Genomic DNA, 70,926 nt, shown 5'->3' on the forward strand with positions numbered 1-70,926 from the left:
AAAGATGTTTTTTGATGCGTACAAGTCCATGTGAGTCTGTTTGGACTGCGTCAGGAGGATCAGAGATCTGATGAGACAATCAGCGACACCTGATCCCTATTAACTGCCAACTGTTTTTTTTTTTTTGTTGGTGCAGGATAAAGAGCAGAAGTTGTGGCCCTCAATAAACAGGCAAAGTGTTTGCACACAATATTTCTTAAAAATAAGTTTCCTCGATCACAGCGGCTGAATCTGCAGATGTCTCACTAAAACGTCCTTTTAAATTAAATAATAACGTAACAGTCGTTATGAACTTTAATCAAGGCTTCTGAGCATATTCCATGATCAGTAATGGCAGTGAAAATATCCATGAATAAATATAGAAATGATAAATTAACCCTTTAACCCGTATCAACATCAGTTTCTTGTGTTACGCTGGGGTGACTTTTGCAAGTGTTTAACCCTTTGAACCAAATTAGTTTAAATTTCTTTTTGAAAACATGGCCAAAGAGGCGACAAGCAGGTGAAAGATATCCAAAATTGCTAATTGTAAGAGGAAACGCTATCAAGAAAATTTACCTGAAATGAGTGAAAGAAAAAAAAAGAGCGTGTGCGAGAGAGCGAAAAATAATAATAATTAAAATAATGATTTTATTATTATTATTTGTTTAAAGTTAATTAAATTCAAATTTTTAGCCCTTTTTTCAAGCCATTTTTTAAAAATTTATTTATTTATTTATTTTTTACCATTTTTCTTTTTTGTGTGTGCCAATTTTCAGGTAATTTGTTTTGTATTTTTTTACTAAGTCCTTGCTAAATTTGGGCATTTTTTGAGAAGCTCCCATGTTTTTGAATGAAACTAAGCCATTCTGCACAGGTCAAACTACTAGTAATATTGGGGTGTAAAGTGACAACACGAGTCCAAAACAACAAAAAAAAAGTTTACATCTCCATCAGCATGTTGGACAGTCGTCCTGCAAACCAAACCTGGGACTGCTAACATTTGAGGGGTTTGTTTTAACCCCCTGTGGGTCTCAGACGGGTGGAGTTATGCACATGAGGGCAAATTCAGAAAGAACTGTATTAAGTAGCAAAACACTGTTCGGTTTCCTTCAGTTTTCTAACCTTAAATTTCTTCTCACCTGCCTCAAACTCCAGCTGTTGAACAGTACAGAGGTCAAACAGCCGAGAAAATAAAGGAGAGAAAAGGAAACAGAAAGAATCGTAAAACAACATGTGAGAAAGAGTTTGTTTTTTTATATAAATACCATGCAGATTGGCTGATGACATAAAAAAGGTGCACTCACTACTGTTTTAACCCTTTGAAAACTGAACAAACTGGCTCCATAACTTTCATAAACAGAGGGAGAAGTTACAAGGTGAATAACATGAAAATTACCTAAAAATTTACAAAAAGAAAAGGACATGCTTATGTGTGTGTTTTATTGTATGAAGCACTTCGTGTTACAGTTTGTATGAAAAATTGGATTAGATTATTCAGGATGAGTGCTTTTCAAATAAAGTAAAAAAAAAACAAAAAACAGAATGAATATGAACGCTGCAGAGGCTGAGATGTCCTAAAAAAGTTAGTCTAAAGCTTTTTTGGGGATTTTAGAAGTCGATCCTCTCTGCTCTAAACTCTCGGTTTGTACCTGAAGCCTCCTGCTGTGTATTCAAAGTGTCACACAAAGTGAGCAGCTGTTTGTCTCTGAAAGCTTCTGTCCACAGAGGACATTACAGCTGTGTCCACAGGCGCTGTCCTCCTCCGTCAGTACTCTTTCTGCCAGTCTGAGGATTTCACTGGTGCTGATAATCTGCACCCATCTGGCACCTTCTGCCTGCAGCGCGAAACCAACCAAACCTACAAACTATGTGCAAACACGCAGCGACCCTCGCAGTTTTGACTCCTGCGGCCGTTCACTTGAAGTCGCAGCTCCGCTCTCCCATCAGACAGTTGATCTTCTTCCACCAGGTCTCCGAGAGGCTCTTGATCTTATCGGGCGTCCTCTTCCTCAGGGTCAGCCTCTGCTGCTGGACGCTGCAACTGTCCGTCTGCTGGATGCTGGCCAAGATGGCTGAATCAAAGGCGTCCTTCAGGTTCTTCTGGGTCAGCGCCGAGCACTCGGCGAAGCTCACCACCCCGAGCTCCTGCGCGAGCTGCTGGCCCTCCTCGGTGCACACCGGCCGCTCCTGGTTCTGCGCCAGGTGAATCAGCACCTGGACGTCCTCCCTCAGGTCCAGCTGGGTGCCAACCAGGACGAGGGGCGCGCCGGGACAGTGCTGACGGATCTCGGGGACCCACCTGTCGATCAGGCTGCGGAAAGAGCAGGGGCGCACCACGCTGTAGCACAGGAGGAAGACGTCGGCGTTTTTGTAGCACAGAGGACGAAGGCGCTCCAGCTCGTCCTTCAGGAGCCAAAGTGGAAACAGAGGTTAGGACGCTGGTTCCCAACTGGTGGGTCGCGGGCCTGTTCTGTACGGACCGCAGGTGACTCGCGGCCGTGTCAAGTTTGTGAAAAACACAGTTAATTTTGAAGTATAGTTGGTTTGCAGCACAGAGCTTTTATTTTGGATTATATGGCCTGTTTCCTTTTTCTTTCTTTTTTATCCTCCCCAAAATAAGAATAAGCCTGAGAAACTGGGGAGGTGGCTTTTTCTTGTTTACACTTCCCAAAGATTCCCAAATTTGTAGTGTTTGTCCGACGTAATGTGTTCAAGGACAATCAGAAATGTTAATATTTTATATATTTTTACAGTTTCTGGCTGTGATGAACGGTGTCATGATTGATTATTATCGATTTTATAAATATATATCTATATCTATGTATATATACCTATATCTATATCTCTCTATATATATGTGTATAAATCCATAAAAAATAATAAAGTTATTTAAAAATAAATAAATTATATATATATTATTTTTTTTATATTTTTATTTTAAACAAAACAATTTTATTAATTTTTATGGATTTATTTATTTATTTTGGACATGGAAGGCATGTTTTCTTTAAAAATAGCCAAAAATGCATTATTAGCATTAAAACTTTTTTCTTTCTTTTTTTTAATCATATCATAATTATTACTTTAACCATGTTTTTACAGTCCTTTTTTTAACCTCTATATTATGTTATATCAAATCTCCTTTCTTATGTTACATGTATGTGCGAGTTGGTCTGACTGATTATACCTTTTTTAACTGCTGTGTGTGAACACAACTGATTGTAACACGGAGCCTCATGTTCTGAAAATAATTTTGAAAAAAATACTATAAATAAATAAAATATTTAAAGGAGAAAAACAGGTATACAGAAATTCAAGAGAAAGAAAGTCACAATTTAAAATTTTTAAAATATTAAAATAACATATTTTTAAAAAATCGTTGCCAAAAAGATTTAAAGAAAAAAAGGCCTTTTTTAAAGGAAACATGCAAAACCTACAAGACTGTTGGAAGCAGGTTTGGGATTTATGATTAAATGGAAAAAAAGCTCATTCTGGGGGGTTTTAGGGAAGCTCCTAATAGGAAATGTTAAATGATGAGAAAGAAACAGTCGACCAAAAGATGGCGACGGAGCACAGGGTGACAGAGGGAGCAAAACTTCTGAATTACAAGCTCGATTTATTCCTGCAGGGGGCGCTGAAAGCTGTGGAGCTGCAGGACTGCCTCTCATTGGGGGGCAAAGGGGTCTTACATGATTTCAGTTCAGACTAAAGGTGAGCTGCAGGACAACCGACACAAACACAACAACTACAGCAGCTACTGACAATTACTGACCACTGATGACTTACATTGACCGATCCGTCAACCAGCCCCCATTTCTATCCGAAAAAGGGCAAAAAGAAGTGTGGCTGAGTGGTTAGAAATGCACTGAAGGGAACTAGAGAACATAAAGTAGCCACTGTTCAGGTGTGTCAAGTATTTATGTATTTATGACTCAAAATTTAGGGGAGAGGAGGTGCAGCTCACCTGTCCAGCCATGTCACAGAGCTGCAGTCTCACCGGTTTGCCGTCGACCACAACCATCACTGAGAAGATAGAGAAAACATTTATTATAGGCCTATGTGGTAAGAATTTTATTTTTTTCTGTGTTTTATTGGATTTTGCAGAAACACACATTTGAGGTCATTATACAGTTACACCCTACACCCAACAACCACCTTCTACTCACTCCATGGCAGAAGAAACTAAAAAAATTAAAAAATTCAATTAAAAAAAAAGAAAAAAGTTTAATAATATTAATAATAATAATAATATAATTATTTTTTTTAAATAACGTAAAAATTAAACAATTTTAAAAGAAATTAACAGGCAAATAAACATATTAAAGAAAAAATATAAATAATGAAAAGGAAGAAAAAATCAAATATTTACATGATTCTCTTGACATTTTGATCATAAGGAAGTGTGATACAGTACATCACAATTTGCACTGGAGATCTGAATAATAACTTAACATGGCAACAAACAACAAATGCATTATAAACACATTTTATCAACAAATAAAGCTGCACTTCTTGCCATACAATATAGATGTTGTCATATTTTTTTAAGCCCCGACTCTTAAATTTTATGCATTAAGGATTTTCTCATCTTAATCAGTCTGTGGGGTAAATAAAGTGACATGGTCACCATTTACAGGCTTTAAACTTGGTATGTAACCGAGTACACTAAACACAAATCAGACACAAGTCTTGATTTTTTTTACTCTCGGGTGTGCGTAAAGCGCGTGCGTAACGCTCAAAATCAGCTGCACTGATGTCAGATTTTACCGGTGAAGTTGTCAAACGCAGTCGGGACATATTCTGTCGGGTATCCGTTGGTGGTGTAGCTCACGATCAGGCTGGTCTTGCCCACCGCTCCGTCTCCAACCAGGACGCAGTTCACCTTGCGCTCAGGTGCGGAGCCGGACCGCCGGCGCCTCACGCTCAGAGGGAAGTCCCGGTTCTTTAGGCGCCGGATCGGGACCGGGGGGCTGTCCACCCCGCACATGGGCTCCGACACGCGGCGTAGCTTCTGTTTCCCGACATCCCGAGGAAGCATGGCTCCGACTTCAGATCAGACGGGATTTTTTTTTTTGGTCTGGTATTTCAGAGTCGTTGGAGACCCCCCGCGCGCTCCATCTCCGTGACAGCTCGTTTCTGTTGCTTTAAAGTCTCTAAACTGCAAACATGAAGCGCCAAAAGATATTTCGCTGCGTTTCGTGTGAACCGTGGCACAGATTTGAGGCGCGCGGAGGCTCAGCCGTCGGGTTTCTCCGCTCAGCAGGAGCTCCTGATTGGCATTCTCCCTACATCTGCTGCGGTCGTGATTCCTAAGAGGCTTACCGAGCAGAGCGCCATATGAGGCTCCAGAGATTTCCAAGTGAAATGAACTAAGCTTACTGGAAACCTTTATCCCATCCAGTGAAATATACAGTGCGTCTCCCTCTTAAGCCAATTAGAAGATGGAAAGAAAACTCTGAGCTTTCATATTGATGGATGATTTTTACATTTTGTGGAGTACATTTTAACAGCAGGGGCCAAATAATTAACAAATAGGCAGATTTTTAATATTACAAAAAAAAAAAAGAAAGAAAGAAAAGAAATTACATCCAGTGCACCTGTCTACCGTCTGTGTTTTTAAAGTATATATTATATTAATTGTAAAAATCTTCTCAGATGGAGCTGATTGGGACAAAATCTGCCCCCTCTGCTGAATCAGAACCAGAATCAGAACAGGAGTTTTTGCCAAGCAGATTTTAACTTACAAGGAATTTGCTTTGTTTTTTGGTGCAAACATTGAACATATTAAGAGGAGTTAAATAAATAAATAAATAAATAAATAAATAAATAAATATAATAATAATAATAATAATAATAATAATAATAATAATAATAATAATAATAATAATAAATAGATAATAACATTAAGGGAGAGTACTGCAACACTAAAGAAAAATTTAAAATAAAACTATTATAAAAAATTAGAAAATTAATTTAAAAAATAATCTGAATAATTATAAAATAAACAAGGGAATAAATTAAAAAATAATACACAAATAAAGATCATTTTGACTCACTTCTCTCCTAAAACATCAATACAATCAAAAACTCCTCCATTAATAGTAAAACAATAATAATAATAATAATAATAATAATAACGAAAAACATGGCAACACTAAGGAAATTTATGATAAAAATATGGTAAATAAATAATCTGAAAATTAATTAAAAATAATCAGAATAATTGTAAAAGAAATGAGCAACTGAATTACAATAATATACAAATAATTATCATTCAGACTCACTTCTTCTGTCCTACAAAATCAGTTCAACACGCCTCCATCAGGCCGTTAACGGGAAAAGATGTGGCGGACTGACGCCCCCTGGTGGTCCAATCACGTCAGCTGCGGGGCCTGAAGGAGCATGAAGGGATGCAACATTAATCATGGTTTCTCATCAGTGTCAGCAGTAACAAATAAACAGCAGAGAGACACACAGAGACAGAGAGACAGGACGCCTGGAGCTGAGGACACATTAAAACATCAAAAGAGGAGAGGAGGCTGCAGGAAACGCTGCAAAACAATCTTGTGCGTAAAAAACAAGGACAAAAACGTGTTCATGATCCTCATCAAGCAAAAACTGAATTAAAAATATAAACAAAATACACACATTTAAAGTTTTCAGAGCAGCTATTATATTGTCTCCTTATGGGTTTTGACCCCACTGACCCTTAAAAAACAATCTTGTTCAGGTGTATAAACCTCTGAAATCTCTGTCTGGGGCATCTTAGGACACTCAAAATCTTAGAAATAGGACTGAGTTTTTTACTTTTCTTTTATCCACACACACCACATCCATCTTGTGTGATTCACTGGCATTTTTAACCCTTTAACACCTGATTCAGCATCAGTTTTCTTGTGCTGCATTCAGACATTTAAACCTCTGAAATCTGAGAGAATTGGTTCGATTTCTTTCAAAAACACAGGAAACAAACAATGAACAGCCTGATAAGAAATGCAGAGCAAAAAAAAAAGTAATAGTAGTACCAATAACAATTATATATATATATATAATAGTGAAAGTTGGTAAGGAAATGATCTGAATATTAGATTTGAGGAATTAGAAGATATTTACAAAAAGTGGAAAAAATGCTTTATTTAATTCTCTTTTAATCATCCACATCTATTTAAAAATATGTTACAGAAAAAAAAGTACTTAAAAAATGTTGGGGGGTTTTTCTCGATGTATGTTTTTTTTGGTATTTTTCTTTTAACTTTTTACTAGTTTCCTTATTTTTGGGCCATTTCTTGTTGAGTTGCATGTAGATAACGTCACGTAACTATATGCTACATAATTATGTAACATCACTATAAAATTAAGATTACATTTTTTATAAATGAGGTTTTACAGAATTTGCCGTCATCAAGCAGGAGCCTGAATCATGGAGGATTAGGACTGATTCTGCACTGAAAGACGAGCCCGACGTGTTCAACTGACCTGGTTTTATTCTTTAAAAACCCAGCCGTCGCCTTCATGTGTCTTCACTCCTGCAGGAGGCTGCAGAGCGACAACAACATAGCGAGTGTGCAGCAGCCTCTGTGTGTGTGTGTGTGTGTGTGTGTGTGTGTGTGTGTGTGTGTGTGTGTGTGTGTGTGTGTGTGTGTGTGTGTGTGTGGGAGGCAGAATGTGTTGCAATGCATTGAAAAGCATCAAAAACACCAGCGAGTGGGAGTGAGACCATACGCACCAGCAAAGAACAAGGCACCATCTCACACACAGCGCACAAATAGAAACACACACACGCAGCTCCACTGTGTGTCAGTACCAACATGTCATTAGTGTCCGTCCATACAAGAGAAAAAAAATCACTGTTTTCTCAGTTTTCATTCTGTGCTATTTTCTGCCAAACACAAACTTTAGATTTATTTAACAAAAGTGCAGAAATGTTACAGTGGAGCGTGTGAACGCAGACAAGTTTGAAATATTATTCTAAATATGAGGAAAAAAGGTTATGACTCAATATCATCCGTACTGAACCCAATTAATAAAAATGTTTCGATTTCCTTTCTATCTTAAAGGTTCACTGTACGATTTAGCAGGATTAATTACCTGAAAATAAGGATCTTTGTGTTTATATCTACATAGGGAGCAGGTCCTCGTCTATGAAGATCGCCATGTTGCACCGCCATGTTTCCACGGTAGCCCAGAACGGACAAACCAAACTCTGGCTCTAAACAGGGACATTCGCCTCTTTGCACCGATACTATCAGCCTCTCCACAACAAGCAGCATCAGAAAAACACTAATCTGTAACATGAAGCTGTTTGCGGAAACCTCATGGGGATAATCCTCGACGAGGTCCACATCACACACAAATGGTAAATGTAAATAAACTGTGTCTGGCTGTGCCCTCATGTGACGCCACCTGTCCGAGCATCATGCTGCCGCAGCAGATGCAGCCCGGCGGCGTAAAATAACAGAGAGCGGCTCTGTCCAGCTGCAATTTCAGCTGACGGCGTCCAACGGTGCATCATGCAGATGTGAAAAGTGGCTTTTGGCGGGAGGATCAGGAAATTTGCCGACGCACTGGCCCACCAAACAATACTGGTTAATCAAGCAGATCATTTGCATTTTACAGTCTTTGCTTGAGGAATTAATGTGTTTTCATAAACAGATGCAGAGGACAGCAGACGTGGCAACAGCAAAGACAGAGCTGACAACAAGGGCCGCTGCATTCAGGAGCGATGGGAAATTATTAATTATTAATTAATAAATCATTTTTCACTGAAACAGAAAACAACTGACTTTTCCAATTTGTATGTGATTTTTTTAACCCTTTAAAACTTGATTTAAAACTTCTCTCAGTAACAAGGGTAAAAAGGCAACCTGCAACTTGGCATGAAATGGCCCACAAACTGCAAAAAACAAAATCTAAAGGTGACGAGAGAATGGGGCACCCAGTAGCTTTCCTGATAAGCGGGCACCCCACGTACAAAAGCTATATCCTTGCAGCAGCAGCCACAGGTTCGAGTCTGATTTCAGCCCTTCGCTGTGCGTCTTCCCCTCTCTCACTCTAAAGTCTGTCCCATCTAATAAAACTAAAAAAAAAAGCCTTAAAAAAAGGTGACAAGAAAATGACCTAAAACTTGGATGACAAAAAATGAAAAGAGCGAGAGAAATTATACATATAAAATTGGATTACAGAAAAAAAAATATTGATATTTATTATTTTTATTTTATTTAAGCATGTTTTTTGCTGAATTTCAGGTAATTTTCCTGTGACTTTTTGCAAATTTCTTGCACACTTTTTTGGGCATTTCTTGTTAAGTTGCTCATGGTTTTGAAAAAAATCAAGACAATTTGCTCATTTTTCAAAGGGTGAATACTCTATATGACGTGAGAGGCAGCAGGACCCACCGAGCATTTTCCCCATTCTGTCATCTGACCACACTTCAAAAACAGTTTGCACACCAATGTCTTAAACCGAAATTTGTCTTCAAAAAGACAGACGTACGAGCGCAAACTGTCTCCCAGCTCCTCGAATCTGCTAAAAAAATCATCTTTAACCAGGCGCTGACATCGCTGCTGCTTAACAGGATTAACGAAGAGTCAGTGAAAAACAACAGAGATCCACCGAGTCTGTGAATGGAGACAACGGGCAGCCCCGCTCCAGAAGCTGGCACGACACCCAGAAAGCCATAAACCCTGTCAACACACACACACACACACACACACACACACACACACACACACACACACACACACACACACACACACACACACACACACACACACACACGTAACATACAAAGCTGCTATTCTCCTCATGTACAAACAGTCTCCCTCCTCCTCCTCCTCCAACATCTGATAAACTAGACACCTAATCAGAATCTTTGGGGACCCCGGGCCTCCTATTGGAGTTTCCAGACCAGGCAAATACATTAACTCAATTTAGAGTTTGGGATTAAGGACCCACCCCTCCCCCCAAATAACACACACACACATATATAGATACAAACACACACCATCAACCCTCCGCCTCCTCTGCCTTTCCTCCTTCTCTCATCTCTCTTTTTGATGGGATCAGCTGAGCGATACATTCTCCTCTCCTTCCCCTGCACCCTCTCTCCCTCTCTCCCCCTCTCCCCCCCTCTCTCCTCTCTCCCTCTCTCTCCCTCGGGGACCGGGGTGCTCGGACTCTATAGTTATGGGCCGGGGCCATCTGTCACCGTGCGCATTCACGCAGCCACCAGAAGGCCGCAACATGTGCAGATTTAAATGGAGAACCCAACTTTCCCAGGACACACAGGCCTGACCCCGGCAGCCGCGGCAACCCCCCTCCTCCTCCTCCACCTCCCTCCCCATCACCCCGTGCCTCCCCCCTCCTCCTCCTCTTCTCTCCTCCGTCCCACGACCACCACCGCCATCCAGCATCCCTAAAACCCAGACCCCACCCACCTGCCACACCCTCCTCCAAGAAATACTGTCTGCATGTGAATCACTGAATTAAACCCCCCCACCCTAAAAAAAACCCTCACCCCACTAAGTGTGTGTGTGCACCTTCTTTACACACAATGATGGATTTCCACCTTACGCAGCAGCTGATGGTGCAGGGGGGAGGCGATGGAGGAAGGGGGAGGCGATGGGGGTGATGGCAGCCCCCGGTTGGATGTGTGAGAAAGAGAGAGATCAGCTGATTGGTAAAATTGATTGTGAAGGAGATGAGGAAGGGGAGTGTGTGTGAGCAGCATTACGAGTGTGTGTGTTGTGGTTTTTGTGGTGGAGAGGAGGGGTGAGGTGGGTGGGTGTGGGGGGTGAGGGTAACAGGATTGGTCTTGTCTGTGGGACCCACGGGGAGGACAATGGGACCGGCGGGGGTGGGGCGAGTGTCACACGCTTTTGCTTTGTGGCTCGGTCAACAGGCGTGTGCCACGGGTGTCGTCTCGCCTCCCCTCGCCTGCTGTCCGACTCCGGGGAAGGGCCGGCAGCCATGAGAACCGGGGCCCCGGGCCCTTTAATGAGGGGCGTGCTGTTTCTTATCAAAGATGGACAAGCCATCATTACAATCATCATTAGAAGCTGCACAATGGAGCACGCCTCCCTTAGCTATGGATGGGAAAATCCTCCTCCAGAGCTGCGGCGGTGAAGGCGGCGGCGGCGGTGGGGGATGAAATAAAGAAAAAAAGAGCACAAAAAAGTCTGAGTGAATGTGTCTATTTAGTGAATCTGCAACAGTTACGTCTGGCGAGGCAGCACGGATCATCAGGTGCAACTGAAAGATTTTGGCTTCGATTGAACACGATAAGAGCGACAAAAAATCATAAAACACGACAAATTAATGCAACGTTACTTTGTCCCGCAACAATGTCCCTTCTTTTGTTGCTCTTTCTGAGATGCCTCCCTCTTTTTGGGGGCGAGTTTTTCATTCGCCAGATCGAGAATCTGATGGCGTGTTCATGTCATATGGGACTGGTATTAAAGATGATTTCGGTGTTGACGTCTTGGGAACGTCAACATCACAGGACAAAAATCTAAAAGCAGAGCTGCTTATGTGAGGGTTAAAATACATCAAGTAAAGGTGAGATTGCGCTATAGGGCTGCAACGAAGTCCCCTTCTTTATACCGCTGCTGCATTTTTACACAGAATCAAACGACGGCAGCATCATTTCACAGCATCGCAGCATCCTGCAATCAAAGGAGGTACGATGGGCGTGACGTTTAACACATGAGCGTCCGCAGCGCTTGCTAAACAATAAAAATGCATAACTGTTAATCACAATAACTTAACGCATCTGTTATATGGAACATCTGTTAAGGAGCTCCTGAATCTCATAGTTTTCGCAGTTTTCGGATATTTACGGTTGCCGCTATGCTGATGGCGGCTTTTTAAAATCTCTCGCAGTGGGTCGCTGCTTTACACAGACCCCGTTTCGGGACTGTTACTATCTCCACTCTCAGCTCAGACGCAAGACCACTCTGTCCCCCCTCTCCCAAATTGGACGCTATATACAAGACAGCAAGGCGGTCCAACGGCGTGACAATCCCGCCTTGAACAGGTAGTGTCAATGTGGCTTTAGTTACTTTGATGCCCAACATGTTTTAATCCCAAATCATCACATGTTCCCGCTTTGCAGTGGACCTCTGCATATTATGTATCCTTCCAGGATGCTGCTACCTGGACGTCAACAAAAGCACACGGTGGGATTAGGCTGCAAATGCACATGGCAGCCAACGCCGGGACGTCAACAAAAGCACGTGCTGATATGGGCGGTTAGGTTTAGGCAAAAGGGGCACTTGGTGGTGTAGAAAAAACTCCTGACTCCTGCTTGAAAGTCTGGGGTTTGCTGGACCATCCACCGTCCCTTAATGTGTAATGCCGTCCAACACGTGGACACGACAGGCTCTTTACGGCCACATTATCACCTGAAAACGACTGTCAGTGTGTCATACTGCTGCGGCAGGTGCCGTCTGGCCGTCTACTGGCGAGTAATAACACTTAAAACCGTTTGTGCAGCTGCATTTTCAGCTGACGCAGTAGAGTTGTGTATAATGCTTGAAAGGTGGCTTGTGGCAGCGAAAATCGCTGCCAAAGCTGCAGTATGTGACGCCTTTAGAGCTATTTACAAGTCTAAAACTTGAAATTATGGCGACTTTGACATAATATTAACCCTGCAAAAAGATTTTTGCAAGATTTTGTTTATATACAACAAATTTGAAATGGCAAATACATTTTGGAGAAATGTTAAACAAATTGTTTTTTTTAAAATTGACATAATGAGGAAATGTTGCTTAAATTTCTTGCACTGTATTTTCTAACTATTTTGTGGATAATTTTCTCTTTTGTTGCTCATTGCCTTCTTCCAGTGTTTTTGAAAGAAATCAAGCCAATTTGCTCGAGTTTAAAACAGGTTAAGACACTTCATGTTGTTGTTTTTTCCCTATGATTTGGCACTCATTTCAAAGATTAGACTCTTATCTTCTCCGACAGTTTCATGGGAGCGCATGCTAAAGACCTACACAGAATTAATGCGACTTGATAAGACCAGCGTCTGTATCTACATAATGAAAGAAGGACTTTAGTGCTGTTACGGTTTGAGTCTAAAGGTTAAAGTCTGGATCTGATTTTATAGGATGCAAACATTCTTAAGAGCTGACAGTGAAAGAAAGTGAAAGAAAAATGATTCAGTGCTCTTTCAACTTGGAAGAATAAAGACAATATTTGCAGCAGCTGGGATCGTCGAAGCGACAAAAAGGACCGTAGTTCAAGCCCGACATCTACAATCCCGTCTGCAAACTGCGGTAAGTTTTGCACCATCACACAGAAATTATGATCTCTCTTTGTATCATTCAGCTCGTTCGCTGTGAGGGGGGGGGTGGGCGGTCAGATTTGTGCAGGTTACCGTGTCGTGCACCGTAACCCTGCTCCGAGTTTGTCATCATTAATGTTCAGCCAAAAAACATGTTGCTCCTCTGTGGCCTTTCTCAAGAGTCTCCTCCAAGTCCTTTTTAATGCTCTCCGCTGGCCTGTGGCCCTGGCCGCAGGGAGCATTGTCATGGTGCTGAAGGTGGAGGGGATGCTGGGAGGAGGTGTGTGTGTGTGTGTGTGTGTGTGTGTGTGAGTGTGAGTGTGTGGGGAGGACATGGGGGGGGCATGACGCTGCAGCAGTGGCAGCTGGCGGCCCAGCTTGCAGGGGCCATCTCTTCACAATGGAGAGCCTTCCCCCTGGGGCCAGTGATTTAGGACAGGGCTCTCTGGACAGGCCCCTGGAGAGGAGGAGAGAGAGGACACTGGCTTTGGAGGAACGCACCCACCTCCCCTCCTTCTCCTTGTCTTGTCCTCTAAAGCTTCCCTGCTGGTTCCCTTGCCCCCCCCTCCCAAAAAAAAACTCCTGCACACACACACACACACTCCTGACACCCTCCCCTCGTCCCACCGTGGCTAAGCTCTCTCCTGGGACGAGCAGCCAGGCCTCTGGACGGGGAGCATTCCTGAGGTGTAGCACGCTAACACTAGCCGGACACAATAGGGGGACGACAACAGGTGCGCGTGGATCCGCTGTCGTCCAGCGGCAGCTGAGAGATAGGGACGGGGGGCTATTATGGCGCCATTATCCGCTGCTGCTCTACCGGTGGGCTGTTGGACCTCTTTTCCCGAACAAAAACAAAGCTTTTTATGTGTAACCTGGTCTTGTACCCACCCTGCTCCGACAAGCCTCTCTTTCATCCACCTACCCCAGCTAGCACCTGCCACCCCGGGGCCCTCCAAACCGGCCCAGCAGCCACTTATCCCAAGACTGGATTCAATTCAGGCGAACCCCAACTGCAAGAAAACCTGAGCCCACTTGTTTAAAACACCCACCACTTATACGCACCATATTGGAGCCATAGAAATGATCCAGGCAGCCACCTCTGTACGCCGCCCGCCCCCCTCCCTCCTCTGTCCCTCTGAATTATGTTATGTCTCAAATGAGCAGTCATACAGCAGATTGTTTGGTGCAGCCACTTGATATAACTGGTGACAATGCCTCTAACAGAGCGAGTGTCCTGGGGGGATAGGCAGTATTTGGTTACTGCATCCCTGATCTCTCCCCATTGTGGTCTGCTCCGGGTCCCATGGAAGGTTGAAAGGGGGTTTGGGGAGGGGGACATGTGCGCATATGTGGGCCCACAGTGCAGGTGCCTACATCTGTTCATTTCTGGGCAGATGCTCGTGGTTGTAGAGATAGAGAGGGAGAGTTAGAGCGAGAGGAAAGGGGAGGGGAGGCGGACTTCCTCCATTTACTCTCTCATCATTCATGCTGGTGATTAAGCCGAGATGGAACAAAACTAGAGCACAGGGTAGCGGAGAGACAAATGGACACTTCTTCTGAGTCCAAAAAAAAAAAAACATGGATACGTGTTTTTTGGGGGTTTTTTTTAGGGGTTTACAGATTATCAGCCTGGGCGATTATCAGGGACGATATTTGGCATTTTGCAGATTATCTGCATCTGCGTTTTATTTTAATGATCACCGATAACATTAATTAACTAAAAAAGTGCATTTCTTTGGCCGCCCAAATGCTAGTAAAATATGCGAGTGGCTCCTAGATTTATTCACCAGCCAAAAAAAGTGATGTATTGAGCGGTACCCATCAGCCACAGCGGCAGGAGGACAAAAAAGCTGATTTCCAACAGTGCAGCCAACATCAGGGAGGGCAGTCTGCAATACATGCAAAGAACATGTGTGACCAGAGGAACTTTTACTTTGTAAAACCTCAGGGAGCTATCTTTAAAATTCATTTTAAATAAATTAATTTTTAAAAATATTTTACTTGATTTTTTTTTAAATTGTATGTTTATTTGGAATGAACAAACAAGTACAGCATTACATCATTTAGAAAAAACTGAAGCAAGTGGCATTCCAGTTTTTTTGTTTTAGACCAGAATAAAAAGAGACATCCATCGTCCAGGCATCAAAGTTCAGAGAAGGAGAAACTCACATTGTGGATCAGGTGTCAGTCCCCTCCAGAATCCACTCTCCTCATATTAATGTGATGCGGTAACATAAATAAGTGCACTGAGGTAGCACAGGTGGAGACAGTTTTCACTTAAAGCCTGGATTTACTAAAAGCCCAGGACAGATAGAGTCCATAGATAAGCACGGGTTTGCTTGTAGAAGGTTCTGGCATGGTTTAAAGCGAGCAAGAACAGTTAGTATAACATGTTAATATGACATAACAATGTACAAAAAAAAACATGGGGGGGGGGTATACCTGCCTCCGCTGCCGCATAATTAGTCGACAATAGCCAGTCACAAACATAAAATAGGTAAGTTACAGAGCAATATGTGGGGTCAAATAAAGTCTGCTCTTATGGGGGTTATGAATGAGATCCAGTTTTTCCAGATTTGGAAAAATTTGTCTTTTTGGAGTCTTATTTGGTAAGTTAATTTTTCCATCTTAAATATTTCCAAAGTAATTCCAAACCAGTCATCCAAGGTAGGTTGAGTCGGGGATAACCATCTCCTTGTAATTGTTTTCTTGCTTGCCACCAAGAGTATTTGCAGCAATTTTATTTCTCTTCTATGTTTCAGAAAGGGAACATGCCCCAGATATAGAATATCAAATTTCAAGGGAAATTGGGTGTTAAAAACTGCGTTTAACGACGCCTGGATATCCCTCCAGAATTTTTTTAACTTGGGACAATCCCAGAAGATATGATAGTGGTTAGCAGTGGTCGAGCCACATAGCCTCCAGCATTGCATAGATACCCCTCTATATCTTTCCTGGTGTGGTGTCTTAATATTTTACTTGATTAAAAAAAAAAAGTTGCTGGGAAATCGCTGTATGTGATGTTGACGTTTCAGTTTTGATTAAAAAAATGTCAAAAGGCATTTAAATAAAGTTCTAAATATTGACTCAAAGATTTTCATTTTCAGTGTAAATGCATATCGGCTCCAAATATTGGTTAAAGGTCTCATCACCTACTAATGATCAGTATCGGTATCAGTCACCGATGTGCTGCATGGAGAGAAATATTTCTATTTGTGGTTGCTTGGACTCTTTAGCTCTGGTGACAAAAATAAACGTAACACCACAGCATGAAGTGGTGTTTTGGACAACAGCGTGCTTCTAACTTTGTGTGTGTTTTGGGCCTTTTGCTGTTTCAGTGTGACAGAAATGCAGCCCCAGAAAGAAACGGCTTTCCCAGTTTGACTGGCGAGCACAACAACCCAATCACCAGAGTAAATGTTGGCGTTGTGCATTTCTGCAAACAACAGATATGTTACCTTTTCAGTGGTGTACTGTAGGGGTCGATCGATGTGGTGTTTCAGGGGAAATACCAGTTATCAGTATTTAATCAAGCCTTCAGCAAATTTTTAATCAAAACTGAAACTTCAACATCGTATACAGCAAGTTCACAACAACATAAAAAAAACGTTCAGTGAAAATTTAAAAAATAATACATAAAAATAATAATAAAATGAATAAAAAAAGTAAAAGTCCCTCCCATGCTGACTTTTTAATTTATCAATTTTATCGTCGATCATTAAAATAAATACAGATACAGATAATCTCCAGGCCGATAATCTGTTAGTGTATTGCGTGGTGTGTTTGCATGAACATTTGATGTGTTTGAGTGAAGCCAAAGACAAATTTCCACTGAGGTGAACAACAAAATCTCCCTCCCTCCTTTAAAAAAACGATCGAAATCTAAAAAAAACCTCGAATGAAGCGCGGCCATTGATTCTTAGCATCGGGGTATCTGCATCTTTTCATCTCACCTGACGTGATTTACAGGAAACTTGCAGCAGCGGCTGCAGGGCGTAAAATCATTAAATAACCGAGAAAACAATCGGTGCATGATTGTTTTTGGAAAAAGTTCAGGCGAGATAAGCACGCTGAGATTGTGTGTTGAGTCATTTTATTGCACCACAATGCCATAAAATCAACCCCAATAAAATCATATAACAATAAAATCACATGTTTTCTTCTCCTGAGGGCACTGTTGTGATCAGCGCTTTATTTTTAATGTCCAGTCACCTGCATCACAAACACTACTTGGCCAAAAGTATGTGGACACCCCAAATTTACACCTATTTGAAATTGTTTTACATCTGATTGGACATTTATTTGCTGCTATCCTTTATCCTCCACTCTTTAGTTTCAGGCTTTCACATGATTTTGGGAGCAGGCTGCAGGGATTTGCTCCCCAATCAGCCAAAAGAGTGCCAGTGAGGTCCAACAGCACAAAACTTGAGCGAGATTTTTGAAACAACTGAATTGTATAAAGCATAGAGGACTTCCTATAAATGTTACTGTTTTTTGGGGAACATAAGAGTTTAAAAACAGAAATTTTCCTCTTACTCTCAATCTATTGTCAATCTAAAATAAAGCAAAATGACCACAAATGCAGCACCAGCGTCCGTGTGAGGCACAATAACAACATTATGCATAAATGAAATGAAGAACATTTACCGTGTGCACCTCCAGGACCTCGTGTGTTCTGTGCTGTCTTGGTCAGTGTTATGGTTGCAGATGTTTCTGTGCTGTTGTCCCTGCCCTCTGTCCTCTGTCCTCTGTCCTCAGTCCTCTGTCCAGGTGTGCAGCGTCACCTAACGAGGCGTCTTTCTTAACGAGGTGCTGCTTCAGAGCTCCTGTGCCAGCAGCAGAGGAGAGAGGCCTCTGGTTTCAGGGCTGCTGAACCCTCAGGTCTCTTACCTGAAAATTGGCAAATAAAAATAAGAATAATTTTTGAAAAATGAAATAATAATTATAATAAAAAGTAATTACCCAAAAATGAGTAAGAAATGTATTGACAGTACAAAAAGATTACCTGAAAATAAGCAAAAAGTAATAATACTTATACTAATAATAATGATGATAAAATAAATAAATAACCCAAAAATGAGTAAGAAATTAGTAAAAAGTAGTAGTACAAGTAGATTACCTGAAAATAATAATACTAATAATACTACTAATAATAATAAATATAGAATAATAATCATCACATAATAAATCAAAATAACATTTAAAAAAACAGACAAACAAGGAAATTACCTTAAAAATGCTTAATGATTATAATTACTTAAATATAATAATAATAATAATAATAATAATAATAATAATAATAACAATAATAACAACAATAATATTATTATTATTAATAATAATAATAATAATAATACACTTAAATATATTTTAATAAATTCATTTATTAAATTATTAATAAATTAATTAAATTAATTATAAATATTGCTCTCTGGACATGGCTCTAGCTTTTTAAAAGTCATTTCCCAAATGTACTACTTTCTTGAAATTCTGGGGACATTTCTTGCCAAGTTGCTCTTTGCCTTTTTTTCTCATGTTTTTGAGTGAAATCAAACCGGGACTGAAGCATGTTAATACTTGTGAAAGGCATCTGAATGCAGCATAATGAAAGTTATCCATGTTTGGTAGGTTAATTAGTCACAGATGATATTTGTACACTAATATAAGAGAGTATATGAACATTTTCATCTTTTAAGGCACATTTCTTCATTCAGAAAACAGTTTTTTACAAGCTTGTGTGAGAACCATGGAGCTCACAACGACCATATTTGCTTTTTCCCCCACATTTAAATCTCGTGTATTATATCCTTATAATAACCCTATAATATTCTCAGAGGATCCTGAATAATCATCAGTCTATAAAACACCACATTTATGAAGTGTTGATGTTTGTTTAACCCTTCAGCTCCATTTTAACAGGTTGATCTCTCATCGACACTAACTGGAGTATTTGTTTTGGGGTAAACGTGTCGCGCGCAGTATCAGTTGTTGGAATTATCGATTTTATTCATAGGGACCTGCACGTGTTGCGGTGCGTCACCCCGGGGTGCGCGGCAGATGTGTTTTCATAAACATTGGCACGCGACTGGCCACGTACAGCTCCCTCTTTACCTCCCCCTTAGGCCCCCAGTGTCTCTGCATCCACACACACCACCCCCCTCCCTCCTCACACACACACTTATACCGCGCACACACACACACACACACACTTGCAGGCAGGCGCGTCTCTGGGCCCCCCACGTAATTACTGCGGCACTCTTCCCGTAAACTTAAGCTCAGCACGTCTCCAGTAACAGCAACGTATGCAAATGAGACAGCAGCCCGGACCGGGAGCCTGGGTGAGCCGTGGGAAGCCGTGGGGAGCCTCGCGGAGCCCCGATGAGCCCTGGGGAGCCGCGGATCTGGCCTGTGGCCCCCTCTTCCAGCAGCTGGCCACAGTAATCTGATCTGGACACAAAGGAGCCTGTTGATCTCTGCGTTTCAGCAGGTAAAACAGGCGCTCCAGACAGGAGAAAACAGTCCAGGTCTAGTCTATTAAAAAATATATCTAAAAGTAATAAAGAACTTCTTGAATAGCGCGACAAATCACGGCAAAAATACCCTGAAATAAATTAAAGTTCAACTGAAATGAGGGCGACAAAGCACACATAAACTCAATCTCAAATTTCAAATCGATCACATTAACGACATTTTTGTGCGTAAACATCGACAGCATCATGCATTCAGATGACTTTCAAAAGTATTAAAATCTTTCAGCTCTGAGAAAACAAAATGGTGTGAGTTCATTCAAATACATGGTAAAAGAACAACTCAGCAAGAGAAGTCCCACATTTTGGGATTTGGGAAATTCCTTTAAAAAACAGCAACAACAAAAAAAGCTAGATAAAATGTCCATGGAGCTATATTTATCAAAAAAATATTTAAGATTATTTTAAAATGTATTTTTTATTTTATTTCTTATTATTATTATTTAATTTTATTTATTTATTTATTTTTAAAGCTAGTTTTCAGGTAATCTACTTGTACATTTTACTAATTTCTTCTTCCATCCTCACATGATTTTGAAAGAAATCAAGCCAATTTACCCAGCTTTCAAGGGGTTAAGGATTTGGAGACGTCATCCTAAAAAATATAATAAAAAGATTCAAGGCTAATTTTTAAAATTATTATTTTAAAGCATTTTCTAGGTGATTTACTTGTTTATTATTATTATTATTATTATTATTATTATTATTATTATTATTATTATTATTATTAAATTTTCAGGTAATCTTGCACTTTTTCTTACTCGTTTCTGGGTCATTTCTTAAGTTGCCCATTGCCTTCCTCCCATGTTTTGGAAAGAAATGAAGCCAACTGGCCCAGATTTCAAAGGGTTAAGGATTCGGAGGCGCTGTGCGTAAAAGCATCTCCAGAGAAAATGCTGATTCAAAACGTGCCATTTCCTTTTGGTACAATCCTACATTTTAGCACGAGTGGCCTCTAAGACGACACCCCCCTCCTCCTCCTCCCCCCTCCCCCCCCTCCCCTCCGCCCTGGCAGTGTTGGTCTGGTGCCTTGCTCCTCCTGCATCACTCAGGGATTGGAACCGCCAACCCTGGCACCATCCCAGGCTCAACTCACTGCGCGCTTTCACTGAAGATGCGTCAATATTTGCTTCACTGATGAGGTATCAGTGTTTAAAAAAATCAATTGATCATCACAGCAACACCCTCCCTCCTCCGCCCCTTCCCCAATCGCCGCTTCATATGATCGATATCGTGTGATGCGCGCCGTGTTTACGTTCCCACGAGTGACCATGTGGTGTCTCCTCTTCGGGGACCAAAAAAAAAAAAAGCCTCCTGGCTTCCCCCTCGCCATATGGCCCCGGAGGGCCCATACCGTTACAGGTCCTTTAACATGCTTCCAGTTGAGTGTAGACGGAGCCCGGTGGACAGAGGCGCACAGAGACGTGCGCTTCAGGCCGGAGGAGGGAAGGAGGGAGGGAGGGAAGCAGGGAAATAAACGTCGTTTTCTGGATATGGAGGGGGGGTAGTTAGTGGCAGATGGCTTGTAAGGGTCTGTCCGCGTCTGAAGGCGTGTCGTGGTCCTTCACTGAAGACCCCCTTCCTCCCTCCCTCCTGCATTCACAATCAATGGAAATTAAAGCGCACAGAATGGATGAATAGTCAGACCCCGAGTCACCCTTTTTTGTTCGGCGCAGCTACTGGTGGGCAGGAGTTAAACTACAGCAGCCCCCTACAGTAGCACTTTAGTTAAACAGTCAGAGCCCAGCCAGCAGCATCTCAGCCAGCAGGACAGAGGGGGGACACAAAATGTACTGTAGGGACAACTGTGTCCAAACTAGGCTGACTTTTTGTTTTGGTCTTACAACTTCAGCTCCTGGTTGAGTTTGATTTTCAGTTAACCCTTTGAAACTTAAGCAAACTGGTTTGATTTCTTGGGGAGAAAGCAATAAGCAGCTTAGGACATGGCCCAAAAAATAACAAGAAAATAGTAAAAAAAAAAAAAAGTTAAGTCAAAAATAATAAAACGACCCAAGACTTTATATATATATATCACAAAATGTAAACCATACTTTGATGTTTCATTTTTCAATCTTTCAAATTTCATTAAACTTATTTTTCTGTCTATAAAATGAACCAAAACACTGACAACCAGGAAGGTCTCGTCGGGTGTAATAATGAAAATAAATACAAAACAACATTTAAATTGCTAAACTAAAAATAAATCAAACACTACTACATTGTAAGTGTATTTACAATGCTGATCTATAGAGGAAAAAGCAATTTATTAGATTTTTTTCTGGACATTTTCCCCTTTTTTTGATAATTTTCAATACACCTCCCACATCTTTTTAAAACATATTTTTTATGTACCTTTCTTGCTTTATCTTTAATAATTTCTTGAAATTTGTGGGAAATTTTGTGCCTTGTGGATTATTGCCCTTTTTCCATGTTTTTTCCCTTTTTTTAATAAACCAATTTGCTCAGATTTTAAAGGGTTAAAGAGCTTGTGAAAGAGGTGTGAATGCAGCAAAAGACAACTGATGCTGACCCAGGTTTCAAATGGTTAATACTTTCAGTATTAAAAAAACGGACAAAAATACCATAAAAAAACTTTGCAAGAAAGAAAGAAACTGACCTGAAAATGAGCTACAGAGAGAGAGAGATAATCAAGAAGAAAGAAGAGAGTCGTTCAAAAAATTATCAAAAAATAGGGAATATATATAAAAATGTTTATTTTAAATTATTGGGATTATTATATTATTAATAATTATTTATATTGTTTATTATTATTTATTTATTTATTTTTTGCTAGTTTTCAGGTAATTTTCTTGTAGATCTAACTTTTTATTAATGCTCTTGTCAGGTTGCTCATTGGGTTTTTCCATGTTTTTTTGAAGGGCTGAGGTTCTACCCAGAGCCATGTGCTTCAGAAGAACCCTTTTTTGAAGAAACGGTTCCTCAAGGGTTCTCTGTAAAACCAGGAGATCCTGAGAACTAAAACCATGCTTAATGGCAGAGAGATCTATGGGTAATGTAGTCTGTTAGTACCTTTAGAGCCTCTCTGGATGGGTTCTTGATAAAGCTGGAACTTAATAAAAAGGTGCTACAAGGACCCGAAAAGGGTTCTCCAACGGGAACAGGTCTGAGAACCCTATATGGTTCTAGTTGGCACTACTTCTAAGATGTACAGTGATACAAATAGAAAACTGCTGCCATAATTTTAAAGATATTAAAGGATATAACTGTAATAAATCACAACAAATTACTGTAAAACTGAACTTACTGTGAAAGTAATGCACCTAGTGGCCAATAATTTACTGAAAATGTACAATAAAAATTCACAGTGTGGGTATTAAAGCTGCATTCAGGGTCGTAGTTTCCAAGGTGGGAAGTCATTCTGTGGACTGTGAGGTCGTAAAGTGGGAATAACACAGAAGTTACAAGGAAGACTGGCTACAATTTAACACAAAAAAAAACATTTAAGCAAGAGATTAATAGCTGTTTCCAGTTTATATATATATATATAAAGAGGTATACAAACATAAATATAGATGGATAGATAGATTATTTTTTATTTTCAGCACTTCTTAGGTCATTTTTTACCTCATTTTCTTGCAACTTTTTTTTTTTCTAATTTCTTGCTATTTCGGGCCACGTCTTGTTAAGTTGCAAATTGCTTTCTTTCCAGAAAATCAAACCATTTTGCTTAGGTTTCAAAGTATTAATTACACTAAGTCAAGCAGGAGCTGAAGTTAAATAAAAACTCAGTTTGGACACAGTTGTCCCTACAATATATATATATATATACACACACAAAACAGGAACAGCAGTTAGTTTATTTTCGTGCCCAAAACTCGCCTTTCAAACCTCCATAAGCGCTGAAGGAACACACTGAATTAATAAAATTAGCCCTAATATAAGTGAAACATAACCATAAACCATATAAATAGCGCATATACAAGCAAGTGACACCATTGACATGAGTGAAATAAGCACATTAGCATCAGTGACGTTACCGACGTAGGCTACGTTAGCAGCTTTTTTTCGGAAAAACGCTGCAACAGCGATAACCACCAATTTTCACTAAATTACCACAATGTCAGTTAACAACACGCACCCAGAAACCAAGAAAAACACATCAAACCTCACCGTTCCTTGTTTCCACTCAGCCTGGTGCGTATTTCAGCAAGAAACTGTTAGAAACTTCCGTACAAACATTTCAGCGTTTACCGCCATTTTTCTCCACTGCGTTTGCGCCGTAATTACGCGTTTCCGCTCATACGGCTTCAAAATAAAAGTCCCGAGAGGAGCGAAATGGGGTTTTCAAACTAAGAGGTGAGAGGAAGTTAATGTAACTTTTAGATTTACCTCATTTACAGACATGCTTTACCTTTTTAAGGGTCATTTACACTTTACACAAGAAGTGAAAAATTGATATTTAAAATGTGAATTAATAAAAAAGTTTCCAACCACTGACCAAACATCGACTTTTACCCGACATGTTTTATAAACTTGTGTTATAAAATAACTTTTTTTTTAATCAGTGTTAGTATTAGAAGTTTAACCCTTTGAAACCTGGGCAAACTGGCTTGATTTCTGTCATAAAACATTGGATGAAGGCAATAAACAGCTTAAGAAAAAATGGGGGAAAAACGGGGGAGTAAAAAATAAAATAAAATAAAGAAAATTACTTTTAAAATGTTCTTTAAATACTTCTGTAAAAAAATAATTAGAAAATTATATAACTATAAATGTATAATTCTCTGGTATTTTTCCACGCTTTTAGCTTTTTTGAAATTTATTTATTAATTTCTTGCATTTTTTTGGAAATTCCTTACTAAGTTGCTCATTGCCTTCTTTCCCATGTTTCTTTCTCAAGGTATAAATGTTGAAATACTTGCTGAAGGTGGTTGTGAAAGCAAGCAGGGAACGTTTTTATAACCAAAAATAGCTCTCTGGGTAAACACACCATAGATAGATACATACTGTACTTATTTTTATTTTTCTTTTTTTATGCACTATTCTTTTGCTGGTAAGTATGTTTATGATCTTAGGGGGAAAAAATGTCTGAAATAAAGATTTCAATCAATGATCAATAAAAAGTGATGTCAGTCCAAGTTTCAGAGGAGAAGCATAAACTGAGATTGGAAGTTTTAAACATTTTTAAACTGCCTCTTTTAAAGACTGAAGTACTTTCTTTTTTTTTAAAAAAAAAAAAAAACTAGACCTAATTGATTTTTTTTTTTTGTCTCTGTCGCAGGTTAATTGTGACGGTCACGGTTCGGCGTGCGCGTGCTTTGAAAAACAGCCCGGTGTGAAAGGAGAGACGGGCCGGTTTATTCAGGGAGGAGGACTTTGTTTGGCTGTTGCGGTCATTGATTAGAGGTAATCAGTAACCAGGGAGGCATCACCCGCGTTATGTGACGTCACAAGTGAAGGGTATTTGGGGGAGAAAGAGAAAGCATGTCACTTTTTTGGGGGGGTGGGCCGCCTTTCGTGACAGTGTTGCAGACGGATCGCAGCAGCAGGTAACGGACACCGGAGAGAAAAGCAGCAGCCGTGACGTGAATATCTGAACACAGTGACGCAATGCACGGTACGGCAGCCCGCGCGTGCTGCTGCAGCTTGCTCATAGGGCCCCCATTATACAGCAGAAAAAAAATCACACTTCTAATGAACGATCTAATTAAGAAACCCCCACCTCCTGCTCCCTATACGCGCGCATGCACGTGCACACACCTTCACACTCGCAATAAAATATTTTCTTTTCCTCGCGCTGCACCGGATAAATCAGCATTTAAAGAGGAAAAGAGAAAGAAGAAAAAAAGCGATATTTGTTTGATGTGAAAAGTGTGTGGAGGAGAAGGGTATTGTGCATGGGACGTGTGGGCGCGCGCTCAGCTAAGGGAGGCGCGCGCACGCTGTTATTGAGGGGAGAGCAGGTGCTGGCTGAATTACCATACAGCTGAGGGGGGAGAGAGAGAGAGAGAGCAAACTTATTCCTTCACCACACACACAATAACAAAAGTTCCCCCTCATGTTGGCCACGCGAGCGACTCCGGTGCGCGCGCGTCCCTTTTGCACGCACATACACACTTGTACTTTTTTTCTAATCTTCGCCGGGAGAATGAGGAGAAGGGGAGAGAAATGAAAAAAAACAGCAGTCCAGCCCCTCAAGTCGTTTACCTCACCACGCAGCTCTGCCAAGGAATGTTTTCTTTAGTCTTTTGAGTCGATTCAAAGCATCAAATTCTTCCCACAACCAGAAATACCAAAATTTAGAGTGTGTGTGTGCAGGGGAAGGAAAGAGGGAGGAAGAGAAGAAGTAGGAGGAGGAGGATGAGGAGGAGGGGTGTAAACAATTAACTGAGTCAGGGTTTGACCAAGATTTTTTTTTCTCTCCTTCTTTTTGAGAACTTTTGAAGTTTGTGAGAAGTTTTGGGGGGTTTTCTTTCTTTCTTTCTTCTTTTTTTTAAGCCAAAACATCTTAAGACGCCAAATAACAAAGAAGTGTTTGCAGTTAGGGAACAGCTGGAAGGAAAGATTCTACCACATGTTATTAACATCCTGTCAGGATGAAATCTGGAGTCAGAGGTTGATTTTAACATTGTGGTTTCGGCTTGATTCGACTGTTGTTGTTTTTTTTCAGAGGAAACTGTGGTCTCTAAACGACCACAAAAGTGCACAAAAAGTCAGATTTATTCCCTTTTAATTCCTGTAGATTTTAGGTGAGTCCCTGTGAATTAATTAGCCATTCTTGCGTAGTTTTGAAACTTTAAAAATGATGAATTTATCCACAACAGGTTATCTGACACCTGCGGGTCTCTCTTCTTTTATTTGTTTTTAATGTTTTCACTTCTTGTTTGGCCCAAATACTTTCACACGCGTCTCCATTTTTGGGCTGAGATATTAACGCTGTGTGTGCTGCACTGCTGCAGAGAGGGTAATAAGGAGGCTGTTGGGGCACTTGCATGGGATCCCATTGTGGAGAGCCGGGCCAGATTGGGAGGTGAAGTCGGGGAGGAGGAGGAGGGGGTGCCATTTGCATGTTATTACCATAGCATGTGTCAGGCCGTATATAACAGGCTGCAGGCGGCCTTGGCTAGAGACAGACGCACAGTTCAGAGTGAGGAAAGACATTGGGAGGAAGAAGGAAGCATGTTGGACCAGTGACAAATCTGTCCTTGGGTTAGACCAAGACCTTCACACAAAAACTTTCTGAAATTTGTCACTTTCTCAAAAGAAAAAAGAAAAAAAGGAACCCATCTTTTGTTTTCTCCCTTTACGCACTGGATTAACGCTTTATAACGGAACTGGAGGACTTCTCTGCTTCTTTTTCTTTTTTAAATACAACACTGCACACTCACGCGCATCTTTTGTGATTTTTCATTTTTTAAGATCTGGGATTTATCCTTTTTTCGCTCCTCGGGACATGAATGAGAGCGGCGTGGCTGACAGCGGCAGCAGTTGATGAGAAAACCCCGTCAGGCGACAGAAACGTGCTCAATGCATCTTCCTCAGAGAGATTGAACAGGAGGAGGCACCCTGAGGACAAGCCGAGCCCCGAGACTTTTTACTTTATTTATTTATTATTTATTATGTATTTATTTAATATGGGGCGCGTCATCCTGCTGACTCTCGCCGTCATGTCCATGTTGCTGTGCCAGGTAAGATACACAATCTCCTTTTCTTCCAAACAATGAACCACCACCACCCCCTCCCACCACAACACACACTCATACAAGCGCTGCTGTGTGTGTACAGTTACTGATAATAAGCTGCTCTCCTCCGCAGGGGTTTTGTTCGGGAGTTTTTGAGCTGAAGTTGCAGGAGTTCCTAAACAAGAAGGGAGCACAGGGCAACAAAAACTGCTGTAAGGGGGGCCTGACCTCGTCTTTCCAGCAGCAGTGCGAATGTAAAACCTTCTTCAGGATCTGTCTCAAGCACTACCAGCCCAACGCCTCCCCGGAGCCCCCGTGCACCTACGGCGGCGCTGTGACGCCCGTGCTCGGCTCCAACTCGTTCCAGGTCCCCGACGTCATCCCGGAGAGCTCATTCACAAACCCCATCAGGATTAACTTCGGCTTCACGTGGCCGGTAAGCGCAGTCATTCATGTTTCTTTCACGACAGTAGATTTAAAAGCAGGGAAAATCGCGCCTTTTTTGAAAGTAAATCCGTGCGTAAAAACGCGCTGCGGCACGATTTCTGACCACAACGTCAGGGCTGAGAGCGCATAAAGTTTACAGGTATTTAGTTTCACCAGATCAGGTTAGCGTTTTGCATCCAGCACAGTGAGTGTATGGCACAATCGCCTCGGGCCTTTGCTTGATGTTATCGCCACATCTCCGCTGGCCACCTGTCTCATGAAGCCATTTGTCTTCCCAGGGGACCTTCTCGCTGATCATTGAGGCATTACACACCGACTCCAAAGACGACCTCTCCACAGGTAGGAAATAAACAGCCTTCCTTTTCATTTTTTTATCACTTTTACGCACTTTTTTTCCAATCCTTTAACCCTTCACTTTCTCACTTTAGAGAATCCAGACCGCGTCATCAGCACCATGACCACCCAGAGGCATCTGACGGTGGGAGAGGAGTGGTCCCAGGACCGGCACATCGTCGGCTGGACGGAGCTCATGTACTCGTACCGCTTCGTGTGCGATGAGCACTACTACGGGGACGGCTGCTCGGTGTTCTGCCGGCCCAGAGACGACGCCTTCGGCCACTTCACCTGTGGAGAGCGCGGGGAGATTGTGTGCGACGCCGGGTGGAAGGGACAGTACTGCACTGAACGTGAGTCACTTTGTTTTTTGTATCAGTGTGTGTGTGGTGCTTAAAATATTTTTTAGACACTATGAAATGCATTTAAATAATAAAAAGTTGTTAAACGCAAAAAGTTGCTTTGAAAGTAATTATAGGATTAAGTATTATTTGTTTCAAGTGTAGAAATGTATTAAAAAAGTTAATTTCTACGTTGGGTCTGTAATCAGATCCTCCGAGTGCCGTTAGAAGGCAACTTGTGCGTAAACACCACCCCCTCCTCCTCCCTCGCACGCACACACACACGACCACTTGATTTATTCTAAGGAAAGTTTTTGGGAATAATCTCACGCGTGCCATAAATTTACATGCTACCTTCCGATTCGTTACTCTCGGAGTGGGCCGGCCGCTGATTGGCCGAGGCGGGGGAGGTATTGTTTGAAGTGGGCAGCTGCCGGCAGAGAGGAGACAATGGAGCAGCTGTCGCGCACTGGCAACACACTCGCCAGCTGTCCACTCTTATCTGCCCCAATCCGAGACATTAAGGGGAGTGTGTGTGTGTGTGTGTGTGTGTGTGTGTGTGTGTGTGTATGTATGTGTGTGTGTGCACAGAATGAATAAAAGAGTTTTGACCCGCAGCGAAGAAGAAAAAAAGAGGGTGGTGGGGTGGGTTGAGGGGGTTTGTGTGAGTGTGTGTGTGTGTACACTCTGTGGCACACACACATTCACACACTCCCTCCTTTGTCTCAGCACTATGTTAAGCAGAAAATTCTTCCATGGTGATAAGGAGAGTTTGAGGTAACAGCTAATAGGTTTAGGAGCCCCTCCTTTCCTTAATTTTAATGACTTTGTTGAGATTTAGGTGATAAAGTTTTCAAACAATGAACCTGTGTTTGAGTTGTTTTTGGCATCTAAAAAGTTCATTTCTCGTCCTGTACAGCGATCTGCCTACCGGGCTGCGACGAGGAGCACGGCTTCTGCGAGAAACCCGGAGAGTGCAAGTAAGTTTTTCCTCCACTGGGTTCACTGGGGCATTAATTAATTAGTGGGACACATGAGGTAATGTGAGTGGACTGACCGGTGTTCCCTCCTAATTGGACAACAACAGGTGCAGAGTGGGATTCAAAGGCCGCTACTGCGACGAGTGCATTCGTTATCCGGGCTGCCTCCACGGGACCTGCCAGCAGCCCTGGCAGTGCAACTGTCAGGAGGGCTGGGGGGGACTCTTCTGCAACCAAGGTGAGGAGAGAAAGTGGTGAAAGTTAATGAGTGATGAGGAAAAACAGAACCAGAAAGCTCTGATGGGGCGATTTGCTGATCAGAAGACGTATAGGGGTTAAGAGACTAAGTTAGACTTTGAGACATTTAGGTGACATAAAACTCTTGGTTCAACAGCATTTTGATGGATATTTTCAATGTGAAGCAGGCTCTTACTACATTTGGAAGAATCTTAATTGCAACTGTAATTATATGTCTAACAAACTCTCATTCTCCTACATTTTCTCCAACGTGCTTCAAGGTCTTTTGACCAACAAATGGGTTGGGACTGGGTTTATCTCAAATTTTGAAGCAGGCTCTGACTACATTTGGGAGAATCTTAGTCAAAACAGAAAATATACGTCTAAGAAGCTCACTTTTCTCCTACATGCTTCAAGGTCTTTTGACCAGCAAAATCGCCCAATCTGTGTTCCTAGGTTTACCCCAATTTGTGAAGAAGTCTCCGACTACATTTGGAAGAATCATAATCAAAACAGAAATTACATGTCCGAGAAAGTCACTTTTCTCCTATATTTTCTCCTACATGCTTCAGTCTTTTGACCAGCAAAGTGCCAAAGCAGTTTTTCTAGGTTTATCTCAATTTTCAAAGAAGTCTGCGACTACATTTGGAAAAATCTTCATTGTAATAGAAAGTACACGTAACTCGGTTTTCTCCTACATTTTCTCCTATATGCTTCAAGGTCTTTTGACTGGCAAATCACACAAATAGTGTTTCTGGGTTTACTTCAATTTGTGAAGGTAGCCCTGACTACATTTGGAAGAATCTTAATTGAAACAGAAGTTATACATTTGAGAAACTCCCTTTTCTCCTACATTTTTTCCTACATACTTCAAGGTCTTTTGACCGACAAATCACCAAATCATTGTTTCTGGGTTTACTTCAATTTGTGAGGCAGGCTCTGACTACATTTGGAAGAATCTTAACTGAAACAGAAGTTATACATCTAAGAAACGAAATTCTCCCCTATATTTTCTCCTACATGCTTCAAGGTCTTTTGACTAGCAAATCACCAAATCAGTGTTTCTGGGTTTACCTCTACAATTCTACAATTCTACAATTCTACAATTTCATTTAGCAAACGCTTTTATCCAAAGCGACGTACAACACAAGCAAGTTTACCTCAATTTGAAGTCACCAAATGCTTACTGGGAAGAGTGAGATAGGAGATAGAAAGTGGACAAAGTGATCTTGAGGTCAAGCTCGGCACAGGATCTTTCCAGAATGCCATCTGTCCTGCTTTTCGTCATTGAATAGTAAAGTTTAAAAGTCTGAGATGGGAGAGAAACAAAACAAGACATCACGATAGCAACAAAACAGGCATCAACACTGTGGTAAAAAAAAAAAAACAACAACAGAGGAGCAGTTGTCCCAGAATGAACAGTCAGAACAGCAGGCCGCAGGAAACAAAAAACCACTGGAAGGAGAGAAAGAGTCGAGTGTGCCGGAGGACAAAAAGACATTCTGTCGCTGCTGCTGTTGTCCCGCCATGTGTTGTGCTGTGGCTAATCCACATGTGCTGCCGTGTCTTTCCAGATCTCAACTACTGCACCCACCACAAGCCCTGCATGAATGGAGCCACTTGTAGCAACACTGGTCAGGGCAGCTACACCTGTTCCTGCCGGCCGGGCTTCACTGGGGCCAGCTGTGAGATCCAGGTCAACGAATGCGCTGGAAACCCCTGTCGGAACGGAGGAAGCTGCGCCGTAAGTGCTGTTTGGTCCTCTAGAATTAACTTGGAATGAGAGTGGGGACACCCTGTGAAGTGTGTGGCTCGGTGCCACCTGGCGTCTTCGTCACATGCCTTCATCCCTTCTCTCCCATCTGCTTTTACACAGCCTTGACTTGAGGAGATGTAAACACTATCGAACAGATGCGGCAGATTCACGAGGGTTCAGTTTGCAGCAGTTGCAAGACAGACCTTGATGTCGAGCCTGTTCTATTTTTTCCCCGCAGGATTTGGAAAACACATATACCTGCACTTGCCCTCACGGTTTCTATGGCAACAACTGCGAGCTGAGTGCCATGACGTGCGCTGATGGGCCGTGCTCCAACGGTGGACGCTGTGCTGACAACCCTGACGGAGGCTACTTCTGCCAGTGCCCAACGGGATACGCAGGGTTCAACTGCGAGAAGAAGATTGACCACTGCACCTCCAGCCCCTGCTCCAATGGTAAGAGTTACGGACCCAGTAAGCCCTTTTACTTTAGCTCTACTGCTGGAGATGTGTAGATTGCTTTCAGTGTCTACTGAATACCAAACATCAGATAAGGTTTGTCTGTCCAACAATCGGACCAAACACTAACGCCGCTCCTATCCTTGTTCTCAGGCGCTCGTTGTGTAGATCTCGTCAACTCGTATCTGTGTCAGTGTCCCGATGGTTTCACCGGCATGAACTGTGATCACACCGGGGACGAGTGTTCGATGTACCCTTGCCAGAACGGCGGGACGTGCCAGGAAGGTCCTGACGGCTACACCTGCACCTGCCCTCCAGGATACACCGGCCGCAACTGCAGCTCACCTATCAGCCGCTGCGAACACAACCCTTGCCACAACGGTGCCACCTGCCACGAGAGAAACAACCGCTACGTCTGCGCGTGTGTTCCCGGGTACGGTGGCAGAAACTGCCAGTTCTTGCTTCCAGAGCACGCTGCGATCCGCGGATCAGAGGTGCCCTGGATGGCCGTGGGGTCCGGCGTGGCCCTGGTGCTGCTGCTGCTGGCGGGATGCGCTGTACTTGTTGGATTTTTCCGATCAAAAGTCCAGCGCGGCGGTCAAGTAGAGACCGTCGGCGAGGGAGAGACAATAAATAACCTGACTAACAACTGTCACCGCAGTGACAGGGACTTGGCGGTCAGCGTGATGCCGACGCCAGGCGTCAAAAATATCAACAAGAAGATGGACTTCTGCAGCAGTGATCCTGATGAAGGATCCTCACCAGGGAGGAGCAGCTACAAGAGCCGGCATCCGCCCGCAGACTACAACCTCGTACACGAGGTCAACTACGAGCAGGCGGCTAAAGAGGCCATGTTGGAGGCGGCCTGCGAAGACAAGTGCCAATCCGTGGACTCGTTTGAGTTCGAGGAGAAACGCAGCAAACGTTTAAAATGGTAAATATCTGATGCTGAAAGGAGTCTCTAAAACAAACTGTATCATCGAGGCTGTCAGGATGATAAAACTAACAATTTTTCTTTCTTTCCTAAAGCGATGCATCAGAAAAGAAAGCTCCAGAAATGTCTGCATGTGCGGACACCAAGTACAAATCTGTGTTTGTGATGTCAGAGGAAAAGGACGAATGTATAATTGCAACTGAGGTGAGTTTTGTTTTACCTTTTAGTGAAAAAAGACTTCAGCCTGTGATCTTTTTTGCCACAAACACTCATGTTTTTTGCCTCTTTGTGTCCCTCCAGGTGTAACGAGCCACCAATGGGCTGCCCGTTGCTCTTTTGCTCTATGGGAGAGTTTTTATACTCCTTCAGATGCTGCTCTAACCCTAGGGGGAGGTGTCCCGCCTTGAGACTGCTGCTGATACTGAGACGTTTAACTGATATTCAGAGTGAGCTGGTTCTCTACTGGAAAATAAGCGCAGGCAGCGGCGGCCTGTGGGATAAGAACTGGCGGGGTAAAAATAAAAAGTTTACGGTTGAAAGTAAACTGCCACTTAGCTTTCTGGTCTGCCTTTTATATGGGAGTGGGGGTTAAAAAAAAAAAAAGAAGATAAATATAAACGGACACTGTCTCGTGGCGCCAATGTGCGACGCTGCGATTTTTGTTTTTGCAACATTTGCACCCAGGCCTTTTCTCTAACCCACACGCCGTTGCTGAGCGCAGGAACTGCATCAAACGGTGGATGTTTGGCCATACTGGCCTGTTCTTCACGAGGCTGTTCACATGGGCTGTGCACCCATCACTACACCTGTGAAGACTGTATGTATACTTGATCACTGTGTTAAACTGAAGTGCGTTTTCTTCCCTTAAAGCCCTCCAAACCATTTATGACATAGTATTGTTCATTTTCTTCCTTTCTTTTTGGGGACATGAAAAATTTTGTCTTAATTAAAAAAAAACCCAACCTTTTTGATACAGATTGTCCTTTTGTAAAATAAAGAAAAAAAACAAGAAAAAAGTTTAAAATTATGATTTAATTTAAGTTAATTTAATGATTTTGTGTTATTTTTATTTTGTATTGTATATTTGTGATGTTTGTTATGATTATTTAAGTTGGCTTTTTTTTTTTTTAATAATGATGATATTTGCAAAGGCACTTCAGGTCAATGGGACTTTTTTTTTTTTTTAAAGAAAATGTTATTTAAGAGGGATTGTACTGTACAAATTGTTATGTTACTGTCTCCTTTGCCGTTTTTGAATGAAGGAATTAGCCAAGACTATTTTTCCAAATAAATATTGCTAAACGTGAAATTTTAATTGCGTCCCACTTTTGTTTTGTCCATCTGCAAGCACTCTGAAAAACACTTCTTTAGGGGTCTGTGAGCAAAGTTAATCAGTAACATCTGTTGTCTTCCCCTGGCGACCCCATAGTGGGCTTTTCTATGCCGACACTGTTGGCTACTGCCAGAAGTTGAAAGTGTCTCCCTGGAGACGGGAGAGGGGGCCTATTCATAAAAAACAATGTCCCTACGCTAGATTTACCACTCCTATTTCTCCTCCGAAAGAACAAGTCAGGTAATTCATGGCTCTAAAATTCAGATCAACGTAGAGAAACGCCTACTGGACACCCAAACACTTTTAGGTTTTCCATCCTTCCTGTTCGCAGCAAAAATAGCTTTTTTTCTCCACTTTTATCTGACGCTTTTTCCCCGCAGTGAAGTTTTGTCTCATCCAAACCATCACGTAGGAGAGAAACTTAAAAAATCGCCAGTTTTGATTTTTTCACAATTACCTCTTTAAATTCCCCTCAGTTTTCGTTCTTAATTGCCCCCACAAAGACGCTGATTGTGTTTAGACACAAATAACTGTAAATCATCGGCGCGGTAGAGTTGGCCTCTGAAGGGGTTTATAACCCCGCGGCATTATGGGAACAGACTTCAGCAGACAATGATGGAATTGACAATGGGGCACACAAAAGGCCACCCTTGGGAGAGCCTGCGTGTCCCTCGGCATGCTGGGAGAAAGAGAGTAACAGGAACAGATGTTGTTGAGTAACAGATGCCTTCTGGCCAGAGTTCAGCCACGACCAGCCAGACCTTCAAAGGCCCGAGCTGCAGGGACAAAAAAAAAAAAGATTATCTATGGGCCTTCAGGAAAAAGACAGCTTTTACACTGTCCTCGTGATAAATTTGTGGGGATTTGAGGAATGGCAGAGATAAGAGAACACCTAAGAGGACTTTTTGTGTCGTGTCGGAGAATACAGACAAAGAAACTACAGTGCGGCTGCACGGACACAGAAGGCACTCAAGCAGAAAGTTGAAGAATAAAGGAAAGTTATTTTTCACATTTGGAAGAATACACAGAAAGAATTTAGCAGCTTTTAGGGCTCAAAACACGTTGGAAAAGTCACAAAACAAGAGTAAAGTAAAAAAATAAAGCTGCCAAAACAGGGTGCCGTTAAAGGCTGAAACAAACGATTCCTTTCTCAGTAATTTTTTTCAGAAAACTGTGAAAAGTTTTCATTTTTGTTGATTTCATTATTTTGCTTGTTTTGTCCGACCATCAGCTCAAAACCCCCAAATATGTAGTTTACTATCAGATTATAGAAACAGCTATATTCTCATTTGAGAAACTACAACCAGTAACATATTTACACTTTTGCATAAAAATACTCAAAAGATTTTGTGTTCAAACCTAATATATTAAGAAAAATAAGACTTTTATCAACTTGTACCAACTAAAATATTCTGAAATGGTCTACACCATGAGTCATTCATAAAAATACAAAAAGCTTTTACCAAGAACTGTGACTGTATTTGTTTTCTTTTTGTATTTCATTTAAAGCATCTTTGAGTACTTAGTACTTACAGGACTTAAATTGTGCTTTTCTATTATTGTTACATTTGTTATATTTAGTTACGTTTACAAACTGTGAACCAAGTCCAGTGTTTTAAGGACAATTTTTAAGTACTTTTCTCGGGTAGTTCTTATGCATTTTGTACTTCTACTCCTTTTCGGAGGCAAAATATGTACTTTCTACTGCACTGCAGTAAATACTTTATCTGACATCTACAGTTATGAGTAGCTGGTCTACAGGTACCAGACACTTAAATTTAATGTCTTTAAAGACTTTTCAAAGAATTTTTTTAACCAAATTTAAGACTGATTACTAGACAAACCATCTTTTTCATGTTCGAGTATTGCAGGTAAGTATAAAGGTAAGAGGTAAGTTTTGTGTAGTAATACGTAAAAGGTACATTTTGCCACCAAGTACGTGCAAACATAAAAAGGTATACAAAAGTTTGGTGGAAGATTTTAAACATTAGAAATTAGGATTTTCAAGCAGAAGAGCTGACTGAGTTTGAAAATCAGACGGATAAATGAAATGAGATCAAACGTTTGTCAAGATCTCACTAATTCAAATTTCAGCCTTCAATACATTTCAATGACTTTTAATACCCATGCAACTGAATTTAAGACGTTTAAAGAGTTTTTAAGAATCTGCAGACAGCCTGAATACGCAGACCTACTGACAGAAGCACATGTGCACGCACGCACACACACACACACACACACACACACACACGCACGCGCATGAAGGACGCACAGATGCACACACACTTAAACTCTAATTGAAAAAATAAAAATAAAATAAAAAAACACCTCTGTGACTAGCACAGATTTTTAAGACTTTTTTATTTGGAGAAAGAAATCTTTGAAATCACTCATGTTTTTTTTTAAAATTCAATTAATTTATTGAGTACGACATCTAAGTTCTCAGAAAAAGTTAAAATCATGCCTTTAGTCTTTTTATACATAAAAGATGTGGTTTTACGATGACAAGTGATTTCTTTTTTTTCTTTTTTTTTTATAAAATGACCGTTTCTTCTTCTGACATATTTTAATCTCTGTTAAAGAAATATTAATGTAGAAAAACAATTAACTTCCCTCCCGATAAAACAAATAAAACAGAAGAAAAAAAAGGCATAACACAGTACGTTACAATGCGCTGACATGGCTTCAAAGCACACATATTACAGTACTGTACAAGGGTCCGCCTCAGACAAAATGCACCAAAACCACTTCCACTGCTGAGGATGGATCAAACCTCTGAAACAGCTCAGCACTGCTTATTTACCAAACCCAGACCACAGCATGGTGTTGGCAACTGGAAAATGAGGTAAAGATTTCCAAAAAAAAAAAGAAAAAAGCACCAAAGGTTTGGCGTTTAATTTTACATATAGCTTATAACCAACCGTGAGTTGGAGGAGTTTCAGTCCAGCTTCTCTTAAACTCTTTTTTTAACGTCTTTTCTAGCACGACGCGCTGGCGAAACAAACGACTGCGCATCGATTCGCAGTGTTCAGAGGCCAATGAACACACGCTGCCAGGGCCTGTAAATAAGCAGTTTTTCCACATTTAAATGGGACATTTAATGTCAATATTTATAGTGAAATCCAGACACAAAGGATTTGAATCTACATCTTTGCTGGAAACACTCCTTTTTAAAAAGAAAAAAAAACGTCTCGATTAAAGTGATATTTTTAGTCAAATTGTCTCGTCCCTCACAAAGTTCTGAAGCTCAAAAATGTGTCACTTGTTCGGGAGGTTCACTTATGAAATCATGTCAATTAGAAGGCTCTTACAAAGCTTAAGTAAACTACTGAATATCATATAATGCTTCGACTTACAAACATTAAGGAAAATGAGCAAAAAGCAGGGACACAGAAGGTCTTTTTAAAATCACCTTTTAGGCGTAAAAATAAGGGAAACAAAACAATCTTCGGCCAAATACTTCAGGGGACGACAACATCTACGTCTAAGTAACATGATGTGCAAACTGAATTGTGCATAGAGATCAAATTGTAATAAATATTAATGTGATAATTCAAATTATCACTAGTTTGACTTTGTCAAAACTTGTAGGGGTGATTGTACATTTTCATGATTAATTTAGTTTTTACTAAAACGTTAAAAAGTTGTTTTTTTTAAGTGCTGCGAGAAAAGCTTTTAAAGATTTTTTTTTAAGCAACAAACACTTCCCATTTATTATTAACCAGAGCCCCAAAAGACAAAACACAACCAAACACTCAATAAAAATCCTGATAAAAATCATTGATTTGTCATAGTTATTATTCAACGTTTAACTTCCTCTGAATGGCTCTTTCACTTTAAAAGTTTTTTTTGTTTTTTTTTTAAATGTTCTGCCTTATTTCTGCTTCAAAGAATCACATGAGCAACAAATAACAAACTGAGCGTCGTAGCGATGTACAGGAATTTTACATAGAAGTACTTTAGTAAGTTTTCCAAAAAAGTAAACGGATCTATGGTAGCTTTAGTTTTCACTGTTTCTTCGTTTGATGTAGCTTAAAAGATGTGAAGCATAATGCCTGTCTTTGGACCACCGAGGTAATTGTAGGTGTGTGTGTGTGTGAGTGTAAAACATGCCGAAATGTTTCCCAAACATTTCATATGAGAAAATAGTGTCCCTCCGAGCCGCCGGGGGCTCGTCCTGGTTCGAGGTATATGATCCTGGGGCCGACCAGTGGCGCCTGTGGAAAATGTTACAAAGCTGTCTGATGGATGATGGTGAATTTCATTCACACTGCTGTGCATCACGCCTCCTCCCCCTCCTCCTCCCCCCTCCCTGCTGTAGTCCCACTCAGCTCGGACTACTTTCCTTCTTTATCGAATCATTCATCAACCTTCTTTGTCACCCTGGTTTGCTCGTGAATAGCGCCGCGCTCCATTCACATTCAATTCATTTAGTTCAGGAGGTGCATTTCTTTCTTTATATATCAAAAAAAAGGGAAAACTTATAAAAACAAGCCTTTTAAAGGTGCGTTTGAACTGAGATTTTTTCAAATTTAATTTAAAGAAATCACACTATGCTACTTTTAAGGTTCATATTTGCATTTTGGGGTTCTAAAAATGCTTTATTTTCTTCAAACTGTCTGTGCTGAACGCCGGTATTCACCCTCTACCTGAAATGCTCTTTTTAAGCACCCATTTCTTTAAAGTCCCCTCCAAAAAACACCCGGTCTGATCTGATCAGTGAGCGTTTCCAGGTCTTACGCATCTCTGCACCTTCTTTGCATCCGCAAATTGATTTTAAACCTTAGAGGCCTGAGCGAATCGGCTTGATTTCTTCTAAAAACACTAGAGAAAAGTAATAAGAAACTTAGTTTGCTTTATTTTGAAAACATGGAAAAAAAGGCAATGAGCAACTTAGCAATAAATGTAAATAAAGAAATTCTTAGTAATTAAGAAATTTGTAAAATGTGACAAGAAAAATGAGAGAAAAATAGCAAAAAAAAAATATAAAATGTATAATTATTATATGTATTTGAATTATGATATAGAAAAAAACCCTAATGTTTCTTTTTAAGGTCATTTCCTTGTTTATTTTTGACCTTTCTTTTCCTTTTGAAAAAATTCATGTATTATTCTTGTCATTTTAGCTACTGTCTTGCCAAAAATTTTGTGTTGTTTCTGGTAAAGTTATTCATTGCCATTTTTTGTTCTTGAAAGGAATCAGGCCAATTTGCTTCAGGCTTCAAAGGGTTAAAGGTCTGTGTTTAAGTGCTTTGTAGTGCCATGTAACTGATTCTTTAAGAGTTTAACAACCTTTTTAACTAAATATGCTACCTTCTAAAGGGGTTTGGAAAATCTTATTCTTTAATGTTTGGCAGACTTCACTTGTTACACAATGAGGCCGTAACGTTTAAATCTGAACATAAACTTAGAAAGATTTAAAAAATACCAAACAAAAGATACTAAAAATCGATGGCCAACATAACAAGCTGTCATCACACAAGCTCCCACTTAGAGATTTGTTTAAAATCTTTCAGCTTTTAAGAGAAATTCTGTCTTTTGTTGGTCATATTTTGGAAATCAATACGTTGTTTTTCTCAGCCACTTAGCTGAGTCGTCGGGATAAACAAAGTGCTTCAAAGAGGAGACTGGGTTGTAAACAAACCCACAGTTATATTTTCTGCACTCAGAGAAACTGAAACTCAACAAACTCCAATTTTCGACTTGAATTAAATGAACTGAGGGTGAATAAAACCTTGCACCCCCTCCCCGCCAACCCGTGCTTCCCCGTATTTTCCCTAACTTGCATCTCCGTAAAACCCCGACTTCCCATCCCACCCCCTCGCCTCCACCTGCAAACCCAACGCCTCCCTCGCCCTCACCCACTCCCAAACCCGCTCTGTATTCCTAACCTCTTTGGTGACTCTCTGGTGTCTTTGAAACAGGGTTCCTACACATCCTCTATTTCAAAAGTCAAGATCAAACTTTTTTTTTTCTTTTTTGGCTGTTGTTTGGATGGCTGCTCAACGAGGTGTGTGATTGTTAGCAATGTCGCACTATAGCTTATGATTAGTCGTCACGGCAACAAATGTCACAACACAGGAAATGACAGTAGGACTACAACTATTTAAGATGGGTTTCAGGGAAGGGGAACAACTTTTTTTTTTTTTTTTTTCCAGGATTTTTGTGCAATTCCAAACTTTAAAATTTACATCATTTTCAAACTTGAGTTTCCAGCCCTGTGTAGGAACCCTGATTTGAAGGTGTCGTTAAGCTAAAACAATGGGAACCTGTACGCGCTGTTCCCGCCAGAACAAAACATCAACAAGGCTGTTAGGACCAAATAAGTTTCGGTTGAAGGAATGGGCTCACTGACCTTCCCCTCTCCCCCTCGTGTCTCCCCCATCTCTCTCTAGGTGGAGGAAGCTCCGTGGCTGGGCATGTTGGCCATGCTGCCGACCATGCCAGCCGCGCCAGCCATACCTGAGGGCCCTCCCAGAGCCGGAGGGCTGTGCTTGGTAGGTGAGGTCATGTCGGCTCCACGCCCCTGGCCTTGGCCCTGGGGGGCGTGGTGGGCGTGCTGCAGGGCGTGGCGCTCCAGCAAGGTGCGGTGGGTGAAGGCCCGGTGGCACACGTTGCACTGGAAGGTGCGCTCGGCACGGTGGGTGCGCATGTGCACGTTGAGCGAGCTTTTCTGGGTGAAGCGCTTGCCGCACATGGAGCACTGGAAGGCCCTGACGCCAGTGTGCACCACCATGTGTTTGAGGAGGTAGTCGCGCAGGGAGAAGGAGCGCCAGCAGATGGAGCACTGATGAGGTTTCTGACCTGGAGGGGAAAAAACAGACATAGAGGTGCGTTACAAATCACATACTAATACCTGCTAACATCTGTCTTTTTATTGCAATGAGAATGCGTGAAATCGGCATTCACACCGGACTCTGCAGTCGACACGGGTTTTTATCGCCTCCGGCTCATATAGTCATTGATGGGAATGCAACACCCGGGTGAATTTCAGCTCCTTAACCAGCAAGATGCAATGCTGCGCCATCACTAATTACCCTCCCTCTCCTCCAAAGCAGTGCTAAAACACAGAGCCAAATACATCTGCACCGAGTTTGAAAGGAGGACTTCATATGTAAGAGTTAAATAACGAGAACAAACCACTGAAAAGTTTTTACAAACCTCTGTTCCAGCTGCTGTCTACCGTTCACCTGTTCTTCTGCCTGTCCATGACGTCGCACAGACACACCACCAAGACAACAGTGGGAATACAGCCAATCGCTCATATTTAGCAGGTTTAAAACACTTGCATGCACCGCTTAATTGCGGTGGGAATGACGTACGTGTGTCCTGCTGTCGTTGCTCAATAATCTAATTACAGTTTTCAGGACATAGTGCCAGCTGAAAATTAGCCAGATGGCTAAATATCTTTTGCTTATGTGTGAAACAAGATGTGAGGATGCAATCTAGGGAAACTCTGACTAACATTTTCACCTTTTTTGGGCATTTTATGGAACAAAAACAAGAGAAAACAAGTGACTGATAAATTCACAGTTACACTATTAATTAGTTGCGGCCCATTATCAAAAATGGAGAATGCACATAGCACATCTTGAAGGTGCAGAGTTCAAAGGATGCAGCAATTAAAAAATAGATCACCTTATTAGTGCAAAGAGGTGAAAGAACAAATCAACTCCTTTTAGATTTTGAGAAAGATTGATTGTGTGTTGTTTTTATAAATAAAATAAATTAAATGTACTGTTGAATGCAGTATGCACACACAATCAGGACACACTACTTCTCTGTAACACTGTGCCCTGGAGTCTCCTTCTCATGTATTTGTATTACAATTGGTGTTTTAAATTGTGTCAAATCATGTTTGTACAGTATTTTATGTAGTTGTTGAGTCTTATGTATTTAAAAAGGTCCATCTAGGCAAATTGCAAATTAGCAAATTGCAAATTAGCAAATTACAAATAAGCTTAGGCTATAAATGCTGTGGTATGCGGCATCAGTTTTATGCTATATACTTCCCGGCAGTCGGCCCAGTGAATTAAAAGATTTTTTCACAGTCTGCAGCTGCTGCTGCAGGCTGAAAACATTCTTTCATTTTGTGGTCCGAGTTCACTGATGTATGAAAAACCTGTCATGGTGTGAACTGGGGTTAAAGCAGCCATGACTCAGCTCTGAGCACAGAGTGTTGATTCTCTGCTGAACAATCAAGGGACTAAAGCGTCTCTGGCTCCACTTTTTAGTGCCGGATCAGTGTGCTGGGTACCCCAAGCAGAGGGCAACCACAAATAGGGTAGCAAAGGTACTACAGGTACCATCCCCGTCCACAGGGTGCCCAGTAGCTCAGTTAGGGGAGTGGGTGCCTCATTTAAGGTCTGAACTAGGAAAAATGTCATTCTCTCACCGTGCACCTTATATATAGAATAATCTGCAAAAGAGCCAAAATTTGGACACTCTTCTATCATTACGGCTGTTCAAATGCCTTATTTCAGATCTTGTTTTAATCAAGAGTAAATGTTTTTAATTAGAATTCTACATCTTACCGTGTTTGTTTTCTTGTTTTTGCTAAAATATATATTTTTTTAGCTGTTTTCGTTTATTGTTTGTTGTTTTGTATGATTCTCTTTTAAACTGTAAATCGCGGATCAAACAGCCGATGGTCTGACAGCAGCGCAGTGAGACAGACAAACAGAGCGCAGCTTCTCCTCAAAGCACCAAAGTGTCTGAAACGTAACATCTGCAGAGGTGAAAGTGACTTCTTCAGACTCTACAGACGACTTTGTGTTAGTTTCAGCTTTAATCAGACTTTGGATGAATTATTTAGAAACACCAGGACGCGTCGCTCCGTGTCTCATCCAGCCGCTCGCGCTGAGCTCTCATTATTATTACCAGGGGCAGATGTAATGTTTTGGGGGCCCGGGGCCACAAGCACATGAGCTTATTTTCAGCCTTTCTCTGACTGTGAATGTTGGCAGGCTGTTGGAAGCTATAGGAGAAGTAGGCCGACTCAAAAGTTGTTTTTTTTCTTGAGGAAAATGATTAACAGCACAGAAGTTTGACAGAAGCTGAAGTCAGAGTCCTGCAGTCAGGAGAGGTCGGCCTATTATCAGCACAATGTGCTTAAATTTACCTGAAGTTTGTTTAAGATGGAGCTTTTCATTTTTATATAATGCTGAAAAGTTTAATAAATAATAATAAATCATACGTTTTTTACACTCTAACACACCATGGTCACATGACACTGTGTCAGTGAACTATGAGGGCAAAAAAAACAAACCACAAAAAATGTAAAAACAAGCAAAAGACAAAATGATCCTTCATTAATCGTAATCACAGTAAAATGTTAAGTTAATGGTGATATTGATTTTAGGTATGAGGTTCAGATCTTTGCTGGGAGGAAATTTTAGCAACTTTGAATTTTGGTAGAATAGGTCCTCCAGCTGGTGATGCTGTTCTACAGTATATTTGTCATGTTCAATGTCTGACAGAAAATAAATATTTAAACCAAAATTAACCTGATGATATCTACATATCTCACTTAGGAGTCAAAGGGAACCATTAAACTTGACAGAAAAGTTATTTGATGTACATCCTGATATATATCGATATTGACTGATATGAAAAAAATTATCACGATAAGACTTTTTTCCATAAGTCTTATCATGTCTTATTCGCCAAACCCTAGCCAAAAGCCAAAAAAAAAGTTAAAAAAAGGTACCATCCACAACTTTTCACATTGGAAACACAAAAAAATGTGTACCAAATTGAACTGAACCGACCTACAAGTGGAAACGCCCCACATGAGGAAAGATCGACGTATGAAGGCGTGGGAGAAGAAGACGAGACTCACCGGAGTGGATGAACATGTGCTTGCTGTAGTTCTTCCTGGAACGTAAAGATTTGCCACAGTGCGTGCAGTCGAACGAGGTCTCAGATCCCTGGGAGGAGGGGGAGGGGCCTGCAGAGCAGGAGGAGGCGGAGGGAGGCGGGGCTGGGGTCATGGGCGCCGGAGGCGGGGCCTGTTGACTGGGCTCCGTCCCCGCCATGCTGTCGATGCCACCCATGGGCCCGCCCACGTAGAACGGAGCCGGCTGCGACTGGCTCACTGGGTACTGGAAGAGAAGCTGAGGACGAAAACACCCCAAACATTCAGTGTTCGCGTCGGTTGAAATATATCTCCATTATTTAAGTAAAAGTTTACAAAAAACTGCACCCGACATTACTTCCTGCTGTTTTTATTTTTATTTATAGTTAGGATATGTTTCTATGCACTGTAATTTTTTTGTTTTACTATTTAGTAAGATTGAAAATCAATAAACAATTTTTAAAAATCTCATATGAAATTGCATTGTTTTTCATTACGTACACAATTTTTTTTTTAAAATTATGACAAGATCCAAATAAATAGTCCTCATAGAGCTTAGTAGTCTTATCTCTTTGAGATACATACGCAGATACTACAAAAGTGAATTCACATAAAAAATACAAAGGCCAAAAAGAGCCAGTGAAGTAAATATAAGTACAGATATGAACTGGGGCCAGAATAAAAATAAATGGTTATTATGTATTTAGAACATATATCATCTTAGATATGGGATAAAGTTATATTGTGAAATGGAATAAAAGGTGTTATTTTGTAGCATAAATTAAGTGCTTTTGAGGAGATTTAAAACTAGCGGGATATATATTGTGTATCGAGATATAGCCTAAAAATATCGCAATGTAATTTTCAGCCCCATTTCACCCAGCCCTAATATGAACCTAGAAAAACAAATTTTAAAAAGGGAAAAACAAACTTCATGAATACAACCAGGATGTTGGATTTAGTCAGTTTACAAACAAGAATGTGAAAACCATTAAAAATAAATACATAAACAATTCACTTTAAATAGCTTCCCCATCTTTTTAAAAAAATGTCCTGTTTCAGTCTAATAGCCAGAGTAATCCTTTCCAGCCTATAGATGTCGTCTATAATATCAATCCAATCATCAGCTGTAGGTATTTCTGGTTTTAGCCACTTTCTACTTACGGCTTTGCTGCTGGAAATTATGAATTTAAATTCTGATGCAAAGACCTGTGCACTTGTTTTTTTTTAAAGTTTCGGTATGCAAACTGTCTGCTGCTGAAATGTATTCACAAACTAGTGGATTTAAAAAATATTGCTTGTCCTTTTCTAAAGTGACCCTGTCATTTGAATAATAAAAAAACAGCTTATAATCAAGTTATTTTTGACAAATGGTAATTATATTTCACTTTGCCATTTCATTGTTTAATTATTATTGTACAAAGGTGACAATTTAATGGCAGCGCTTCCGTTTACATGCACCTTTTTTTCCCACAAGGTCGTGTGCCCACTCTACAAAACATCAAATGCAAATCCTCTTTTTCCTCATTTTAATTTCCAAAGTCAACACACCTGTCAATCAAACGGTGAAGGTAAAAGTCTGAGGAGAAAAAAAGTCCAGCTTTGTAAAGTGAAGCCTTTGTTTGGTTTTTCTTTGTTATCTTTGTTTCATTGCTCTGACTTGAGCGGGCTTGTTTTTCGTTAATTTAAAAGCTGCATTGCGTTTATGTCTGCTTTCTGTCAATCACATAGAAATACAGCAGATATCTCATCTTAAATAAGCTGCCTTTAACAAAGAAATGACCACGTTCTTGTCTTATAGATGCTGTCGATGCCGTGGGTCCAGTCAGGATTACCCTCTGGATTAAAGTATAGAAATCCATATATTAATAATAACTGCAGATTCTTTTGGGTGCAAATTATTTAAGTGTTTGTAATATTTAAACCTGAGATATTTCAGATTTTACTGTTCTTTCTGTAATCGCCTGAAAGTTTGTTTTAGTTTTAGTGTGTCAAAAAAAAGCTGGGTCCATGAAAGTATCTTTGGGGAAGGTTTAAAGGTGTTCTTGAGTAATGTTTTATTCCCAGTTAATGCATTTGAATAATTATTTATTGTTAATGCTGGTTTTGCTTTTGTTCATGTTGTGACAGCTTAGTGCTTACACAGTTTTCTGCTTAAAAAAATATATGAATGAATTAAATAATTCTTTAAAAGAAACAATTTGAGACATTCTTCTTTTAAATGTCGGAGTTGGCTTATTCTTCCACCACTTTGTATAATAATAATATAATATAATATATAATAAGGAGAGCTATTTTTTAATTAATGCATCTTATGAACTTTGCATCTTCAAGATGTGGTCTAAGCATTCTCCATATTTGATATTTGGCTGCAGCTGATGATTAGTGTAATTATCAGTTAATCGGTCAGTTATTTTCTTGAATAATCAACTAATTCTTTGGCCTATAAAATGTCAACAAAAAGTCAAAAATGTCAATCAGAGTTTCCCAAAGCCCTAGATAACATCCTCATGTGTTTCATGCACACTCAAAAGATATTTATTGTCCAGAAAATATTCACATTTAAGGAGCTGAAAAAAAAACAAATTTTTACTTTTTTTCTGCCAAAAACAAACAAACAAAATGACTCAAACTGATTAATCAACTATCAATTAGTTGACGAGTCATTTCATAGTTGAAAACTAATCAGTTAATCGTTGCAGCTCCAGTTTGATCACCATGTTTATTATCTGTTGGCACAACAACAAAAAAACACCAGAGAATAATCTGATGTCATAATTTTAAACATTTCTGAGCCCAGCAGATTGTTGAGTGTACATTAATTTTGACTGACAACAATGCAAATATTTTTGCCGCCTGAAAATGTCAAGTGTCTGTTTGTTTTCCAACTGTGACACACGAAATGTAACTGCAGCTCTACTTAGCGCTCTGACAACCCTTTAAAGGTCCAGTGTGCAGGATTTTATGGAATAAGAATCACTGTGTTTTCGTTACCTTAAAATGAGATTTTTATATCTACATAGAGAGCGTTATTTTGCGTTGGCCAACGTAGTTAGCAACAAGTTTCAGCTTGTTGCAACTTGCAGTCCTCACCACTAGGTGTCACTAAATCCCCCTAAAACTTACACACTGCTCCTTAAACCTTACAGCCAGTTTGTAGAGATATTTTTGTAATTACAGTACAAATTAAACACAATCATAGTGTTTGATATAAGTGACGGAGCACACTGACCTGGTTGTTGATGGACTGCGTGGTTGGAGGCGGAGTCAGAGGCTTGTTGACCCTTCCTCTGGGGTTGAAAGCCATGGTTTGAGGAGACTCACTCTGGGGCCAGAAACTCTCCGAAAACACCCCCTGCTCATCGTAGAAATCCTTGAAGACACAAACAAACATCTTCAAAGATCAAAACACACATATCAAAAATCTGACACCAGTTTGGACTGTATTTGTGTTTTGGCTGCATCTCAACGATCGCTAAAACAATAAATCTACAACCCTCGTGCTGATTAAATCTTTTTAGAAAACACGTCCATGAAGTCTCAGGTTCACTTCTCTCATATGCACATATTTTAACAGGACGCTGCACGCTCACCTGCTCCATAGATCCTGTCCGTCTCCGTGCTCCTTTGGTGAATAAAGTTTGCATGAAGGAACAAAAGCCCTAGCTACTCATTTTTATAACTCCACCATGGATCCTCTCGTGCACAAATATTTACAGACCACATCCCCCATTATTTGCATTTACGACCTATTTTTCACCCCCAGTCCTACACATGCACGCAGACGTTGGAAAGATCAACTCGCTTGGTGCGGTCTGACCAGTCGAGCTGCATTGCTGTCAAAACAGCAGCGTGATCAAACGTACAGTTGGATGTATGGCTGGGAAGATGATCAGAGAGGAAATACCAGAATAGGTGGAGCTCGCCTAACGAAAAGGAGCAGTGAAGTTTTGTTTGTGAGTCAGAGAGGCTGATAGAGTTTAACCAGCCATATATGGGACAGCAACGTGGATTTAAATCCCATATATGGTCTATGTATTTTGATAACACAACAGTGAAATGCATCATTATTGAGTAAATGTTAGCCACTCCTACAAAGAGTTAAATGTCTGTTTTTGGTTAACCCTTTGAAACCTGGGAAAACTGGCTTGATGGAAAGAAAGTAATGAGCAACTTGAGAACAAACGACCCAGAAAGAGCAAGAAATTGGTAAAAAACAATACAAGAAAAGTGCCTGAAAATGAGCAAAAAACAAACAGACAAAAAAAATGTGAAAAAAAACACAGGAGTTAAAATAAAAAAAAAATCTAATTTATTTATTTAAAAAAGGTGGCTCTTTTTTGCATTTTCCAGGATGTTTCCTACCAAGTTGCCCATTGCCTTTTCCCCCATGTTTTTGAGAGAAATCAAACCACTTTGCTCAGAGTTCAGAGGTTTATATACTTGTGAAAGAAGTCTGAATGCAGCACGTCAGCCCAGGTTTCGAAAGGTTAATTGACTTCATTAAATACCTAAAAAAATACAACCCTGCACATGAAACGTTAAAATAAAGCAGCCCTGCATGCATGTGAATGATGACATCTGATAAGAGATCTTTACATTTTAGACCTGGTGATCAGCGTTCATCAAATCTGCCTGTTTTGCATCATGCAAGCTGCAGTTTGTCACATGACATATATTCCTCTTTCTCTATTTTCTCTTATCACTACTCAACAAACACTATACTTGCAACCCACGCATTAGCAGGAGAGCTTTCCATCACTCACAAAGAAATCTTCAACCTGTAATCGAAATCTTAACTGAAGTCCAAATTATTCAGATTTGCGCCCTTAATCTGGAAAAGACAATATTCCAGCTAAGCTGTTTATATGGCTAATTAAAGTAAATATGCCACTAATATTCCTGTTTACGTGCAGCCGTGCATACTCTGATTAACTGCCCTAACATGTTGTTAATTGCTGCAAATGATGGAAAATTGCTAGAGCTGCTTTTGCCATTTTGCTTCTTTGTATCAAAACAGGGTTTGTTTTCTGAGTTTTCCACGGGTGTTCGATCGTGCAGACACAGCCTGCATCTTTCATTCCTTCAACCACCCACCTTCTTGAAAAGTCTGTGTTGAGATAATTGCAGATCCAAAAATGACTGACAGCTGTGTGTGCGAAACGGCACGCTTACATTCAGTGGTGCTGCTCATTATTGTCTAACAGGTGTACGGGCATGAACTTGACACTACGCTTAAACTTCATCGCTATTGTGCAGCTCGAAATGATATCACCTGCACAAGATGTCAGCAGCCTCTTATTGATATTTTGGGTTCGTTTTTGCGCAGTGGAAGGAAGCATCTTTCATTTTGACATACAGTCAATGCTGATTTACAGATTTTAGACAGAAGATGTGGAGTTGGGCGACCTTCCAACATGTTTTTATTTCTTTAAAATGTGGTCCAACTGTCACTCACATCTGTCTGAAGGCGGGTTTTTATTACGGATTTGCGCAAAACTTGATTGATTTTTGATTTTTTTTTCAAAAAACATAATTGCGAGATGACTGCGTCTCCATTGAGTGATGTTATGTGACTTCTCCTCTGGCAATAACATCCCAGTAACCATGGCGATGGATGTTCAAAACATCGGCAGCTTTATTTCTACTGCAGCCACCACACTAGCCGTCATTAATTCCAATCAAAGGCGACGTAGGCATGCTATACGAGTGATAATGGAAAGGCGAGCCCCTTATAGTGTGAGCAACCACGTATGAGGGATTTCTGGGAGCTGATAGTCCACGATTTCACAGAGGAATTGTGGATTCAAAACTTCAAGATGATCCCCTCAACTTTTGAAGAGTTTTGAGATGCAATAACAGCTCCTGTGTGACCTATAAAGGCCGAAAAAGTGTTTCCACTGCAGTTTTGCAAAATATGACATTTTCAAATCACTTGAAAAACCACCTCATGCGAGTGTAAAAAGTTTTTTGTGATAAATGGAATTTTTTTCAAAACTGTCGTGTTTCCATTAGGCGTATTTTATATTTGCAATTTTAGTGTGCGCAGTTTTAAACCTGCCTTGAGATCCAGTCACAGAGTGAGTCAGACCACTAGCAGATCTGATCACATCTCAGCTGCAGTGCATCCTGCATGTAATCTCACCTCACATTCACACACGTTTCCTAAACCAGATGAGATGATGGCAGATGAGATTTAACAGGCATATAAAAGACAAGTATCTCATAACTAATAATGAAGTCAGCCAAATCTATACAGCTTGACAAATACCATCTAACTTATGATATACTTCATCATATCACTTCACTCTGCAGACACTTTTATTATGTCACAAATCCAAAAATGTTTTTAAATTAAAACTATTTCCAAATAGTGGCTATAACAATCAATTTGATAGAAGAGACACATTTAAGACATACACTAAAAAGTTGTGCACAGAAAATCTTAAAATCTATGGGATCAAATAACGCAGTGTGAGGATAAAAACACAAGTAGTTTGGAAAATAATTGATGTACTACAACCAGTGGTATGTTTTTTGTTACACTTCCAGCATTGAAGAGCACATGAAAGGCTCTTTAGTAAATGTGTTTTTAAATAGTTTCTATGCCCAGACACGCAAGTAAGAGATGTCACATGAACTGAAGGGCAGCCCAGAAAAAAACTGCTCAAAGACAGAAGATTAGATTATTTCGAGCTGAAACGGGTAAATTAGTGATCACATGCTTCGCTCCGCATGAAAGACACAACGCGTTAACCTCCTAAATTGAGTGGATTATTCCATTTCCGATCTTGACTTACTCTGCAGCACTTTTGAGAAAAACTGACAGGCAAAGCTGAATCCTTTTGACTGTGTGGCAGATGTTCCTTGTGTAGTCTGCAGGGTACAGCAGGCTGCGGCATAAATCCGCTCCACTATGGGTTTTTTTTTCCTCTACTTATTTCAAGACTTGTGACAGAAATGCTGAGAATAAATTTAACACAATACGGTAAAAGTTCCTTTCTCAAGCAAAATGTTTTTCAGCAAAGTATTAGCTTGAAATCAAAGTCTAAAATCTGCATTATGTTTTATGCTCTGAATGCTTCTGCAAGCAGTGGTTGATTAATTATTTAAATGTTCGGTAAACGTGAGCTTTACGTCTCTTGTATGGTTTTACATTTTAGCATTTTTTGCTTTTATCAGTTGTTGTCATTCATTGACTCAACTCTGATTAAAACTCACCTGTCCAAAGCCTGCCATGGACTCCTGGGAGCCCTCCTGCTCTCCGTCCCGCCTCCCGTCCTCCATGGCGTACACGGTCCCATCTGGGTCCTGAACCCCTTCATCTTTCACCACCACACCTTCTCCTCCCAGCACCTAAAGAGAAAAAGATCCAATTAAGAGCAGCAAAAATAATTATCTTTACAACAGAGCTCAAAGGCAGCAGACAGTTAACAATGAACAACAATGACTTGACCCGGCTACAACCCCCTAAAGCAGCACTAATGAGTTTAACGACCTACAGTAAATATGCAGAAGTCCATATGACATCAACAAGGCAATTACTGCTGAAGTTGAGACGAGAGCTCCTCTTCAATTGTGCAAAGTGCAGAAACATCTCAGCGATATACGCCAATGCAGTGTGAGAAGAGGGAAAAGCAGAAAAAGAAAGAAAAGCAAACCGTTGCAGCTCTGCATGCCTGAAAGCTGTAACCATGGCAACCCTTCCCCTTATCCCCCTACCTGGAGTCTTAGCGGCTGCCTCTGCTTGCGGCTGTGGCTCGCCCCCCTGTCTCTGTCTCCGTCTCTTCCCCGCTCTCTCCCGTCCATGTCCTCCTCCTCGCTGTATCGGTCCATCCCCACCAGGTCATCAGAGAGGTCAGTTGTGTTGCCGCGGAGGCTGTCCCTGCCGATGCTGTCCACACTGCCCACACCGGAGCTGCAGCCCGCTGAGAGGTTCCCTGTGCTACTAGTGCTGGCTCCGTTGGCCGTCTGCGCCAACAGGTCTCGGAGCTTGTACCTGACATCCTGAGTGCAGCTGGGGCTCTGCTTCATGAGGATTGTGCCGGCCCCGGAGCCCAGGCCGCCGTCGCCGCCACACATGGAGCCGGGGCCCATGTCGCCCAGTGACATCAGACTCACCGTGTTGGCTTGCTCCATCGGGCCCGGGCCGCTCTCGCTGACGTTAACGCTGGCACCCCCCATCCCCCCGCCCATGTTGCTCGCCCCGCATTCAGCCATGAAGTTGGAGAAGTTTGCGTAACCTCCACCGCCGCCTCCGCCGACGGAGCAGCTTCCACTGCCACCGCTCTCTCGCCCTTTCCCCCCGCCACGCTCTTCTTGTTTGGGCAGAACTCCTCCGAGCAACCCTCCACCTGCTGCTGCTGCTGCCGCCGCCGCCGCAGCTGCACTCGCCGCCCCTGCCGCCGCCTTCCTCTGAGAGATGATCTGGGTGCACTCGTCGATGACCGTCTTGATCTGCAGGATGCTGGCAGCGGTGAGGATGCAGAGGGCCTGCGACTGCAGCACCACCAGCGAGCCGCTGTACATGAAATCCACCAGCTGCTTCACGGTTTCGGCGGGCACCAGCGGCGGCACTGAGATCTCAGAGTGACCCAGCAGCAGCTTGTCCTGGAAGAAAGGGCTGCCGGCTGCCAGGACGCAGGCGTGGGCGCGCAGTGAGGCATCGTGTATCCGCACGGTCACATCGCAGAAGAGGCCCTCACGCCGCTGCGTGCGCAGGGCTTCCAGCACCGACTGGCTGGAGTTATGAAGGTGGATGTAGTGCACGGTCTCTGTGCCGGACGCCATGGCGGGAGGTGGCGAGTCGCTGGGGACGGGGTGGGAGTGGGGGTGGGGAGGGGGAGGTGTCTGGGGTTTTGCGTCAGCTTGAGGGATAAGGAGGACAGGGAGGGAAACGGGTACAGTGCATGGGCCACGGTGGGTCCGCGTCCCCTCAAACAGTCATGAGTCTGATGAAAGCTTCGCTGCTCGGCTGAGGGTCGAGTGTGTGAGGAGCTGCCGTTGTTGTCCTGAGAGGGTCGAGGGGTCGTTTCCACCAGCGTCACTGTCTCTCTTCAAACCCTGTTGAAATAAATCACAGTGAGAGAGATTAAACACTAAGACATCAAATTTAGAGGCTAAAATGTAGAATGATCTGCCCGAGGAACTCCGGCGTGCTACATCGCTATCTTCTTTTAAATCACTTTTTAACGCTTATTTTTAAGAAAAGGCAATCCTTTAATTTCTCTTTAAAGGATCAATATTATTATCAAACTGTACCTTACTCCTGAATTTGCTTTGAGGTCTTGCACAGCTCTGTTTGATTTTAAATCTAACTATTGGTTTTACATTTTTCTTTTGTGTTGTATTTTTTGCTTGTTTTTGTTTCATTGTGATTTTATGTGTAAAGCACTTGATAATGTTGGTTTTGATCAGTGCTATAAAAATAACCTTTATTATTATTATTATTATTATTATTATTAAAATCAGTCAACATAAAATAAATGATTCCCAGTTTTCTGATAGAGGATTTATTATTTTAGAAGCAAACACTCATCTGATTGAGCTTTTAAAATAAAGGATTTGTTTCTTTTGTTTGCTTTAAGTGACTATAAATTACAGATCTTTGGATTTTTAGCTACAGAGGCGTAGAACTGCCAAGCAAGAAAAAAATATAAATAAATGTAACGTGACACTGGATCACATTATCACATGGCACATTTCATGTTATAACATAACAAATAGGTACAAGAAACGTTTCCTGTTAGTACATGAAAATATCTTATTAAAACATAAAAAAATCTTGAAAAAGGTGAGAAACATCTTGATGTAACAAGAAATGTTTGATGTTATCACATGATATGGGATCATAATATTACATGAAATGATTCTCGTTATTATAAGATAAGTAAGTATATTGTTCTGACAAAAGTTTCTTGTTATGACATGAAGACATGGCGTCGTAACATGAAAAATGTGCCTTTATAACATGAAAATACTGTTTTAACATGAAAATATCTGTTCTAACATGAAACTATTATTTAGTATAACGCAATAATATCATGTTTTAACACAAAAGTATTGTATTAGAACATAAAATATCTTGTTATAACATGAAAATATCATGTTATCAGATATAATCATCATGTTATAACATTAAAATATTGTTTTAAAATGACATAATAGTGTGTTATTACATGAAAATATTGTGTTTTAACATGGCAATATCATGTTGTCACATGGAAAACATCTTATCATAACACAAAAATATTGTATTATAACATGAAATATCTTACCATGACATGAAAAAACAGTGTTTTAACATGACAATGTCATACTATAACATGAAAATATTGTTATAACCTGAGAATAGCATGGTATTATGATTAATTAATTTAAATGTAATATTGTAATTAATATATATTATATTATATTTTATATGATTATATTCAATATTGTATATTTATTTATTTTACTTTTTTAATTATATTTCCTTTTGATTAAAAAATGACCAATAAATCTACCCTCTACCTTCTTCTTCTATAAAATATGTCATAAAGACGTGAAAAACATCTTGTTGAAACAACAAACTTTACATATTTTGACCTGGCACTAATAACCTTTTATTTTATTTTTTTTTCGCCTGGCAGTACTAAACTTTTATACTGGTCTGGCCAACTGGGAAATTGCGATGGCCATTTTTTCACCACTTGCATACATTTTTAATTTTGCACAAATAATCAAATTAATAATTCACATTAAATGCTGCTGACAATCACTGTCTGCATTCACTGATTGTTGTCATTTTCCAGCCAAGTCCCACAGCTGCGGCTGAAGGTGACAGAGGTGACAACTAAACAGCAGCTAACGCGTCGTCAAATTAAGTCGCGTGCATCATCTGGAACACCTGTTCTGGACAAATGACAGCACGTGCCGTGCGCGAGTCCCAACAGCTCCTCGGGTCAGTTTATTATTTGGCTATTCCTGCTCAGCGGGTGGCCGGTAACGCAACACCAAACGATCATTTCGACTCTTAAATTGTGCTAAATAAGACAAACGAAGAATGGGGTAGTTAAAGGTAAAACAAATATAAACACATATTTAGTTATTTTTTTAGCAGCAGCGTCGGTAAACAGGATACAGACGTTAGCTCAGCAACAAGCGACCACCAGGTTAACGGTGACGAGCTAACGTTAGCCAGCGTTAGCTGTTGACATTAGCCGCTCGAGCTCCCGCACGGAAATCTGCACCAAATGTCCAGATTTCGACATGCAAACCGAGCGCCGCCGTCGACTAAAACACCGACGACAATTGTTAAATATGAAACGGAAACTGGCAGCGTGCCTGGCGTAACATAAAAGCAGCTAACCTGAGCTCGCCCCCACGCTTCAAAATACAATGCTAACCTAGCTCGGTTACTAGCCAGCTAGCGCCAATTTCTCAAGACACAACTAGTTAAGTTAGCATGCTAACGGGGCTAACACCCTTTTTTCCCCCTGAACAGAGCGTGTTATCGTGACACTCGTGATAGTTGACTCGTGTCATCGCGTGCAGGTTAATCGTGACTACATACCTGCAATGTGCGGTGACAGCTCGGCGCTTTTTTAGTTTCAGGCAGATGGATGCAGCAGGAAGCCCTCAGTATAACGCACCCAACCTGGTGAGAGCTGGAAACAAACACACATGCACACAAACACACACTCACAGACTCACACATGCATACACAGATAGGCACAAAAAGGGATGTGGAGGGTTTTTTTTTTTTCTTTTTCTTCCCACTGCTTAGCTCCAGCTAAACCGTCCACAATGTACACGCAGTGCTTTCTCAACATAAATACATGCGGGCTTACAGTCACACCCTTAAAAAAAAAAAAAAAAAAAAAAGTAGGACAAATGCCTGCACATAAACACGCAACACAACCGTGAATGCACACAAATGCATGCAAACACACCTGTACACACCCACATATACACACAGAGGGAACATACTGTAACAAAAGGACCATACAAGCAAAACAAATTTAATCAATTTAATCTATTAATTTTATTTTAATATCTTTGGAGTGCAGTCTGCTCATACCTTTAACACAAAGGATTAAAAAAAAATTCAGTGCATTGATACAATATGATAAAGACAATATTCAACAATGAAACTGTTGTTGACAGATTTATTAGTGGGCAGATGTGCAAATGTTTGCACTCAAGGTGTCTAAATATGTATTTAATTAAAGGCTAAACGAGCATTAGTACAGCCTGTTGTCCTCTCTCTGCGGCAGCCTTGTTCCGGGTGGATAAACTTCAGTGACAGTGGCAGCAGGTCTGATGAACTCTGCACAGCGAGATACCAGGATCAGCTTCAAGGACAGAGATGTGAGTACAATGCAGCACTGCGAAGGAGGAGGAATGGTTGAGACTTACAGTAAATACTGAGTAAATCAGTCAGTCACGGCCCCTTTTCTGTGCAAATAAAATGTCTAACTTGATGTATAATAATTGTTTTTGCCTGACATAAAAACACAGATGGGCATTTTTTATTGTTTTTAGAAATCTAAAGAATAAATGAGCGATTTATTGATAATAAAAACACCTGCAGCTGATGGAGAGACCAAAAAAAAGATCGGCTTTTTATACTAGAAATGGTAACATTAATTTTGTCATTTAGTTGTATTTGAGGTTATTTCAATATCAAAACAAATCGCTGTCAATGTGTAGGATTTAGGGGCATCTATTTGCAGAAATGTTATATAATATTCTTTACTTAAACTCATATCAGCTATACACTGCTCAAATTTATTGAAACTAATTTTAAATTCAATTTGAGATCCCAGACTTTCCAAAGATACTTTAAAGGACCTGGAAAATTGTTAATTTTCACAAAAATGTAAAATGTTTATATGATTTATTTTGAAAAGAAATGGTTTTAAGAGGTTAAAACTACAGAAAAAATAATAATTTTAGCATTTTCTGGTGCAAACCAACTTGTTTACAATTTTGTAAAACCAAAGTACTTGTTTACAGCCAGACTTTCCTTTTTAACAAGTTATTTAGTCCAAAAATATTATGTTACAAAATATTTTGGGACTAAATAACTTTTCAAAAATGATATTTTACCTGTATATAAATAGCTGTTATTTTGACTTTGGTTCTGCAAAAATGAAAATAAGTGGGTTTGTTCTGAAAAAAAGTAAAAGAATTAAATGTTTAAATAGTTTTAATCTGTCAAACCTTTGACTTCACAATAAATCTTAGGTTTTAAAAACTTTTCTCTAACCGTTTGGTGGAAATTCTCAATTTTTCAGCTTTGGAAAATTTGGGATCTGTAGAATTTAAATGAGGTTAAATGCATTTTCGCAACATTAAGCTGAAACAGAGGAGCCAGTGGTTGGTCCAGCAGAGTTTGATAGGTTAACAATGTTTTTGTTACCTTTTTGTTAGAATGAGCCACAAAACGTCCCAAAACGGACAAACCAAACAGAACGGGGGTTCCCATTAACCTTTAATTGCTTAAACTGAAATATAAAATATGTCTAACAGAAACCAGTCAATTTCTGAAAAAAAAACAAAAAATGCAAAAAAAACTGCAATGGAAAAACTCTTTTTGGCTTTTTTAGGTCAAATGATGCTGTGACTGCGCTTGTCGGTAGAAATTGGCTCATTGGGCACGATGCAGCAGAAGCTACAAGAGGTGTTACAGCATCACAAAATTCTTCAAAAGTTTAGGAAATCATCCGGAAGTTTTGAATCCACAATTCCTCTGTGAAATCGTGGACTATCAGCTCCCAGAAATCCCTCATATGTGGCCGCTCCCACGTATAATGAGCTCGCCTTTCCATTATGGCTCCATAATAATCCATAATAATCCATAATTTCTATTTGCGCGGCGGCTGCAATAGAAATAAAGCTGCAAATGTTTTGAACATCCATCACCATGCTTCTTGAAATGTTATCGCCAGAGGAGAAGTGTCTGACGCCACAATAATTGACCAAGCAGCGGTATTTTTATAACTTGAAGGTGAGAACCAGCTGGCCAACTAGTTAAATTCTGAAACCTCACCTCTCGATGTTGCTATATCCCAAACACTGGACCTTTAACAAACAGTCACAAGGGTCAGATTATTGTAATTTATCTGATTATTAATATTTCATAAAAACAAACCGTCCATTGATGAAAAAGAACCCTTCATTGTATCTTTTAATTGTTTTTCCAGATGAGATATTGTGGAATTTTATGAGAAACAATTTGGTTGGTCTTGCATTGGTATTAATGCTGAAAACAGCATGCACACACACGCTAAGCGTCACTCAAACTAATTTGCATAGCGTTTTCTGCACTTAACATGTGTCTGCCTGTTATCGACTCCGCCATCTTGCAGTACGGGTTTAAGCACGCCTCCGCTGCTGCTTGACAGTTTAAGAAAGAGACACCAGGAATTACTCCACAACAAAATATAATTTAATGAAGTCACTTATCACTGTGGCGATCACAAATCTGTATTGATGTAAAAAAAGAAAAAAAAAAAGAAAATGATCCAGTACTCTCCTTTGTCTTAATGTAAGGCATGCAGTCTCCACAGAGCTTTTGGACATTGAAAGCTACAGGTCGTTACAGAAGGACACACTGACACTCAGCCACAAATACACACAAAAGCGCTCGTAGTATCCACTCCTTTCTTGGGGCCCAATAAACATTTATTCTTTGCACATACAATGAGTAGAAGTGGGATTCATCACAACACCAAAAGTATAATAGTTCACAAATAGCAACGGGACACGCTAACACTTCCACTCGGGCCTTTTCTACCCTCCCAGACCTGGAGGGGTAAAGGGTGTGGTGCTGCTGGAATACTTCAATATGTGAGTTTACATTGATAATTACACAAAAAGTGGTTAGTAGCCAAGCACATAGTGTGAGCATGTTGCACATAAATGAGGATGATTTGAACAGCCGTGACTCTTGCATTCAACCCTCTGCAGCGAGCCCTTTTGGAACTGGTTTTCTGAACCAGCGGAGCCTGTAAAAATGAGTTTCATCATTCAGCGAGAAGGACGTCCTTCATTTGGAAGTTACATTGAAATGCTGCTGTTGTAACTCTCATATAAAAAGTGCTGACATTTTTTTTTTGTGTGTGTCTATGGTGCAAAATCCTATGACCTCTGGGATTCAAAGTGGCCTCAGCTATATAAATACTATTATATATTTGCCTCCATATAAAAATAAAAATTAGCAATACACAAATATTGCACACCTAAAGTTTAGATTTATCAGATTACTGACAAGCTATTGAGGAAAAATGTACAAACATGGAAATAATAAACCCTCTGGTGCAGTATAAATAAATACTTAGATATTTAATTCCCTAGTCGTCACGCAGCGCGACTCTCTGGCTGTAGGGGGGCCAGGTGGGGCGGAGGTGGAGTCACGGCTGCCAAGGGGAGATGGAGTCGGGCAGTGTGGTGGGTGAAGGTCAAAGGTGGAGCAGCAGGTAGTTCTTCAGGTCAAACAGGGCGGAGCTCCTCACTGCTGCTGCGCGTCCAGCTCTCTCTGTTTGCAGCCCACGGCGGTGATGAGGGCGGCCCCCTTGCCGCTGCCGTCCTCAGATAGCAGGAAGTTGACGTCACATTTAGGGGCGAGTTCCTTCACGGTCTGCTGGAAGATCCGAGAGAAGCTGAGGGAGGAGAACGACAGGAAACTGTGGTTAGGAGGCAATTTACTGCTCAACTCAAATACATGAGAGATGCCTGCTAGTACAGATTTAGCTCTCAGTTACTGCACGTTTCGGTACCAATACTACCAAATTATTTAGTATAGCAGAAAAATTTAGTATGTCAAATGCAGTATCAGGGTCAGATTTTGCATTATGCAAGCCAGCGTGCTTTTCTGGCTATTCTGACCCACAATCCAGTTTTGGTTTTATTGTATAAAGCAGAGGTTGAAAGATTATTGGGGCCGATATTTAGCCGATTATCTTTATCTGCATTTCATTTTAACTATTGTTGATAAAATCAGTTTATTAAAAGGTGAAAAAAAGAAATTTTAGTTTACTTTGTAAAACCTCCATGATGAAATTCCCTTGACTCCGTTAAAAATAGTGAAAATAACGTCTGCAAATATCTTGTTTTGTCAAACTAACTGTGCAAAACCGAGGGAAAAAAGCAGAAAATCTTCATATTTAATGCACCATCAATTTGTCACATGCTGGTGAAATATACAAGCGGCAGGTAGATTTACTTCATTCAACAGCCAAAAACCTTCCAAACAATAATAATCTTCAATGAAAATATTCACTAACCATTTTGTGAGTGGACAGAAAAGTTAATTTTGCACCATCTATGGCCGTTGAGACTGGTAATCCCACGTAAAGCCTTCATTGTCCTGAGATTTTAGAGGATCCATTTGTGTAGGCTGTCATTGTTTTTAGTTTTTAGTATAGAAATATCTTGAAAAATGTTTTGGAAATAAGTTTCCTGTCACTGTAATACACAGAAATAAATGAAACAACCTTTGCAGCTGGATGAAATTCAATATTTACTGTAGTGTTGCTAAATGAATGAACCTCTTTTCCCCAAAAAACGCCTCCCATTATGTTCTTATCCCGCATCTTACTGTGGGTGCAGCTTGTAGAGCGTGCCGTCCACGCCCACGGTGATGTCCAGGTGGTCCAGTCCTCTGTTCTCACGGATCTTGTCCACCACGGCAGCCATCCCGGCTCCGCAGATCTGAGCCGCGCGGCGGGACACCGTGCCACACACCTCCTTGACGATAATACTGTCATCACAGGTGCTGTCGAGCCCCAGCTGCTGCAGGATCGCCCTGACCTGCAGCAGCGCCAGACGATCGCTGTGGAGCGGGAGGGGCGGAGGGAGGAGAGCAGGTCAGAGGTCAGCCAACAGCAGGAGAGTCACCGGATACCTCACAGCTGTTCCCAGAGGCTAAGGTAGGCTTAAACTGTGTATAAACTCAAATTGTCACATTGCTTCCCCCTCCTCCTCCTGTTGTACCTGGGAGTGCTATCCCCTTAAATGCTACTTTGTTTGTGAACAATGCTGCTTAAACATGTGCTTTACCTGCTTATCCTTTCCATCATGGGAAAGGTTTTTGTATGTTTTAGACCGTATATGAACAAATAGAAATCATATAAGGATTAATAAGGTTTTTCTACCTCCAGGCGAGCAACAGTTTAACCACATGAAGCAGTGCTTTTAAAATCAACATAAACCTGTTTGACATAGATAATCCATCACAATGAACGTCTGCTACAGATACTACTTTAGTGTTTAGGTTAGTATTGTGTGGTTATACAGGTTTAAATGCACTCGGCTGCATTGCCTTATCACACGAGCACGATGTGACGTTAAAAAAATTAAAGCAGACGTGTTTTTTCCTGAAAACTATTAACTACTTTATCTGGTTGTATGGGAATTCATATGTGGGAGAAAACAGTAGGCAGGTTTCCATTAACCCTCAAACTGTGCATTATAATTACAAATACAAAATCTGTCAAATTATCTGTCGACTTTCATATACCTCATACACTTGCTATCGCATAACCTGCACTACTTTTATTCCACTTGTAATGTTAACAGCTTTTTATTTATTGCATTTTTAAAAGAATTTCTTGTCTCTTAGGTCATTGTCGTTATGTATAGTTTTTTGCCTAGCTGCCTGCGGGCCTCACAAATTGTCCCTCAGGGATGAATAAAGTTTTTTTTAATTGAATTGAAATTGAATAAAATATGGCTAATGGAAACACGTCAACTTTGAAAAAAAATGGAAACACTGCTTTTGGCTTCTCTAGGTCACATGATGCTATGGCTACAGTATGTGTTAGTCAGTAACAACTGGCTCCCTCATGATGCAGCAGGAGCTACAAGAGCTGTTATTGCATCATATAACTAAGAGAAAGTTTTGAATCCACAATTCCTCTGTGAAATCGTGGACTATCACCTCCCAGAAATCCCTCATAATATACATCCCTGCTACTATCAGAGCAGAGTCGCATCTCTTAACCAATAATTTCTCCCTGTGTGATGCTGAAAAATAATTCAAACTGGTTTTCGGTGGCTGAGATTGCAGCATACTATTATCTGCCATTAAATTTCTGTTTAGTTAAATTAAAATCTCAAAATCATTTGCTTATCTGCTGAAATAAGAACTTTATACCACTAAATGGCCAAACAAAAAAGTATTTTATAGTGGATTTCATCTTTTAAAATAAACAGTAGTTTCTAAGAGACACAGTAGAGCTTCTGCATTTGGATTTGAGGTGTTAAGTGACTCACTCACCTCTCTATCTGCGACAGGAACTTTGTCTCGAAGATGCCCCTGGTCTTCAGCGTCTCAGAGATTTGTCCCCGGAAGAGGAAGCCGCGCTTGGTCAGATCAATCAAAATCTGCCTGACGATCTCTCCAAGGTACATACCACTGCACATCTTCTCATATCTGACACGTACAGGAAAGAGGGAAGTCTTAGTGAGCAGCAAGATGGCAAAACACCAAACTAACACAACAGCATCTTTCCAGCTCTGCGTTAAACTAGCACTGAAAATATTATGGTTTTGTTCAGAATGCAGACGGATCAGATTTGTTTGTCAAATCAGATGTTTAAGGCAGACTGTCAGCGTCGCTTTGGTAAAGACATGTGCGTCAGTAAATATATAGTTATGCTGAGGACACAGCTTCACAATATGGAAGAATGAGAAATGCAGGTCCATCATTTCGCCCTTCGAGTCAAGTCATGATGCAAAACTCCTCCACCGCTCCAGATAAATTTATATTAAGATCCGTTTATTTCAGCATCTGCACATGGACTGTTGTTCCCCCTGCTGTCCTCCATAGCGGTCTACTAGGAGCAGTATAAAGTTTGCTGTGTGTGTCCGTCACTCCAGATTGGACATTGTTGTTATGTGTCCCGTCGCGTGCGACGCAAAAGATAAAATGAAATCTGATTCATGCAACAAAAGCATTCACAGTGAGATGAATCTGTAGAAATCAGATTACAATTGTATTTCAAACCGCCTGCATATATGACTTTGACTATTTGTTTTGCAAAAATTGCTTTTTTTTGTCTGAACTTTTTAAAATTAATCTGGAGACAAAGTGGATCTGCCTGTTAAACAGATTTGAGTAACTGTCTAAACAAGACCTTAGTTATACTTGGACACTGGAGGCGTCTTCACCTTTGTTTGCCTTCGTTAAGCGAGTTCTCGTCCACCGCCTGGTCGTAAATCGTCCTGATGTCATCCAGGCAGCCGTTGTCTCCAAACGCCCCCCACTCCATGTTGACACACATGCGGCCCTCGGTTCCCTCGACTATCTCGATGTTCTTCGCCTCTTCCATGTAACAGGCGTTACTGCCGGTCCCTGAGAGCACACACAGCCACAGCACGCCAAACTCAAAACCCCTCAACGGTACATCATTTTGCAAGACTTTCTGTTTTTAAACACACAAATCCAGACATTTATGAGTGTTTCCTATGTGTAACAAAAACGTGAGGATACATATTCATCCTCTCTTCAACTTTTCAGAACAAATTTCTAGATTAAAATTTCCTTTTAAAAAGATTTGGTGTTTTAACTCACCTGCGATCAGCCCCACCTCACAGGAGGGTTCCTCGTACGCACAGGTCATCATCGTCCCCACCGTGTCGTTCACTATGGCAACCACGTCCAACTCGAACTCCTGTGAAAACAAACAGCGAGAAACATTAAATCAGAGATAGAAGTACGTTGAAACTTCATATCTGTTGCTGACAATTCATCACACAACTCTCGCACAATTCAAAATTCATGCTTTGTGTTATAATCCGATACGTCAATTAGACTTCAGATTACGTTATTTTTTTTAATTATTAGAATGGTAAAGCTAGATGTTTTTTTCAATTTTTTATCTTTGGTGCAAAATGTCTGATGCTTCCTTTAACAAAACTTACTGAAACGTTTATACATAAAATAATTTGTGTTTGTGGATTTTGAACATTAGGCCCCGCTGTGATATTACACACACTCGTATTGCTCTGCACGCAAAATGCGCTTTTCAAAATCAGGCTATGAAAAATACTTTACATTAATATTATTTTCTACTTTGATTGAGGTTTTTTTTTTAACCAACATCAGTCCTAATCAGAAATATCAAACATTCATTGATCTTCAGAACTTTAACCCTTTAAATGTCAGGTTTTTGTCATGATGCCATTATGTTTTTAGATGAAAATAAAACATTATGCTTTGATGGCTGTGGGATCAAAAATGTCAGTTTGATGTGTTTCAATGGAGCATTTTTTAACTTAACAGTCTGAATGTAACTATTTACTTTCAACAGTGTATTTTGAACTTATTGTAGGAGCTGAGCTGGAAATTCACACATTAAACAAAAATACACAATCTTGCCAAAATCGATGCAATATGCATGAACACAGCCAAAATTCTGAAAAAAATAGAAGAATGAAAAGCGCGTAAACTGCGCCAAACAGTCTCTAAGGGTTAAAGAGATGTTTAATCCACGTTTTATATCAAGCGATTGTGTCTGAATGGTTGTGTCGACAGAAGGATTCGTATCAGGCCTGGTGACTTTTCAAACACCACACTGAACACAATGCAGATCACTCACACTCCTGCACAGATTACACAATAAAACACACAAGCTGCTTCAGACTGCTGCAAAATCCAGGAGCTCCGCCAAGCAAACAAAAACACAGAGCATCCTCTTTGTCATCACAGAGCTAATTCGGAGATTAAATAAGACACACGGTATCTGACGGCAGGTTTTTCCAGGTGTTACGACATGCTGTCACAGCAGTAACCACACACGGCTCCAGTCCCGCGCTGCTTTACCTGTCCAGTAATCATTTACAGTCACTTAATACTTACTGGATCCTCCATCTAAAAGGGCGAAATCGATATAAGAAACTCAAAAGTGATGATGACTTGACAAAAAATACAAAACAGATGCGATGACCAGAACTAAAAAATGTGGTAATTGATAATGAGTGATTAGCCAGCTGTGATTTATTTGTTAGGCCATGATAGATGTGGTTAACCCTTTGAAGCCTGACTCAAAATCACTTTTCTTATGCTGCATTCACACGTCTTTCACATCTATTTAAACCTTTGAATTTGAGTTGACTGGCTTGACTTTTTTTAAAAAAACATGTGGAACAAACGCAAGGAGCAATTTGGCAGGAAATTTGCTGCAAATTACAAAAAAATGAAGATTTTTGGGGCACCTGGTAGCTCAGTGAATAGAGTGGGTGCCTTCTGTACAAAGGCAATATCCTTACCAGAGTGGCTGCTGGTTAGCAGCCAACTCGTGGCCCTCTGCTGCATGTTATCCCCTCTATCTCTCCCCCTTTCATGCTAACACTCTGTCATGTCAAAGACCAGAAAAGAAATTAGTAGATTATGATTTTTTAAAAAACAATCTTTATAATCTTGGAAATTTTTTTTCTAGTGAACTATATTTAAAATTAGCATAATTTTTAGATTTTTTTTTTATACAATTTTAATTTTTTTAGACTACTCCTTTTCCTTTTTTGTTTGATTGGATTTTTTAATTTTATTTTATTTTACTTTATTTTTCCTTTTGTTTGTTTATTTGGATTTTTGGGGTTTTATTTATATTGATGTTTATTCTAATTTTCAGGTATTTTTTAATGTACTTTTTACTAAATTCTTGCAACTTTCTCTTTAAGTTGCGCATTGCCTTTTCCCATGCCAGTTAGCCTTGGTTTCAAAGGGTTAAGCTGTAGGTTTACACAGTAGGAGGTGGCACTCAGTGCCTGTGCGCTGAAACTATTAAATTGCAGTTCAGTCCAAAGGTATCAGTATGCCGGGCTTGGCATTTAACCATGAGATTTAATCTTTCACTGTAGGTTATATTGTCACCATGTATCACTGTTAGATTTATGAAGTGGTTTATGAGCGAGATCCTTTATGTCCCGCAGGAAACATTTTCATTTTCCTACTGTAGCAACAAAGAAACAGTAGTTCTGTACAGAAGGAGCATACAGAGGGGAGACAAACAAACGCATCATGCCAAAGCACTAGACAACAACGATCTGAGCTACACAGAGGACTAAACACGGTGCACTCGTCCAAAAAGCCCATATTATGTCTAGACATCCACACAAAAGCTGCTGTGGTGCATCAACAAAACAGCAGTCAGAAGTTAATTTTAACCAGCAGGAAAATGGACATTGAAACTATAGGATGTACATCAAATATTACCCAGACTTTTTTACTTTACCTTACTTTGAGCACGCCCTTTCTAAAATAATACTATTAAATTTCCTAATTTTCTCTCTGAGACCGATCTGTCTCATGAGGTGTTAGCACCCTGACACGGCAAGCTGGCGCTCGGCTGTCTGTCAGTGTCGGGCTGTCGGTGAGCGTCTGTCGCAGTCGTCACTGTCCCACACTTTCGGCCTGTTGTGGGCCCTTGTTGGCTTTTTTTTAACGTTGATTCAGCACAATGAATCAGCACTGGAGACGACGGCGTCTTTCGGTGAATGAAATCACTCTGATTGTCTGTTGAGCTCAGTGCACGAGAAGCGAAACAGAGGCTAAACATTAGCAAAACGGCAGTGGGGACAGTATTTATTTATTTAATAAATTTGTTAAATGTTTTAATTTCCTTTTATTTTGTGGTTTTGTTGCTGTTTTCTGTATTAATTTATATCGACATTTTGCATCCTGCGTCTTGCATTATGTGTCCTCTCGTTTTAATTTTGTCTTAGCTCGTGTTCAGTTAGACAATTCTGTGGTAGTTTTCTGAGCATCCTGTTTCTGCTTTTGCTTTGCTTGTCAAAGCATTTTGTAAACTCATGTTTTAAAGGGGCTATATCTATTATTTTATTTTATTTTTAAATAACCGAAAGGTTTAAGTCAAGAGAAGGTGAGATCAAACAAACTTGTTATAGAGAGTAAAATCGTTTTTCTTTGGCGATTGAGCTCACCAGCAGGAACATTTCCTGATGGTTTGTGTTGTTGTTCACTGGCGCACGGTAAATTCGCTTTGTTCTTCCAAAATGGGATCGTGTTGTTAACGTGTGAACTCGCATCAAGACGGTCTTTCAGTTTCCCTTTTTGAATGGTGATGACAGACGACCGCCGTCTGCTGCTATGGAGTTATTTCCTCTCACGCAGGCGCAGAACGCACGTGCTGGTTGTCCATTCGTTTTAGTCTCTGTGGTGTTTTCATGTGCAACTTTTTAGCCAGAACAGTGACAACATTAGGAAATGCAACAGTTGGCTTCGTCCTTGCAAGGTTTTTGATGTCGGTTTAGTGGGTTTTTTTTGGCTCATCTGATGTTAAAAATCAGTAAACAAAGCTGCAGTGTTTGTGTTGTTGTCTGTGTAGCTGCAGTTCTCGCAACATAATCCCTAAAAAAGATCAAAAGATTACCTCTTTCCTCTTGATGGCTTCCCGAAGAAGCTCCACCACATCCTCCCCCTCACAGTCTGTGGCCTTGAAGCCTTTGGTCCAGGTTACAAGGATACCCTGCAGAGCAGAAATGTCCCACAAATAAGAGTTTGGATGGTACATGAATCTAACAGTAACTGAAAAAGATGGAGCAGCCGCCTGACTAAAGGGAGGAAGACTAATTAGTTGTTAATGTGTCCTTGAACTTTTCGCTTCCTATTTTACCAAAAGTTTGTGCTATTTTTAAGAGAACGTACGGCGTCCAAGCTGGTCTGATGGCAGGGGAAGGAGAAGGTGAAACCCAGAGGCAGTCGAGCACTTTTCATTCCCATGTAGTCCAGGAAGTCGGAGATGCAGTGCACGATGTGGTCAAAGAGCTGGAACGAGACATGCATTTAGTGGTCTGCATACTGGGAGATATGGATAGGTTTGCTATCACAAGTTTAGATGCATCGGAGAAGAAATATGAATATGTCAAAACTGTTGAAAGTACAGGAGTAAACTCGTTCAGAAACACTTATGTTCAGAAGGAATGAGAATTATTTCTTAAATTAATCATTAACTGATATCTGCATGTGAAATCTGTAAGTACAAGATTTTGGTGTCAGAAGCCTTTGGTTTCTGTTTGCAGTCTGTTTGTAGTCAGATGAGTTTCGGCCGGGTAAACGGTCTGAGTGGAAAGCAAAAAAAGTGGGTTCATTGGTTGTAATGCTATCTCAGATCCCATCCGCTATTGTCTGATCTTTTTTTTTGTTAGCTTTTTATAATTTATTTTTATTTATTTATTCCTTTATAGAGATTAGCAGCGTTGTAAATCTTTTTTTTAAGGTTTTTCTTTTTAGATTTTTTAATATTTATTTTTCAAACAACAATACTTTTTTTCATATCACAAAGTCTCCTATAAACAATTTTAATTCAATTCTGGGCCCTTCAATCAATATGAGACAATATAAAATATTAAATATCCTCACTGTCTTTTTTTTATTGGTTGCTTACCATTATCTTCCTGGCACTAGGACGCAAGCACTGTTTGAATTTTTCGTAAGGAGGTGTGCTTGGATGAAAATGACAGTATAGGCGTGTTATGCATATTTCAAAATAAAGGTGTATCCTCATCTACCAGTATCATTGGGGTTGATCCATCCTGTTTAATCCTGCTCACCCCTAAAGACGATCAGATATTGTCCGTCTCAAGTTGCTAATTGGACAGTAAACAATAACTGGACCATGTAAAAGAAAGTCTTTGCCCAAAAATAACTGCTGGCTGCACTGTAACCCCCAAAATATTGGCCTTTACCCACACAGGTGAAATCTGTGTCAGACGAATAGCTGATGGGTTCCAAGATGATTTCTAAATAAGCATAAAATCTTAAACAAAGAGCCACAGTCGTTACCTCTTCTCCTGTGCCCTGCATGACTTCTATGGGAATGGCGTAAATTTTGTTATGCATCTCCACTGATCGCTTCTTCCCGCTGCGAATCTTTACCAATAGCACACGGAAATTCGTCCCTCCGAGGTCCAGAGCGAGGAAATCTCCGTTCTCTGTATCACAAGAAAGACGTTGTTAGCTGCAGAACCAACAAAACCTAAACTTTCTTCTGCTGTATTGATTTCATTTTAGAAGAAATACTGCTTCATGATGCTTAAATAGTACAGTTTAAAGCAAAGAAGTCTACTTTGACTTGAATATTTGAAGTAAAGGTCTCACAGTAATGAGTTTTACTGTCATACAGAGAATTAATGATAAAAAATCAAGTTTTTCTTCTTGGCTTTAAAGTGTTCATCTACTTATTTGAACTTGTCTTTGACGTTAATCCCTTTGCTGACAGGATCAGTGAAAAGAGATGACTGTTTAACATAAGATTGTCAAGACGTGCCTGTGGATCTCTTTAAAATAATGTGGAAGAACCTGATTCACTTTGTGCACACCACTTCTGATAATAAGGCTGAGATTTTGGAGAACTGCCAAGTAGACAAACTTGAAGGTTAAACTTTTGAGGGCAAACTAGGGAGCCTCAGCTGAACTTTTAAGTCAATAACAATGCGATGTGTAACCCACCATGAGCTATGCCAAAGGAGACGACGAAGAGTTTAATTTAGGCTGTTTCACCTATTCGTTGATATTTTATGTTCAAACCGGACCTGGTAACGTGAATTTAAATGCACGTTATGATTCACGGAAGTGATGTTGAACAAGACACACACAACCCAACAAACCTGATAAAGATTTAAAACAGCAGCAGTCTCTGAAATAACTCTAAAAACACTGTTTTTAAATAACAAATAACACTAAAAAAACTAAACTAGACACAAATAACACTAAAAACACTGTTTTTAAATAACAAATAATACTAAAAACACTAAAAAACTAAACTAGACACAAATAACACTAAAAACACTGTTTTTAAATAACAAATAACACTAAAAAAACACTGAAAAAACTCAACTAAACACAAATAACACTAAAAGCACTGTTTTTAAGTAACAAATAACACTAAAAACATTAAACTAGACACAAATAACACTAATACACTCAATAACACTAAAAAAACGTCACATTTTAGAGTTTTTAATGCTGTGGCTGACAGGTGTATATTCGTTAGAGCATGTCCAGCTGGTGGTTGTTAAACTAACCTCAGCCTGCTGATTGTGCGTCGACTTTTCCCTCAAACATCTGTACCTGATTGTGAACATTTGTAAATCAAAAGCTTGACTGGACGCAGCTGTTTACAACTACTTTATCGACTTTTAAAAGCTTCGATTAATTACCGCAAAGTGAACGTATGACGTGATCAGTCGGTCGTTTGTCACCTGCTGAGCTGACAGATCTTAATTATAAAAAATTATAAAAAAATTATATTTGTGTACAACATTATAATTTGATGTGACATTAGCAGGGGTGGTCTGTTTTTTTCAGCTGAGGCAGATAGATAGATATACTTACATAATAATGGAAAATGACCAGTAATTTCATCTTTAAATGAGATTATAAACTAAAGATCCATCAGTGATTATACACTTAAGACAAGAACAAATGTGGCGTCTATGCAACACCACTACAGGATCCGTCTGCACATCAGTATTTTGCGTCACCTGTTCCATCTGGTGTTCTCCGGACGAAAGTAGGCAGCATTTTGACTGAAGCCTCCTCGTGGGAGCTCTTCTTGAGGCCTCTTTCAATCTCCACCCTCATGCGTTTCTTCACTTCTAACAGCTGCGTTTTGCTCAGTCGGAACTCTGCCAAAGTCTGCTGAATCTGGCGCGCCTGCTCCGTCAAACGGTACGCCACTGCTGTCACCATGGCAGCGCCTTTCGCACTCCCACTCTCAGACAGCAGGAAGCGGACATCTGAGTCTGGGACCAAGCGACGCACCGTCTTGTGCAGACGGCGGGCGTATCTGTCGAGAGAGC

General features: G+C 40.5%; 4 protein-coding genes and 1 long non-coding RNA gene across 6 annotated transcripts in view; 1 reads left to right on the plus strand and 4 right to left on the minus strand.

Moving 5' to 3' along the window:
* Positions 1 to 690: 690 nt before the first annotated feature.
* On the minus strand, positions 691 to 5,679 carry LOC121964007 (rho-related GTP-binding protein RhoU-like). 2 transcript variants are annotated; one of them, XM_088074983.1, is made up of 4 exons: positions 4,750 to 5,679; positions 3,947 to 4,005; positions 3,769 to 3,798; positions 691 to 2,385 (listed from the first exon to the last, which is right to left on the minus strand). In XM_088074983.1, the coding sequence occupies exons 1-4, from the start codon at positions 5,018 to 5,020 to the stop codon at positions 1,897 to 1,899; spliced, it is 849 nt and encodes a 282-aa protein (XP_087931109.1). In that variant the 5' UTR covers positions 5,021 to 5,679; the 3' UTR covers positions 691 to 1,896. The 2 variants fall into 2 exon arrangements, with proteins under 2 accessions (XP_087931109.1, XP_087931110.1); XM_088074984.1 differs by lacking the exon at positions 3,769 to 3,798 and having other exon boundaries at positions 692 to 2,385; positions 4,750 to 5,666.
* Positions 5,680 to 6,265: 586 nt separating this feature from the next.
* LOC148190063 (uncharacterized) lies at positions 6,266 to 24,074 on the minus strand. Its single transcript, XR_015776090.1, has 3 exons — positions 23,929 to 24,074; positions 17,918 to 18,153; positions 6,266 to 6,374 (listed from the first exon to the last, which is right to left on the minus strand). It is a non-coding gene; the product is annotated as an uncharacterized LOC148190063 (long non-coding RNA).
* dla (deltaA) lies at positions 13,188 to 36,485 on the plus strand. Its single transcript, XM_042484408.2, has 12 exons — positions 13,188 to 13,259; positions 27,178 to 27,446; positions 27,574 to 27,876; positions 28,166 to 28,226; positions 28,316 to 28,573; positions 29,481 to 29,541; positions 29,649 to 29,779; positions 31,353 to 31,522; positions 31,773 to 31,989; positions 32,146 to 32,926; positions 33,022 to 33,130; positions 33,227 to 36,485. Exons 2-12 carry the CDS (start codon positions 27,216 to 27,218, stop codon positions 33,230 to 33,232), a joined length of 2,328 nt encoding a protein of 775 aa, XP_042340342.2. The 5' UTR covers positions 13,188 to 13,259; positions 27,178 to 27,215; the 3' UTR covers positions 33,233 to 36,485.
* Positions 36,486 to 36,603: 118 nt separating this feature from the next.
* On the minus strand, positions 36,604 to 55,947 carry zbtb45 (zinc finger and BTB domain containing 45). Its single transcript, XM_042485559.2, has 6 exons — positions 55,670 to 55,947; positions 51,838 to 53,178; positions 51,337 to 51,471; positions 47,348 to 47,488; positions 44,101 to 44,374; positions 36,604 to 41,063 (listed from the first exon to the last, which is right to left on the minus strand). Exons 2-6 carry the CDS (start codon positions 52,903 to 52,905, stop codon positions 40,651 to 40,653), a joined length of 2,031 nt encoding a protein of 676 aa, XP_042341493.2. The 5' UTR covers positions 52,906 to 53,178; positions 55,670 to 55,947; the 3' UTR covers positions 36,604 to 40,650.
* Positions 55,948 to 58,531: 2,584 nt separating this feature from the next.
* The window catches only part of LOC121942360 (hexokinase-1-like), a 34,779-nt gene continuing 22,384 nt past the window's right edge, over positions 58,532 to 70,926 (minus strand). Inside the window, exons 10-18 of the mRNA XM_042485545.2 lie at positions 70,609 to 70,913; positions 68,909 to 69,057; positions 67,772 to 67,891; positions 67,497 to 67,592; positions 63,677 to 63,776; positions 63,274 to 63,457; positions 62,381 to 62,536; positions 60,701 to 60,934; positions 58,532 to 59,762 (exon numbers count right to left, since the gene is read on the minus strand). Of these exons, the coding sequence (XP_042341479.1) occupies positions 59,612 to 59,762; positions 60,701 to 60,934; positions 62,381 to 62,536; positions 63,274 to 63,457; positions 63,677 to 63,776; positions 67,497 to 67,592; positions 67,772 to 67,891; positions 68,909 to 69,057; positions 70,609 to 70,913 (1,495 nt within the window). The 3' untranslated portion in view covers positions 58,532 to 59,611. The remainder of the gene's footprint in view (positions 59,763 to 60,700; positions 60,935 to 62,380; positions 62,537 to 63,273; positions 63,458 to 63,676; positions 63,777 to 67,496; positions 67,593 to 67,771; positions 67,892 to 68,908; positions 69,058 to 70,608; positions 70,914 to 70,926) is intronic.

This window comes from Plectropomus leopardus, chromosome 3 (genome assembly GCF_026936395.1).
Source record: "Plectropomus leopardus strain MGB_pleo_1.0 chromosome 3, ASM2693639v1, whole genome shotgun sequence".
Classification (NCBI taxonomy): domain Eukaryota; kingdom Metazoa; phylum Chordata; class Actinopteri; order Perciformes; family Serranidae; genus Plectropomus; species Plectropomus leopardus.

What these genes read in the sequence shown, in the direction of transcription:
- dla (XM_042484408.2), top strand. Translation starts at nt 27,216, where the DNA reads ATGAGAGCGGCGTGGCTGACAGCGGCAGCAGTTGATGAGAAAACCCCG. An exon ending in TGTCCATGTTGCTGTGCCAG is followed by an intron (nt 27,447 to 27,573) that starts GTAAGATACACA and finishes TCTCCTCCGCAG; the next exon opens with GGGTTTTGTTCGGGAGTTTT. An exon ending in CGCAGCAAACGTTTAAAATG is followed by an intron (nt 32,927 to 33,021) that starts GTAAATATCTGA and finishes TCTTTCCTAAAG; the next exon opens with CGATGCATCAGAAAAGAAAG.
- LOC121964007 (XM_088074983.1), bottom strand. Translation starts at nt 5,020, where the DNA reads ATGCTTCCTCGGGATGTCGGGAAACAGAAGCTACGCCGCGTGTCGGAG. An exon ending in TGCGTTTGACAACTTCACCG is followed by an intron (nt 4,006 to 4,749) that starts GTAAAATCTGAC and finishes CTATCTTCTCAG; the next exon opens with TGATGGTTGTGGTCGACGGC. An exon ending in TCTGTGACATGGCTGGACAG is followed by an intron (nt 3,799 to 3,946) that starts GTGAGCTGCACC and finishes TTTTTCGGATAG; the next exon opens with AAATGGGGGCTGGTTGACGG.
- zbtb45 (XM_042485559.2), bottom strand. Translation starts at nt 52,905, where the DNA reads ATGGCGTCCGGCACAGAGACCGTGCACTACATCCACCTTCATAACTCC. An exon ending in GGCAGCCGCTAAGACTCCAG is followed by an intron (nt 51,472 to 51,837) that starts GTAGGGGGATAA and finishes TTTTCTCTTTAG; the next exon opens with GTGCTGGGAGGAGAAGGTGT. An exon ending in CCATGGCAGGCTTTGGACAG is followed by an intron (nt 47,489 to 51,336) that starts GTGAGTTTTAAT and finishes TGTGTCTTCAAG; the next exon opens with GATTTCTACGATGAGCAGGG.